Source organism: Ambystoma mexicanum, chromosome 5p (genome assembly GCF_040938575.1).
Source record: "Ambystoma mexicanum isolate Mex_15411 chromosome 5p, UKY_AmexF1_1, whole genome shotgun sequence".
Taxonomy (NCBI): Eukaryota; Metazoa; Chordata; class Amphibia; order Caudata; family Ambystomatidae; genus Ambystoma; species Ambystoma mexicanum.
The window spans coordinates 648,636,032-648,708,120 of NC_090930.1; positions in this window are offsets into that span (position 1 = coordinate 648,636,032).

Genomic DNA, 72,089 nt, shown 5'->3' on the forward strand with positions numbered 1-72,089 from the left:
TGAACCCAGTTCCCAGGGCAACTCTGCTTTGACAGGTGAGCATTTTAACCAGTTCACAGTCAGAGGCATATCAATGAAGCCTGTAGAAGCATAGAAAAGCATTAAACAATCACAGCAAATTAGTATGTACTAGGTTTGGACAAAACCTTGAGCCTGGCCAGCACAGTTCCATCTGTCACCAACCTTGAAGGGAATGGAGAGTTGTCAATAGTTTCTCTTCAGTCTGTAAGTGGTTTCAACACAGCACTCCACCTAAGTCAATGCCTAGCGTGAGATACCCAGCTGGAACCCTTAATTATATATTTTTATGTCTAAAGTTCTTTTATTTCTGAACGATGTACCCTTATATCACGCCCCTCTCTTTGAATCCCCCCCCCTGTCACACTGAACCAAGAAGTAGGTTGCTTTGCAAAGTTAAAAGATTTACTTGATGGATTTGAACAATATATATATATATATATATATATATATATATATATATATATATATATATATATATATATATATATATATATATATATCACACTTTTATGAATGATGAACAATATCTGGATATCACACTATTCATATTTATACATTTATCAGTGTTGGGTGATATTACAGTCAACAATCTCTTTAATCAGTAGGAGTATGGATGAGAAGAATAATGAAGCATAGAATATTTTGTGTGGGTTCAATGAAATGCAATGATAGGAAAGAATGCAACACAGAAATAAAACTTGATATGAATCCAATTAAATGCAAAATAATCACTCTTTCCCCCTGATACTACTCAATCCCCCCTAATATCCAATATAGAGATGGAAGGGGAGAAACAGATTTCAGGAATAAATGCTCTACAAATGCAGTTTCAATCCCAGTTCCCCCAGCAAGCTTAGAGAGAACCAGGAATGATTTTAAAACAGGTTGAATGCTTTTGAATGTGATTTGTAATGAATGGGAAAAACACTGAAAATGACTTTAATTCGCTAACTAGCGTTAGGAACTAGTGAGAGCTGCTTTGGATAGCTTCAGGTAGACACTAGCAATGATGTTTAGATAACTAATACATTGGAAACTGAATTCAGAGGTTGAACGCAATGAAATAGCTATTTTACATGTGGTAAAATTGAGCCAAATGCAGATTCGCAGTAACTTTTTCTGTGCGTGTTAAGCGCGATTGCGGCAAAACTATAAGGAATCGTTTGAAAGCTGAGGATGTTAGCTTCCATTTCATTTTGTTCCTAGCATGTACGCTTCAGAAGTTATGAAGGTTTTAGTAAAGGTCGATTTTTCTCAGAAAGAGTTAAGATTTCAAATGAAAGATGCGCTTTTGAATATTATAAACAAGGATTGGCTTTACACTAAGAGGCTATGAAGATACCAACGGTACAGCCACCAGTCCACAGGCTCCTCTGTCTGATCTTTGCCCGCTGCGACACTTGCCTTTCTTCAGAAAATACATATTAGCCCAAAGATGATTTATCACTACAATTATCACAGTTTTATATGGATGAGGGAAAGATTCAGGACAGACACAAGAGGTTCTACAATGCAGTTTGGATATGATAGAATAGGTTGGATTGGATTACTTAAGGGTAAGAGATTGGCTATGGAAAATTCTATGCTAGATACCCACAACTATGGTTTTGGAATAGGCCAGTCAAAGATCTGGTCAAGGGTTTTAGACTGGAATCTGCTCGCCACCGGACAGGATTCAGGCGCTTGGTTCTGCACTCAGCGAGGCACTCTGGTCTCTGCACGGCTCCTTGGACTGGATGTGACGGGTTGATTCTGGCTACAGCCCTGCTTTACTGGTTTGGATCTCTGGGTTCTAGCAAAGGTTCTTGGCAATAAGTAAAAAAACAGCACAGCCCAGCTGTTGAATTGGTTGTGCCCCTTGGATGTTTGGGGTTAAAATCAGGTTGCAAGATTTTAAAGGCCAGCTGAGAAGGGTTCAGCTTTGGATTGGGCCTTCTGCTTTCAGAGTTCTGGAGTCTTGATCTGGGTTCTTCCTGCAGAGCGCTTTGCCAGTAAATCAGTTGATCGGTGAATGTGTGTGTCCCTCTAGGTCCTCAACAGTCCGTATTTATGTATTTCCCAAGGGGTGGGTAGGCTGATTATACTAAGCCCAACCCTCTAAGAAGCCTATTGTTTAAAGTATTCTCTCTCTCCTGATTTGAGAAGGAAACAGTGTGTCATGATGTGACATAGTGATGCTGCAATTTACAATCCAGGGAAAAACCTCCCCTCTGTTCCTACACAGAAAATCTATTTTTCATATAAAACATATTTCCAATATCACCAACTTGCTAATACTACATATTTACATCCCAAATTAAATAAGGCACGTATCCATCAAAGTCCCATCTTTTTAAGAGTTTCAGTTCACAAATGACATTTATTTGCGCTTTTGGTTGGTTACCCAGTGTCAGATCTGTACATAATTTTCCACATACATGCACATAACATCTGGGCATACTCCTTATACTCCAATACTACTTATTAGCACCATGGCTACCCCCTTACCGCATTCCGGGTCCAGGTTCCCGAAATAGGGACTTACCGGGTCATTCCAACCTTGGAGGACCCGGTAAATCCACATTCCGGGAACCATTCCCCATTCCTATTCGAGCCCCCATAGGGCTCAATGGGAATGGGGATGGAGCTAATAACGGTACCGCAATTTGCGGTACCGTTATTAGCTCTGAAGTCCCTTAACGGGTCCCTTCCATAACGCCTGGTAAAACCAGGTGTCAAGGGAGGCACCCGCTAAGGGACCTCGGAATAGGGTGGTAGGGGATTACCGGCACCAGTGTCCTTACTGGTGCCGGTAATCCCTTAGCACCTACCTCGTAATGACCCCCATAGAGATTGAATTGTCACCCTATATTGCTTTTGATGGGAAGTCTCTTCTTTTCCATACTTTGATTTTAAGGCACAAGTTTAAATGACAGTATAATGAAATGCCAGCTTCTGACAAAGGCGAGCGGAGGTACTGCACCCATTTTTAACATATTTTTCCAAGCAAGCATCTTTAAATGTGGATTTTCTTCTGATAAAATATGCTTCTGCTGACATTGTGCTTAGGTGAATTCTTTAAATAAAGTGATGTTTAACACCCATCAAGGATGTTGGATCTTTTGTGATGTTTGCACTTTCCACAGCCAAGGAAAAACGGATTTTGAAAGCAGTTCTGGGTTTCCCTTGCAATGCAGCACTGCTTTTTCAAGTAGTTTAATTTTCCTCTGTGGGCAGCCAAATGATAGGTTTTGGCAGTGGTCTCCTGTGTTACCACTGACATAGGCAAAAAATGGCAAAAATGGATTGGCAGCCTATTTTTCAGGTTTCCCTGCGCACTTTCAGAGATTATTAGCGCAAAGATCTTTTTGGCGGCCACTCTGTTGTTTCTGATGCAAGCAGCACACAGTGATGTTGCAGAGCATAGACTAGTGGGTTAAAGCATCCCACAAGCCCCACCTCATGCGATTTGGCGTTGGACGTCCATCAATGGGAAGTCGCAAGACTGGGATGTCAGTCTCTTTTCTTTTGGTTCCAAAATGGCAAAGTTCATCATTTTTTCTTCCATCAGGGGTGGATCGACCAGTTCTCCTCGCCCAGTCCTGATGTGAGTATGGAGTGATACTCTGGGACCCTTGGATCTTTGCTCCTGGTCCCTGGGTAGTCCTCCTTATTTTTTTTAGTTTCCATGGTTTCCAATCCTAGGATGACAAAGCAAAGAGCATATTTGTAGACATTTCATCACCACTATTAATGTAGTGGGGCGGACACGTACATTTGACAAATCAGGACATATTTTTAAATGTTAATTTATTGACTATGTATGGAATATTTTATAGTTGGAATTCTAGGGAGCTGGAGTGACCCCCTCTGGGGTTCCAGAAGACTGCTCCAGTTCCGGCAGAGTGTGCCTAGGATGGCAACACTTTAGTTGGTTAATATGGACCCACTTATCTTCCCCCTCTGCCAAACTGCCTTTGGGGATGCGGATTTTGTAGGCGACTGGTGAGATTTTGTCTTCAATTTCAAAAGGTCCCCTCCAGCTAGGCAAAAATGTGCACTGTTTGGCTTGGTTCCTTTGGAAATTGTATAAGTAGACCCGGTCTTCTACATGGTATTCTTTTCTGATAGTCTTTAAGTCCTAGTGGGTCTTCATGTTGTCTGCAGATCTTTCTAGATTTTGCTGAGCACAGGCAAAAGCATGTTGAAGGTGTTTTCTTAGATTTTCAACATACTCATGAGTTTTGGAGGCATTGATCAATGTCTGCTCAAGTGTTCTGTAGAGCAGATGCTGGGGAAGCACCATCCTGCATCCAGTCATCAGCTCAAACGGTGACATTTTAGTTGCAGATGAAGGGGTAGATCTGATGGCCATTAGGACAAAAGGTAATCGAATATCCCAATTTGGCCCTGAATCTGCCACAAACATTTTTAAAATGCTCACAATTGTTTTGTTGTATCTCTCTATTATACCACTAGAGGCTAGTCGGTAAGCAATGTGTAGCTTCCTTTTGACCCCAAGCATCTCCTACATCTTTGTCATTACTTCACTGGTGAAGTGGCTACCTCGGTCTACTCGATCGTTTGGGGTAGTCCAAAACGTGAAAAGATGTGGTTGATCATTCAGGGCAGCTGCTGTTTCTGCCTTGCAGTTTGGGGCCAGGAGACATTCCACCCATTTAGTAAACAAGCATGTCACGGTCAACATGTACTTGTTCCCCCTAGAGGAGCGAATCACGGGCCCGATATAGTCGACTTGTAAATCCGACCAAGGCAGTGTCATCCCCCTATTTTGGAGAGGCGCACGGTGTGTGAGGGATGTTGGCTGAAATTGTGCACACACAAGACACCCCTTCAAGTAGTGGTCGAGGTCCTGCCCCATGTGTGGCCAGTATGCAACCACTCTTAAGATTTCAAGTGTTGTATGAAACCCCCTATGACCAGCTGTGGCCGCATCATGGGCGTGACTTAACATCAGGCTTCGGAATGGGGTAGGGACCACCCACTGATCACGGCCAGCTAGGGATCTCCTTACCAACAAACAGTCTTGGATTCGGAAGATTTTCGGACTTTTCATCAACACACTGAGGTCCTCTTTCCCAATGTAATTGGTATCCATCAGGGGAAAGTTCTCAGGGTCCTCAATGTGTTCATAAAACTTACCAATTATTGGATCCCCTTTTTGAGCCGTAATCAAACCAGCGTCTGGGGTCTTCTTACTCCATTGTGCAGTTGAGAGTTCATTGTGAGCATTTGTCTGGGACCTAGTGATAGAAGTGACCTGGATCTCCCCCAACAGGGACTCAATCTCTAGTAGATCTCCTTGGATGGCTCCAGTTTTGGGCAGCTGATCAGCTAAGTCATTTACAGTTTTGTCTGGTCCCTCTACTTTAGAATGACCCTTAATCTTTTTCCAGTAGAGGGTCATCCCATTCGAGGTGACCAGATCATCAATATTTTGAATTAATTCCCCATGTTTCAAGGGTTTGTTATTAGCACATAACATGCCTCTGGTTTTCCAGTTAAACAGGTGCTCCACGAACCCGTTCCGTACATAATCCGAATCAGTGATTATGACCTGTTCGTGGAGTTGATGTTGGACAGCAGTGAGGATGGATTGATGCACAGCCATCAACTCTGCCACTTGACTACTTCGGGGACCAATCTTGTAACCAGCGGAGGGTTCTGGGGTCTCATTCACCCATGCATTCCCTACGCCGGCCACAAGTTCTTTTTCCCCGTTGTTGTCATCATGGTAATAGCATCCATCCACATATAGAGTGGGCATTCCCTCACACTTGTCTTCTTCAAAGACTTTGTGTGGGGAATTGAGGTATGCCTCCATGTTGTCCTTAATTTGTAGACTCTCGTCCTTGAGACAGTTTTCTCTGGCACAATCATGCAAGTCAGCCAAACCTTGCGCGAGGGGACTCTTCTTGTTTTGGCCATTTCTGACCTCCACAGGAAAGCCTTGCATTGACACAATCCAGGAAGTCATTCGGGAATTACTCACATTTCCGGCCCGGATTCTGTCACTTTGGAGAAATTGCAGAGGCTGGTGTGGAGTCTCCACTATGATGTGTTCCCCCTGGATAAACGGGCGGTAATTCTTCAATGCCCACATCGTTTCCAGGAGTGCCTTCTCACAATCTTAGAATTATTCCTCCACAGAGGATAAAGTTTTGCTCGCATAGGAGATTACTTTATTGACCTTGTCATGCTTTTCATATAATACTGCAGGCAAGCATGTATTAGAGAACCCTGTCTCCAAGAAGAACTCCTTGTTTTTGACAGGGTAAGCTAGGCAAGGCGCTTGTGAGAGGCTTCTTTTGAGTTGTCTTACTGCCTTGGCTTGTTCTGGATCACATTCCCACTTGACCCCACACTTCAAACGATGAATCAGGGATCTTGTGATCTCCGCGTAGTCCTCAATGGACTTTCTACTGTAATTAGTCAGTCCAAGGAGGCTCCTTAGTTCCCACAGAGTTGTGGGGTCTTTCAATTTCTGGAGTGCTCCCACTTTCTTTTCCTGGGGACAGAGACCCTCAAGAGCAATCTCATGCCCCAAGGAATTGACACGGGTTCTACACCACTGTGCCTTTTGAAAGGAAAGTTTTGCTCCGACGGCCCTCAACTGGGTCAGAACATAACGGATCTCCGCTATGTGTTCCTCCACAGTTGAGCTTTTGATGAGAACATCATCTACATAGGCCAAGTTACCCCTTTCACCCAGGTCGGGCATAGCCTTATGTAGAAAAATGTTGAATGCATTGCTGGAGTTGGTGTATCCGAAGTGAATCTGGGTCCATGTGTATTGCTGCCCCCGAAGGTAAAGGCCAGCTTGTATTGGTCCTCTCTACTGACAGGTACAGTCCAGTATCCATTGGTCAGGTCTATTGCAGTGAATACCTGTGACCCCTGGATCAGGGGCAGCCCTTGGTCAATGTAGGGAAGAGGCCATCGGGAAGTATGGACCCGTTTGTTGAGCTCCATAAGGTCAGCGCAGAGTCTCCACTGCCGTTTGGCTTCAATATCCTCAGCACCGGATTATTGAAGGTGCTGTGGACTGGACAGATTATCCCACGGGACTCAAGGTTCTTAATTATTTCAGTAAGGGACTCCATTGATGCGAGAGGCAAGTAATATTGCTTCACAAACACTGGAGTCATGCCAGGGTCCGTGGGAATGGTTGTTGTGTGCATGTCGGTGAGACCACAGTCATATGAGTCCACCACAAAGAGATCTTGAAAATCCGAGAAAACTTGTTTCAATTTTTGCTTGTGCTCCAGAGTCTCACAGGCATCAGCTAGGTTGACTCTCTCTTCAACCATCTGCCTGAAGCCTGGAAAGATTTCTGGTTTTGCTATCTCAGCGGCCTCCTCCAGCTGGGTGGAGAAGTCTCTGGTCAGAGTGCTGATTTGGACTGGTGGCTTCAGGTGGGAAAGGCAGCCCTCATGGACCTGGAAAATCACTGCATCCCTCTTGAAGTCACAAGTCACATCTTCCTTACCATAAGGGCAAGAAGTGTATACCAGGAAGTTCCCCCATGCCGGGTAAAGATCCTGTCTGGTGTTGTGTTGTCATCACTATCACTGTCAAGACAGTCGTTGGGGATTGGTCCTCACAGTTCATTGCCTAAATCTATGGAAAAATGTCGGTCATCAACCGCCGTTCCAATAATGGTGCCTGCGGCTAGAGTGATACTCTTTAAGTCGCTGTTATCCAACTCTATTGGAATGGTGTCATGTTCTATATTGACTAGTTGTGTTGGGTTTACCCCCAACCCTTGCTGTTGGAGAGAAGCATTTAGATGAATATAGGCATCAGGGTTTTTCAATTTCTGTCCTTTTTTTAACTTTCACTTCCAGGGATAATTGTCGGGTCCTTTCTGGGATGGTGACTTCCTCTCCAATCTGAATTTCAACTGCATAAGGCAGCAGTTGAGCTGACTTAAATTCTTTCTGTGTGTCATCAAAGACCATGGGGTTATCCGCTAATTGGGACCAAGCTTTGAAGTTTATTAGGTCCAAACTAATGGCAAAGCGATTGAGAATGTCACTGCCTAAGTAAAAGGCGGCAGTGATGTCTCGCACAACCCAACAATTATGGACTATGCTCTTGTTGCCAATGGAGATTTTTAGCATACACCTGCTTGGCAGGAGATGTTTGGAATTGGGTGTTTTTTAGATCCATTTCCCATTTGTCTATCAGTTTGAATGTGGGAATGGCTGGATCTTTTGGGAGTTGGCAGAACATGGCTTCGCTGATGAAGATCTTACCGTTGTTCACACACACTCGGGCGAGAACAGAGTCCTTCCCGTCATTTAACTGAACAGCGATGAACAACTGCTCTCCAATTTGCAAAGTTCTGAAGTTGTCCAGGAAGAAGGGTGAGAGGAATTTGGTAATTCTCCCCCCTTCCTGAATTCAGTTTATCAAAGGCCTTTTTGGACAGAAGGGTAGCTTGGGATCCAGTGTCCACCAGTGCCAAAATTGTACCCTGCCCCTGTATTTGAACCGGGGCATAGAATTTGTCCTCCCTCTCTGCAAGGGGGCAGAGATAATGTACATTTTTGGACAACTGGTGGGTTCGTTTTCTAGTTTTGGACACTGATAAGGAGGTGATTTGGGCCGAATTCTGTGGGGAGTCTTGGGAATCTGTAAAGAAAAGGTGACAACTAGATATGGGACAAGTTTTGGGTTCCCCGGGTTCCGGTTCTGGGCCACCCCCCTCTTTTTGGAGGCAGTCACCAGGATGGGTTTGAACCAGGGGATTGTCAGGTTGTTGGTTCTGGGGTTGGATGATGGGTGGCGCTAGCTCAGTCCCCACATCTCCTCAGTCTGGATTTGAATAATTTGGGACCCATTTTTCTTGGGAGGAGTTCCCCCATCTCTGAAGGAGAAGATCCTTTTCCCAGGATCCTCTGAGGACCCCTCTCCTTCAAATTGGAAGATCTGTGCCTCCTCCACAAAATGGGTCTCTTTGGGTTCTTTGTTTCTCCTACCTCCCCTCTGCTCCTTGGGTGGCAGACTTTCAGGGGCAGGAGATTTTGGTTCCGTGGGGAAGGAAGCTTCCTCCAAGGCTTTACACCCCCCTTCCCCTTGTGCCTCCTCCCTGGGAACCAGTGGGTTGTCGGGGTTCTGCCCCGTAATTGTTCTGGAGTACCAGGTCCAGAGTTTGAGGCATTCTTTGCCGGCATGCTTATCTGAGGGTTCTGTTGAGCCCTCAGCATGTGACCCAGATCCTGTGCCATGTTTTGGACCGGGTGCTCTAACTGTGAGACCCGCTCAGGCTGATACGGGGTTCTATTGTCTCCCCTGGGCCGATCCCAGGAAGGGTAGCTATCCCTTCTCTGAAAATACCCCGGGTTTGGAAAATTTGGGTACCCCTCCACCCTTGGCCTCCCCTCTCCCGGATTGGGTTGTCTGGGCTCAGGAAAGTGGGCAAAGAAGGATGGATTGTTCTGGGGTTGAAAGTTTTGTGGGTACTTGGGGAGAAAGTTCTGTCCAGGATTTGGTGAATTTCTGCCCTCCTGGGGGAAGTGAGGAGGGAAGTTTCCTGGGTTAGTCGGTGCCAGGTTGGATCCCCCCCCTTGGGCTGGAGGAGTCCACACATAGCCCAGGATGGGTCTATTCCCCTTGTATTGGGGACTCATGTAGTCAGGGGAGTGAGGGATCCAATTTGTGGGACTACCTCCTGGGCTCCCTGACTGTGACTGGCCCGAGGGCCTTCTGGGCTTGGGATTTCTCTGATTTTGTGCAGGCGGGTTTTTAGGCCCCATATCTCCAAATCTAAAATGGGGGCAACCTTCACCTCTACCACCTTAGCAGCAGCAGGGGTGTTGGTTGTTTTGGGATTTTTAGGATTATTCTTGTTTTCTATGGGCTTTTGCACCTCATAAATTCGGGTGGCCTGTTCAATGACCCAGTCTAGTGTTCTTTTGTCATGAAAATCTCTCACTAGCCGGGTCATGATGTACTTTGGTAGAGCGTGGAAAAAAGTATTCACAAATTCTTTGCTGTCTGTGCGCACCCTTCTGGTGGTCTGTGCAAAGGCACGCTTTCATTCCTGCACAAATTCTTGTGGGGCCTGATCCTCCCCACATTGCAAGTTGTAGGCTGCCTTGTGAGCTTCCTGAGGATTTCTATGTACATAAAAATGCTTCAAGATGGCCGCCCTATAGGTGGACCATCTAGAATGATTTTGGTCCTCCAGCTTCCGCAAAGAAGCTGGAGTATTCTGGTGAGAAGGTCCATTTCACATACTGAATACAGCTACTGCTGTCTTTCAAATGGAAAGTTTACATCATCTGCTAAAAGAGCTCTAAGTGCTCCCAAACAGAATACTTAGTGTTCTTATGATAAGGCGTGATGACGCTCCTTATCACCTTGATTTGTTTTAAGGGGTCCTTAAGCGAGGCCCTTTTCGCCTTATTGGCCTTCTTGGTTCGGGTAACCCTGGTCCACTCCTCCTCTGACTCAAAGGCACTGCTCCCAAAGGTGCCCGTCTGGTCTTCTAGGTTTCCCCTGATTCTGCAAGCCTGGGAATGGCTGGCAGAATGTGGGGACCTAGTCTCCTTTGTCCTGGGGCGCTCAGAGGAGTCTTCTCATTCCTCCTTGCTCCCAGGATTTAATGGGAACCCCCCCCACTGTCCTAGCTGGGCCGAGGTTTTCAGGATGCCCTTAGTGGGCCTACTCTCATGGAATTCCCCACTAAATTTCAAGGTACTTGGGTACCCATACCCAGATGCCCGCCCATCCATTCCTGGGAGGTGCTGGTCTATGAGCCCCATACTTCTGATTGGATTGAAATCTGCCATCCCCGTGGCCCTGGGCTCATGTGCGCCGGTGGACATGGGGCCGGCAGAGTCCAGGGACTGGAAGAGGTGAAGGCGTAACAACTATGACGGACTGTAACAATGATCTTTTATGCAGTCCTAAAGGAACGGTTTTCACAGTCATTAATGCAGAACTCAGATGACAACAAATACAACACTAACCTGGTCCTGTTGGAATCCGTAATGCAGAAATAAAAGCTCACCTTCCTTCCTCTCCCTGCGCTGGAGAAACCTGGTTCAAAGAGAAGAAGGCAGGGAAACCCTCATGGGGAATAAAACCCTGTCTTGCCGGGACTTCGGAATCAGCGATGTATGCACTTCGGTTCCCAAGGAGTGACGTCGGGAGTTGAAGGTCTCGCTATCACGATTTATTCTAAAGAGAGAAACCAGATTCTATTTAGGTGTTGGAGAGATAGCTGAGACAGATTCCTGGAGTGCGATGTACCTTTAAATCTGCATTACAGCTGACGTGATAGGGGTTGAATGGCATGGAAGTTGTAGTCCGTTCAGCGTGTTGGAAATGGTAATTTCCAGGCGAAGCAGAAGAGACTGAAAGATGGAGAAGGGTTAGTAAGCAAATGTAAGGGATATGTGCGTGAGGGGGACCAAGGAGCTATACGTACTGAATGGTGTAGAACGAGTGCCTCCGGTGTATGCGTGTGGAACCCTGGCGATGCAGAGGTACGAGGAAAGAGTACATTGACGCTATGAAAAAAGGGGAAAGGTAAGAAAGACGTTTTAGCAAGAAGAGCGTTCCTAGAGTAAAGGGAGCAAGTCTAGAATTGCAAACTCACGGTGCGTGGCCTCTGAGAACAGTAGCCATGCGCAGCTCTGAAGACGCCGCCGAAGGAAATCCCTTCTCCGAGGTTGGGGGTGGAGTCACCTGATACATTCTGATTCGGAAGGCTGGTGTGCTGCTATTCCTTGCTACCTCCATGTTGGGGGGAACAGAGGCGAAGCATGAAATACTTCTCCACTTGTGCCATAAGGACCACGTCTGCCGACCCCTAATGTGAGTGGATGTGACAGTATGCCCCCTCCGAAGGGCAGCAAACCCTGGCTTGCCCGGGTGTAGACAATAGAACCTGCTAACCAAACGGGGAGCATGAACCGCTGAGGCGGGTTCCCAAGAACGTTCAGCCTGAGAATAACCCTTCCAATCGATAAGGAACTGTAGCACCCCTCTTCGATAACGTGAATCGCAGATCGAGGAAACTTCGTATTCCGGTCCCTCACCTGTCAGGATCGAAGGGGGAGTTCCCTTCTTCGGAATATGACATTGGGATTGTATATCAGGCTTCAACTGAGAAACGTGGAAAGTAGGGTGTATACGCCTCCAAGAAAAAGGAAGTTGTAACTTGAAAGCAGCTGGCCCTTTACTTTCAAGGACCACAAAGGGTCCAAAGTATCTCGGAGATAATTTAGAAGGCATGAGTCTCTTGGGGAGATATTTTCTAGCCAACCATACCTTGTCACCAACTTGAATGGAAGGTGTGGAACTTCAATGTGTGTCCGCTTGTTCTTTATAGCGATCATGAGCCTCCTTCAAAGCTTCCTGCGCATTCCTATGTCCTTGTTGGATGGACGCTATTAAGCCGTCCAGATCTGGATATGGAGTAGCAGTGGGTACTGTCGATGGGTACACCTCCGGATGAAATCCAAACATACTATAGAATGGACTGACTCATATGGTTGAGTGTACAGCATTATTATATGCAAATTCTGCGATAGGCAGCAAAGCCTTCCAATTATCTTGTAGTGCGGATATGTAACATCTTAGATATGCTTCCAAAGTTTGGTTCAAACGTTCCGTTTGCCCGTTGGTCTGAGGGTGATATCCCGAACGGAGCGCTCTTGAGATTCCTAGGAAATGACATATATGTTTCCAGTAATCAGATGTATATTGTTTTCCCCTATCAGAGATAATGACCTCTGGAAGTCCGTGGAGTGAAAAAATACGTTCCACGAATACCCTTGCCATAATGGGTGCAGACAGAACAGATGAGAGAGGGATGAAATGTGCCAATTTAGTTAAAGAATCTATTGTTACCATGATGGTATTACAACCCTCGGACCTGGGTAGATCCACGATAAACCCGTGGATATTATTTGCCAAGGTTTCGTAGATATTTGTGTCAAAACTAATTTCCCGATAGGAGGGTTTCTTGGAGTCTTGGTTTGTAAGCACACCGGACAAGAAGCTGCATAATCCTGTACATCTTTGCGAATCGTTGGCCACCAAAAGTGTCTTTGAATCTGTGCTGTGGTATTGAAAGCACCTCTATACCCCACTGCCTTAGAGTCATGACACATCTGAAGAACCTCTAATCGTAGTTCTTGATCGGGAATGAACATCTTATCTCCCTTAAAAAGAAGACCTTGATTAGACGTAAGTCCTAGTGCGTGAAGGGACTCGTTTTATGTAGATTCCAGGCTTCTGGTCCTCTTTGCAAACTTTTGAAGAAATTAGTGGATAACAGGCACTGTGACCATGTTAGGAAACATGGGTTCTGGTCGAAAGGTAGCACCTTCTTGTGGATTACTGCGGGATAAAGCATCAGCTTTAAGATTGGATTTACCAGGAATGAAGGTAAAAGTACCACGAAATGGAGAAAAAAATTAGCCCATCTGGCTTGTCTACTGTTGTTGGTTTGGGCATATTGAAGTGCTCTGAGGTTGTGATGGTCGGTTCTAATTTCAATGGGAAATAATGCTCCCAAAAGTAAATGACGCCATTCTTCAAATGCTCTTTTTATCGTGAGTAATTCTTTTTCAAGAACCGTTTAATTGACTTCCACCGGGGACAAAGTCTTAGAGAGGTAAGCAATGGGTCTTTCAAAACCCTTGTCGTCCGGTTGTAAAAGAACAGCTCCGATGCACTGATCTGAAGCATCCGATTCCACTATGAACCTGTAAAGCTGGTCCGGCATTGCCAAAATAGGAGCTCTAGTGAACAGGGCTTCTAGCTCCTGAAAGGAGTCTTGTGTTTCTTTCGTCCAATGAAAGGTGATTCCTTTCTTTAGAAGATGAGTGATTGGTTGTCTAAGAGTAGAGAAATGAGGGATAAATCTCCTGTAGAAATTTTTGAAGCCAAGAAACCGCTGTATTTCCTTGACTGACTTGGGTGCTGGCCATTCGAGTATAGCTGACAATTTTGATGGATCCATAGAGACTCCTTGATCGGAAAGGATATACCCTAGATATGCCACTCGGTCCTTGTGGAACTCGCATTTCTCCAGCTTGCAATATAGATGGTTCTTCTGTAGTCTGCATAGGACTTCCTTGACATGGATGATATGATCTGAAGGTTGGATGAAAACACCAAAATGTCGTCTAAATAGATAATGACAAAATGTAGCGCAATGTCAGCAAAGATGTGGTCCATAAACCTTTGGAATATTGCCAGTGCATTGGCTAATCCAAAGGGCATTACACTATACTGGAAGTGACCGAATGGTGTCCGAAAGGCCGTCTTCCATTCATCTCCCTTTCATATGCGGATGAGATGATATGCACCACGTAGATCCAGCTTGGTGTATAGTCTTGCTCCTCTAAGTGCCTCTAAAATGTCCGGAATAAGCAGCATGGGGTACTTATCCGGAATAGTGATTTTCTTTAATCCTCTAAAGTCAATGCAGGGACGTAACTCGATTGTGTTCTTCTTTGGTATAAAGAAGAGCGAAGCCGCTGCAGGGGAAGTGGATTCGGTTATCAAACCGTTTTCAAGATTTGTCTTCAGGTATTCTTTCAGTGCCTCTTTTTCCTTGGCTGACAAAATATACATGCGTCCAAAGGGGAGAGGACTATTTGGGATTAAATCTATACAACAGTCATCTCTGCGTTAAGGCGGTAATTCGGTGAATTCCGTCTTAGCAAAGACCTTGTGGAATTCCTGATATTCTCGAGGAAGAGTGTTCACTTCGTTAAGCATTTTATTCCTGATGCAAAGTGTCTCTTGTGAAGGCTTGTTACTGGGCGTAGAGACTGCCAACTCATGGCAGTTATGAACACAATGTTCTGACCCCAAAAAAAGAGTTCCTGCTGTCCAGTTAATATAGCGATTATGTAGTCTTAACCATGGTAACCCTAAAATTACCGGATAGTGTGCTGTCTTGATTAAATCTAATTTCAGGATCTCTTGATGTGCAGCTATTGTCATAGTGAGAGGAGAAGTATGGTCTTTTATGGGACCTGAGGTAAGAGGACTACCGTCCACACTTTCTACCGGAATCATTAAGGTCTTGGGTACCTTCGGGATCCCCTGTCTTGTAGCCCAGGTGTCATCTAGGAAATTGCCTGCGGCTCCGCTATCAATAAGTGCGGGCACATGTTCCAATCTGGTGTTACCCCAGGCTAGCGTCACTCCAAGAACTATCATCTGGTTTTCCAAAGATTGGCTTTGCTGGACCCTGGGTTGGACCCTGGGTGTGTTCTGAAGGGAACTAGTAACTGTGGAACCCTGCACCGTGTTCCCCTTATGGCCGGGTTCTGGCGTTTCCCGCCTTCCTAGGGGGAGTAAGGGTACATTCTTTGACTGAATGAGAGCTGTCTCCACAATACATACATAGTCCTTGAGTACGCCTTCGGGTACTTTCTTCCACGGATAAGGGACCTCTTCTATTTCCAATCTGCATCGGCTCATCGAAAGGGACAGGTCTAGTAGGAGATATGGTCCCTTCGGGGGTTTGTTTACTCTTTCCTTGCCTTCTTTCTTTCTGTCTTTCTTGCAATCTGTAATCTAATTGCATAACTAATGATATGTACTCTGCCATGTTGTGTGGTCAGGGGACTCTGGACACTTCGTCCTTTAAATCCTCGGAAAGTCCTCTTCTGAATATTGTCATCAAAGCTTTGTCGGCCCATGCGGTTTCAGAAGCTAGTTGTTTAAAACGTGTGATGTATGTAAGGAGATCTTGACTACCCTATTTACAATCCAATAACTTTTCCTGAGAGGCTATGGTTATCTCCTGTCTCCCAAACATACTCTTGACGCTGTTGCAAAAGGCAAGGTAAGAATCAAGTATGGGATTGTTATTGGTCACTAAAGGCATAGCCCAAGCTAATGCTGCCCCCGACATTTGGGCAATCACATGGCCCACCTTGTCCCTGTCTGTCAGGAAAAAGGCTGCCTTTAAGGCAAATTGCACCGAGCAGGACTCAAGAAACTCCTGGACTGCATTTGGATTACCATCAAAACGTCCTGATGGTAATGGGCCTGGAGGAACTTCAGAGCTATGGGCTGCTCGTCCCACCTGTTGCCTTAGATTGGTGTTCCCTAGTTTCAGTTGCTGAACTTCGGTGGACAGGGACTGAACCGCTGCCACCAGTTGTTGAATTTGTTGTTCCATAATATGGATCCTCTGACTCTACCAAAAAAATGACTGTGAGGCCAATATGGCCATAAAAAATTCGGCGTTGCTAACTGTAACAACTATGACGGACTGTAACAATTATCTTTTATACAGTTCTAAAGGAACGGTTTTCACAGTCATTAATGCAGAACTCAGATGACAACAAATACAACACTAACCTGGTCCTGTTGGAATCCGTAATGCAGAAATGAAAGCTCACCTTCCTTCCTCTCCCCGCGCCGGAGAAACCCGGTTCAAAGAGAAGAAGGCAGGGAAACCCTCGTGGGGAATAAAACCCTGTCTTGCCAGGACTTCGGAATCGAAGATGTATGCACTTCGGTTCCAAGGAGTGCCATCGGGAGTTGAAGGTCTTGCTATCACGATTTATTCTAAAGAGAGAAACCCGATTGTATTTAGGTGTTGGAGAGATTGCGGAGACAGATTCCTGGAGTGTGATGTACCTTTAAATCTGCATTACAGCTGACGTGATAGGGGTTAAATGGCACGGAAGTTGTAGTCCGTTTAGCGTGTTGGAAATGGTAATTTCCAGGCGAAGCGGAAGAGACCGAAAGATGGAGAAGGGTTAGTAAGCAAATGTAAGGGATATGTGCGTGAGGGGGACCAAGGAGCTATACGTACTGAATGGTGTAGAACGAGTGCCTCCGGTGTATGCGTGTGGAACCCTGGCGATGCGGAGGAACGAGGAAAGAGTAGGTTGACGCTATGAAAAAAGGGGAAAGGTAAGAAAGACGTTTTAGCAAGAAGAGCGTTCCTAGAGTAAAGGGAGCAAGTCTAGAATTGCAAACTCACGGTGCGTGGCCTCTGAGAACAGTAACAACATGCTGCTCTGAAGACGCCGCCGAAGGAAATCCCTTCTCTGAGGTTGGGGGGGAGTCACCTGATGCTTCCTGATTCGGAAGGCTGGTGCACTGCTATTCCTTGCTATCTCCATGTTGGGGGGAACAGAGGCGAGGCATGAAATACGTCTCCACTTGTGCCATAAGGACCACGTCCGCCGACCCCTAATGTGAGTGGATGTGACAGAAGGCCTCTGGTACTAGGGTTCCTGAGGTTATGCTCAGGTGTTTCCCTTTCCCAGCGAACCTCATCTCTATCAGCCCCTGCTTCCTGTTGCCATGCAAGAACCTGAGCTTTCTGTTCCTCTATCAAGGCCTTACTAGTCTCTATCAATCTCTCATGCATGGCTACCTTTCTGTGGAGCCTGTCATTGTTCTCACAGAGAGCCTCATTTTCTCTCTGCACGTCCTGGGTTGTTTTTGAGTACTGGGCCAGTCTTTGCTGCAGGAGGGTTACTTCCTGAGTCCTGTCCATCCACCCTCCTGGTGTGCTCTAGCAATCTTTCATGCTCTTTTTGGAGGTCACCCAGTCCCTGAAGGGCCAGGTGATTTTCTTCTACTTTCTCTTTTAAATGACAGACTTCCAGGCCTAAGGTGTCCCTTTCCTGAGCAAGAGCCTGCCTTGGTCTTTGAAGCGCACCAGCTTTCTGGCACTCCTCATCAAATTCTGGCTGGGTATCCAGGTCTTTCAAGATCAATGTATTGCTCTCCTCTTTCTCTCTGTCTATTTGGCTTTGCAGGGTGGCTACCTTCTCTGTGCACGCCCTGTTGAAATGTATCTGTGCTCCAGCTTTTTCTGGCTCTGCAGTAGGGAGTCCAAACTTTCTTGGTACTCCTTCTGCAAGGCCAGAATTTTGGTATCCTGTTCTGCCTTTTCCTGCTGCAGGATACCCATGCCCGCTTTCATTTTGACTATATACTGCCTACTTTCACTCTCGGACTCCTTGCTCCACTGCAGCCTCTGCTCAGCAGAGTCCAGGTCAGTTTGGGCCTTTCCTAATGCCTGCAATTGCTTACTGCCAGATCTTGGCCTTCAGCATATTTATCCTGTATGGCTCCAATAGATAGTTATAGATATGCCGCTATTTTGGCAATCTTGTTTTGCTCATCCTTTGCCTTAGGGGCCATATATAGTTCACTCAGGGCCCTATGTAAGGGACCCTGATCTTGCCATATATCTAACCCTGTTGCAGTGATCTGTTGTGTGATTGCCTGCAACCACACATTCTGATCCTGCTCTGTCCATTCACCTCTCACAAACAACTTATGCAAAAGGTGTTCTCTAGCCATATTGATCTCTACCAATGTCGCCATATTGATTTCCTTCCTGATTTACAGAAGTTTTCTTTTATTTTTGCAATACAGACCGTTTCCTTAGAGCGCTCCCCTTTGAGGGGGGCTTTTCACAGTGTAACACAGCGTGGTAGCCCAACAGGAATGTATGTACCCTGTCAGTTAGCATATTGTATTAAGCTATCACAAGTGGTATATCTAATCCAGAAATCCTGGACAAGCCCCCAATCTGTCAGTGGTTTCAACCCAGCACTCCTCCTAAGTCAATGCCTAGCGTGAGATACCCAGCTGGAACCCTTAATTATATATTTTAATGTCTAAAGTTCTTTTATTTCTGAACGATGTACCCTTATATCACACCCCTCTCTTTGAATCCCCCCGGTCTCACTCAACCAAGAAGTAGGTTGTTTTGCAAAGTTAAAAGATTTATTTGCTGGATTTGAACAGTATATATATATAACACACTTTTATGAATGATGAACACTATTAATATTTATACATTGATCTACTGTGGGTGATAGTACAGTCAACAATCTCTTTAATCAATAGGAGTATGGGTGAGAAGAATAATGTAGCATAGAATATGTTGTGTGGGTTCAATGAAATGCAATGATAGGAAAGAATGCAACACAGAAATAAAACTTGATATGAATCCAATCAAATGCAATATAATCATTCTTTCCCCTGATACTACTCAATCCCCCCTAATATGCAATATAGAGATGGAAGAAGAGAAACAGGTTTCAGGAATAAACACTCTACAAGTGCAGTTTTAATCCCAGTTCCCCCAGCAAGCTTTGAGAGAAACAGGAATGATTTTAAAACAGGTTGAATGCTTTTGAATGTGATTTGTAATGAATGTGAAAAACACTGAAAATGACTTTAATTCGCTAAATAGGATTCAAACCTAGTGAGAGCTGCTTTGGATAGTTTCAGGTAGACACTAGCAATGATGGTTGGATAACTAGTAAATTGGAAACTGAATTCAGAAGTTGAGTGCAAAGAAATAGCTAATTTACATGTGATGAAATTGAGCCAAATGCAGATTCGCAGTAACTTTTTGCGCGCACGTTGGGCGCGATTGCTGAAAAACTATAAGGAGTTCTGAGGATGTTAGCTTCAATTTGACACTTAAATTTCGTTCCTAGCATGTACGGTTCTGAAGTTATGAAGGTTTTAGTAAAGGTAGATTTTTCTCAAAAACATTCAAGATTTCAAATGAAAGATGCGCTTTTGAATATTATAAACAAGGATTGGCTTTACCTTAAGAGGCTGTGAAGATGCGAGATACCAACGGTACAGCCACCAGTCCAGAGGCGCCTCTGTCTGATCTTTGCCCGCTGCGATACTTGCCTTTCTTCAGAAAATATATATTAGCGCAAAGATGATTAATCACTACAATTATCACAGGATTATATGGATGAGGGAAAGAGTTAGGACAGACAAAAGAGGTTCTACAAGGCAGTTTGGATACGATAGAATAGGTTGGATTGGAATACTTAAGGGTAAGAGATTGGCTATGGACAATTCTATGCTAGATACTCACAACTATGGTTTTGGAATAGGCCCGTCAAAGATCTGGTCAAGGGTTTTGGACTGGAATCTCCTAGCCACCGGACAGGATTCAGGCGCTTGGTTCTGCACTCAGCAAGGCACTCTGGTCTCTACACGGCTTCTTGGACTGGGGCTGACGAGTTGGTTCTGGGTTACAGCTCTGCTCTACTAGTTTGGATCTCTGGGGTCTAGCAAAGGTTCTTGGCAAGAAGCAGAAAAACATCAGAGCCCGGCTGTTCAATTGGTTGTGCCCCTTTAAGGTTTGGGGTTAAAATCAGGTTGCAAGATTTTAAAGGCCAGCTGAGAAGGGTTCAGCTTTGGATTGGGCCTTCTGCTTTCAGAGTTCAGGAGTCTTGATCTGGGTTCTTCCTGCAGAGCACTTCACCAGTAAATGATTTGATGGGTGAATGTGTGTGTCCCTCTAGGTCCTCAACAGTTCCTATTTATGTATTTCCCACGGGGGTGGGTAGGCTGATTATACTAAGCCCAACCCTCTAAGAAGCCTATTGGTTAAAGTATTCCCTCTCTGCTGATTTGAGAAGGAAACAGTGTGTCATGATGTGACATAGTGATGCTGCAATTTACAATCCAGTGAAAAACCTCCCCTCTGTTCCCACACAGAAAATCTATTTTTCATATAAAAAACATATTTCCAATATCACAAACTTGCTAATACTACATATTTACATCCCAAATTAAATAAGGCACGTATCCATCAAAGTCCCATCTTTTTAAGAGTTTCGGTTCACAAATGAGAGTTTTTCACGCTTTTGGTTGGTTACCCAGTGTCAGATCTGTACATAATTTTCCACATACATGCAAATAACATCTGGGCATACTCTGAATAAACAAAACTGTCTGTCCCTGCCCCCAAGGTTTTGGCTGGGCCAGAGCAGTCCCAGGCTTCTTCCTGCAAGCAGTTGTTTTCTGTCACACCCGAATTTGCATTTCCTTTCATTCAAGGGAGTCTTTTGTTTCTTGTCAGAGCAACAGGCCAAAGTCCCCTCCCATTTCCTTTCACACCTCCTTGCCAGTTCTTCAGCGGGCAAGGGGGAAGATTCCTTTGTTTGGGAGGAACTGTGGAATTTCTTTGAAGCTCAGTGTGGCTGGCTTTAACTTACTTTTAAAACAATGTTTAAAATAGTCTTTCTCTAAAACATAATTTACATTTTTACAAATATAGCCACACATCTCTTAATTCCAGCCTTTTTAAAACATAGATATTGAATTGTCACCCTATATTGCTTTTGATGGGAAGTCTCTTCTTTTCCATACTTTGATTTTAAGGCACAAGTTTAAATGACAGTATAAGTAAATGCCGGCTTCTGACACAGGCGCGCTGCGGTACTGCGCCCATTTTTAACATATTTTTCCAAGCAAGCATCTTTGAATGTGGATTTTCGTCTGATAAAATATACTTCTGCTGACATTGTGCTTAGGTGAATTCTTTAAATAAAGTGATGTTTAACACCCACCAAGGATGGTGGATCTTTTGTGATGTTTGGGAACCCTGATTTTTGCACTTTCCACAGCCAAGGAAAAATGGATTTTTAAAGCAGTTCTGGGTTTCCCTTGGAATGCAGCACTGCTTTTTGAAGTAGTTTCATTTTCCTCTGTGGGCAGCCAAATGATAGGTTTTGGAAGTGGTCTCCTGTGTTACCACTGACATAGGCAAAAATGGATTAGCGGCCTATTTTTCAGGTTTCCCTGTGCACTTTCAGAGATTTTTAGCACAAAGATCTTTTTGGTGGCCACTCTGTTGTTTCTGATGCAAGCAGCACACAGTAATGTTGCAGGGCATATACTAGTGGGTTAAAGCATCCCACAAGTCCTATCAGTGTTAGGAAAAAAAGATATAACACAGCCGGAGTGCTGGACATTACACATATAAGACCATCCACTCAACTCATGTCTGACCAAGGAACAAAGTCTCCTGATTGGACAATAAATCTTCATGAGATACCCACATGAAGCCCTGCATGAAAATCCTGCCCTACATTTGCATTATAGGACGAATCATGGCAAAAAGATTAGAGATGCCCATGGGATGGTGTTTGGGAAGTTCGCCCAGGCTTACTCAGCACCAGCTGAAGAGTGAATGTGAGGTGCGAAGGAGAATTGCTATTTGTCCTATGGCCATGTCAACTGTGTGAGTGGATTATGAAGCTTGAGGAAGACAGTGGGGCAGAGTTATGTGAGACACAACCAAGGGTTCTTGCCCCTGTCATGTTCTTCTAATTACAAACATTGTTATTGCCATAAAGGCATATCACTGATGAGAAAATGTTCCAGATGTGCATTGAGTAAAGAACCTGAGCAAAACAGGATACTTTTTCAGATGGCTCTCAGTCTGCCAACCAACATACTCAGGAAACTAAAAATGGCACCTGGGATTTTCGTAGCTCAACTCTCAAGCAGGTCCATCTCTGAAACAAACATTCAAGCCACCCATAACATGTTGCTCTTATGATGACGGGGGGCATCTTCAGACTACCGGGAAACCACATTTTCCAATTCAAAGATCCTTGTTGCACATGTATCTAAAAGGGGGAGCAAGAAAGGGGTGGGGGATTTACAGTGGCAAAGAAAAACACTGAAATTAGTGCATAGTGCAGAGGCCATTGGTAGGAACTCAAGGAGGACACCAGGTTGGTGGGCCTTATTTGTTTATTTAGTTATGTAATAAACAATCAGCCAAATGGCTTTGTATATACAACAGTTAAAAACAGTAACATAAAAACATGATTAAACAACAATTACACAGTCATCATATGTACACATACTGTGGCTAAAATACTCAGTAGGAAATTGGCCAAAGCTCTATCGCATGACTAAATACAGTACTTAATAAACCTTCAAGATAACACAATAACACATTAGTGAAATCTTAAGAATTTACATAAAAAAGAGAGGCATCATCCATAAAAATTATCAAGCAACTATTTTCATAATGTTCAAGCATTTCCAATAAAATTTAACAATCTAAAATATCAGATTTTGATCATTACCATTTAAAAACATCAGCCATGTTAAAGATAGATCTTCAAGGTTAATATCAATTTTGTATGCTTTCAGATAGCTTGTTCTTAGCATATGTAGGCTTTCGCATTCAATTAATAGATGTTCAAGTGTTTCAATTTTACCGGTACCACATAACCTACAATGGCGTGCATTGAGCGGGATGCCCATCTGTGGATCTTGCATTATCAATGCAATACTTTTGTTGAATTTCAGACTTAAGTATTGTCTAATAACAGAACTATTTGGATATGTAGTTAGATACGTGGGTTTTGTATCGTGTAATGAAATACATTCACAAAAAGAAAGACGACGACTCCCAGATAAAAGATTTTAAAAGAAGCTGTTCTTCACTTTACTCTCTTAGTTTGAGTTTAAGACAGGTCTTAATCACCATTATACAGGAGGCCACAACAGCTTTCCTGACATTTTGCACAGTGTTAACAAATGGCCAAATGTTCTCATTGAGTAGCAGTTATCAATGTCACAAAAGGCACCCAAACATTCCCCATCATGCTACCAGACTCTAATTTTAGCACTTTATCACAGAACATGATAGATTTAACAATTAGAACAGCCATAACACCAGTAATACCAAATTACAAGTACATATTCTCAACCGGTAATGGTAACGGCATACAGAAGAGTTTACGCAAAATCAGTGCTTCAAATTGTTTCAGAGGTATCGTCTTCTTGCTGCCCCATATCTCTATCCCGTAGAACATGATAGACCGTACTTTGGACTGATATAACCGCAGAATTGTTTCTATAGAGGTTCCACATTGCTTGCCTATAAAATGTTTAATGGTGCTTTGTTACATTTCTTGTTTGTTTGTTTGTTTCTTTGTTTCTTTGTTTCTTTGTTTCTTTATTTATTTGGTAATGCACACCAAACCCTTAGGTAGCTAGGCGCAGCAGTTACAAGGATACTTGAAGCTTAGTTAGGGAATATATATGGTTACAAGGATACTTGACGCTTAGTTACAGAAAACATAGGGTTACTGGGATGCTTGATGCTTAGTTACAGAATACAGCTAGGCACATGAAATCATAGATGGGTCTATTGCATACAGTTAGGAGGGGTATGCACACAGTCAAGATTACATTGACAGGGGAGGAAAGATGGCAGTGGCCACCTATAATTTATATGTTGATGCAAGGTCGCCGGTTCAGAAGGTGCGCCACAGCTAGATGTCATTAATATGCAGCCAGGTCAACAAGTTCCGTCTAAAGCTAGAGTATGGTTGCTCCCTTCTGATGGAGGTGAGCAGGGCATTCCAGGAAGTGGCCGCTATAACAGGGAAGCTGGTTCCGCCAGCTTTGGAGAGTCTAAATCTAGGGACTTCAAGGCAAAGGTGGGTGTAGGCCCTAGTGCGGTGCGTTGGGATTTTTCTGGTAAGTTTGCAGAGAGATAGGGGGGAGCGGCGTTGTTGAGGCATTTGAAGGTAAGAATGCCATTTTAAGAAGTATCCTGTCTCTGATTTTTAACCAGTGCAGGTCTCTTCTGGTATTGGAAATATGCTCTCTGCGTGGTATATTTAGAGCAGCTCTCAGAGCATTATTTTGTAAGATTTGAATTTTATTGATAGTATTTTTGTTAGAGCCAGCATACAGAGCATTGCAAAAGTCTAATTTAGACATTATTAATGCATTGGCAAGTGTGATGCAACTGGCTTTAGATAGAAAGGGTCTGAAGGTTCTAATTAATTTACAAGTATAAAATGTGGTTGAAGCCATAGAGCTGACTGTTTTTTGAGTGATAGTGTGGAGTCCAAGTAAAAAGCTAGTGTTTTTACCTGCGTAACTACTTTAATTACGTTGCCATTGATAGTAAATGCATGGTAATCGGGGCTAAGTTGTTTTTTAAGTTGGAGTCAGAGCCCAGGATCAGAATCTCAGTTTTGTCGTCATTCAGGCAGAGTCCGTGTGAGGCCAACCATGCCTGAATGAAGAGGTATATTTTATTTACCAAAGCTGTGTCTTCAACAAAGTTGCCCGAGAGGGGAATGAGGATCTGAGTATCGTCTGCATAATTTGTGTATGTGACACCCAGTCGGTCAAGTTTGTCAAAGAGTGGCTTAGTAAAGATGTTATACATAGTGAGTGAGATGAATGAGCCTTGTGGTACACCACAAGTGATTTGGATTGGGTCTGCTGACGCCGACGGGGAGAAGACTCTCATCGTGCGGTTGGCTAGGAAGAATTAAACCCAGACTATGGCATCAATCGAGAAGTGTGCCACAGAGGCTAGATGTTCGCATAACACTGTGTGATCTACCAGGTCAAAGGTCACAGAAAGGTCAAGGAGGAGTAGCATAGCGGTTTTACCATTGTCCTTCAACTTGTCGATTTGTGTCTTTAGGTCAATTAACGTCGTTTCAGTACCATGTTGTGGTCTGAAGCCCGATTGACGTGGGCCTCGGAGGTGCTTGGTCTCCAGGTAAGTTTGTATTTGGAGGTAGGCTACTCTTGTCGATGATTTTGAGGAGAAAGGGGACAGTTGTGATGGGTCTATAAATAGTAGGGATGGACGGGTCAAGTGTCTGTTTTTTAAGAAGTTATAGTACTCATGATTCTTTGAGGTTGGTTGGGACCGTACTGGAGTTAAAGGAAGCATTGATAAGCTTGGAGATATAAGGTGCTAAGTCTCTAGATGCATCCTTAATTATTTGTGCTGGGCAACTATCAACCTGGCAGTTGGAAGGTTTCAAAGAGAGTATAACCTTTTCAGTTTCCAGTATGGAGATATTGGTGAAGCTAAAGGGTGTATTCGAGTTAGGTGCCGTGGTAGGAGGGATGAGGTGCGTCTCAGTGGAGCGCAGGGAGGCTTTTTTGACAGCTATTTTGGTCTGCAGCGTGGCTATTTTATTGGATAGAGCATTTTGGATACTGGTGCACCATTGTTTATTTTTCGGGACATTGTCTGCAGGGGGAGATGGGTTTTCCATTTCACGAAGGATCGTGAAGAGCTCCTTGGTGTTGGAGTTTGCTTTGGAGATTCTGTCATTGTAGGTATTTCTCTTGGTGAGGATTATTTCCTTTTTATACTTGTTGGTGAAGTTGGTTAGGATGGTTTTATTCTCAGCTGTGGGGGAGTGTCGCCAGATGGTTAGAAGTTTCCTCTTATGGAGTCTTAATTCTTTAAGCTGAGGAGTGAACTAAGTAATAAGATGGGACTTTTGTTTGCTTTTGCAGAGTTTGGTAGGTGCGATTTTGTCAAGAGCATTGGTCATAGTATCATTAAAAGTGGCTACTAGTGTGTTTGGGTCAGTATTATTAGTGATGGACAAGAGTGTAGGTAGGAGGAGACGGAGTAGTTTCTCTGCAGTGATTTCTTTTTTACTTCTGGTCGTGAGTGGTGGTGCCATTTTGTTGTTTTTCTGTTTTGGGGCTCTATGGCGGTCATGAAATTGATAAGATAGTGGTTGGTCCAAGGTTGGGGTGTTATTTTAGTAAGGGTAATGGCACAGTTTAGATTAGCAACCCAATCTAGGGTTCGCCCTTTTATGTGCTTAGAGGTGAGGACTCTTTGGGTCATGCCATGTTCAGTCAGAATGGTTTTGATGGACTGGGCATGTTTGTCCTTGGGGTCATGAAAGCCCAGGTTGAAATCTCCCAGCAATAGGAGCTGAGAAGTGTCCTTGATATTATTGGTAAGGAGGCTGGAGAGGTCTTATTCGAAGGTGCCTATAGGGCCAGGAGGTAAAGTTGCTGTGGACCTGTCAACGGGCCACTGTGTGTAAATGAAAGTTTGACAAACAAAACTCACTTGTCAAACACACACAAAATAAAGGATGGAGTGGGTTCAAAGCTTGCAGTAGTCAAGAAATGCACACAAGGACATAGATCCACTGCCAGAGGCTGACAATTGCAAGCATGCAATTGTGTGTCAAGTCAAGAGGAAAGACAAGGCTTTTAGAGCCTCAGTCCATGCTAAGCAAAATAGCCTCTCAGACATGGCCAATACGCCTGATATGGAGACCCTACTTTGGAACAGCCAATACCGACCAAGGGGAGAAGCTATATGAGGATAAGTAGGGAAATTCCAGACAGACACAGAGAACTACCAATCCCAATGTCCCCATACCAAGTCTAGACACCTGAAACAAATTGGCATGATTCCAATTAGGAGTTCATTTGGAGATGGATATTGGAAGAGCTAGGAGCTGAAGATGGAGATAAATTTCAACCAGGTGAAGAGACTAGAAATGAGACCCAGACGACTGGGGGATAGTGGAGACAAAAAGCTAGAGTAAGAAGCAAGCAGGCCTGGTGCAAGAGACCAAGGATTGGAGAGAGGTGGTCAAATATAGTGAAGGTAGCCAAGGAGATGGAGGGAGGATACATGGGATTGGAAGTCGTACTGTGTCAGGTGATATGATAGTCTATTTATATAGCGCCTATACACAATGTGTTTCAAAGCACTTCAAGGCAAGGGAGGGAACAAGGGAAAATACAATGACATTCCTACAGGCCATGAACAGTGAGGATGTGAAATTAACTATCGTACTCGGCCTGACGGCATTTCAGAAAGTGCAAGATCTAAGACATAGATAAGGAAGGGAGGGGTAGAGTGGGAAGGAAATGGAAACAGACAGGCGACTATCATACTAGGCCTGATGACATTTCAGATAGTGCTGTATGGGGGGGGGACAAGTAAGGGGAGGAGAGAGGAGACAGACGAGGTTGCTATCATACTAGGTCCAGGGACAATTCAAGTGCATAGAAGAAAGTGAGGGGAGGAGATAGGAAAGGGGGAAAGGGAGAGGAGGAGAGAACAGAGAGTAAGCAGTGAAAAAGAGTGGAGAAGCAAGAGGGGAGAGCGAATACAATTGCAGACGTCAGTAGTAACACATAATGTTGCAAGCCATAATACAAGATGAAGATGGGAACAGCATGATTCAGTGCCTCCATGAGAACAAGATGCTAAGGAAGTCCAGCATGAGATTTGAGAAAGGGTGATGCGCCGTGAATCAATGAAGTCCATAAAAGTAAAATCCAGCATTGGCCACAAGACGGTGATTGTGAAACCAGAATGTATCAGGACAGACTCCTGCAGAAGTCGGCTGGAGGGGAGTAGGTAGGGGAAGGGGAGCAGGGTAGAAGAATCAAGCAAAACAGCAACACCTGTGTGCGAGAAGGGAGGGGGACACAAGGGAACATCACAGGGGGACCAGTCGGGGTGGGGATGGCCTGTGGGGACATAGGGGGTAAGCACATGTTGGTGCATGCTTACTTGCTGTCTGAGCAGAGGGTAGGGCCCTGGATTGTCCTGGTCCAAACAGAAATTGCCCTTTTCTTCATTAGCCCTTCACTTCAGACGTCCGGGAGAAAACCACCCTTGATATAAGAGTTAAAGCAGGAAGGAAGATGCAGGACTAAGAAGGTGGGTGGTGCTTAGGCCAGGTGACCTAAATCCACTTGCACCTGCTCCCCATCTTCAAAGGAAAAGAGGCTGGAGGGCTCCTTAAATAGGGAAAATAGCGGCAACAAGCATGGCACCAGGTGGGCAGGGCTTGGTAAGTGGGGGAAAAGAGCGGCAACCTCTTAACCTCTGAAGAAGGTTAAGAGGTTATCAGAAGAATGTAACTAGTAAAAAGACATTCACTTTGATTTTTGGTTTCATTTTCATTATTTATATCGCGCTCAAAACTAACTGAACCGTAAAGCCGTGCAGCTGGAAATTAGAGATAATCCCAAGCAGACAGTAGCTGGACACAAACCTTGGAAGCAAATTTTCGGATCTGCCCATGATAAGATACTATTATTTAATTTAAACAGAATTGTTTTTAGTGCCATACAGAACTTTGGAAGAGTACCAACACCCTGATCTCTCTAGGAATACTATTCCACATTTTTGGGCCAAATATGGCACATTTTCTGTCCCCCTTGAGGACCCCTGCAGTACACCACATCCAATAGTTGTGGGATCTGAAATGAAACTGCCAAGTTTAACCTACTGTTGACGATTCAACAGGAATGATTTAATCCATATAATGGCATGCTCTGAGACTCCGCCAGCTGCCTTCAACCGTTCAAGCAAGATGGTGTTGTTCACCATATCGAAGGCGGCAGACAGGAGGTCTAGCATTACTAACAGTGAGAGTTCACCCCGATCAGCAACTTCTAAAGGTTCTTCCTGTATCGCCAGCATGGCTGTCTCTCTGCCAAACTTGGATCGAAAACCCGATTGAAATGAGTCAAGAAGTGACTCTTTTTCTACAAAATCCTGCAGATGCCGTGTAGCTACTTTCTCCAAGATTTTCCCCAGGCACGGCAGTCGCACAATTAGTCTGTGATTTTGAAGAATTGTAGGGTCTGAATTCGTTTTTTTTAGTAAGGGTGTTAGAAAAGAGTATTTTAGTCTCTGAGGCATTAGGCCCTGATTCAAGGATTTATTGATAAATTCAGTCAGAAATGGTGAGATTTCCTGAGCCATGCGCTTTGCAGCATAGTCAGGCATAGGAAATAAAGAGTTGTTTGTGTGCTTGGGTGCTGTAACTAATGAGATATATCGTTCTCCAATATGGGGTGAAAGTCAAAGCATACTGATGGTCTAAATTCCCCGGCTGCGCTGTTTCAGGTGGGGACTGGCCAGTCGACTGTCCTATGGGATTTTGAGCTAGGGTCTGGACTTTAACTGCAATAACTTGTTTGATATGTTCAATTTTCTCCTCAAGAATTTGTTAAAGGTGTTGGCTTGTGCTAGTGATGGCACTATGGTACAGGCCTTACAGATGGGTTGGCAGAACTTAGATATAATAGAAAACATTTCTCTTGATTCGTTACTAGCAGCCGCTATTTCTTTCAGTAAGAAATCTCTCTTGGCCTCGAAAATGGCTTTTTTATAGTTGGTCAGTGCCTTTCTTGCTCTGCCAGTCCTCTCTGGGGTTTCTTTCTATCGCCATTTCCACCCTGTTAAACTAACTAATTTATGCATGGGTAATAGATTTAGCATAAACCAGGATTGTGGACACCTCCCTCTCTTGGGTTTCATAGGTGCCAAGTTGGAGCACAGTAAGTCCATAAATTCGGTCCCAGTAGTAAGGAATTCCTTACTTAATAGAGTGGTGTCTACAGAGGCTAGTAATTCTCTGACTTCTGATCGAGATATTTTGTTCATATATTTAAGTTTCCGGGCTAATATGGGAGAGTTATCTTTGGTCCCTAGATTATTCCCCTTAGAAGGGGTCAAGGTAAAGAGTTCAACAAAGTGGTCTGACCAGTAAATCGGTAAGCTGTCTGTTAAAGAAGTATGCTTGCCTCTCGCCAAAAGCGCACCCAAACATTTGACTTTGATATGAGTGGGTGAGATTCCTAGTGGCCGTAGCCCATGATTTTCTAAAATTTCCCACAGTTCTTTTAAATCTGGCCTTCTAGAATCATTTAAGTAGATGTTCAAATCTCCTGCGAATACTAAAGAGTCTAGGTTTTCTAAAAATGTATGGTCCGGGGGTCTGTATCCCAGCACAATTTGTACAATTTTGCAGTTTAATACTGTATTGTAGTCTCCAAATTGACCTGCTTATTGAGAGGAGGGGATGTGGAGGGATGCATGATGTGGCTTTCATGGAGTTTAATTCAGCAGACAGGAGGGTGAAGAAGATCCGGAGAAGGGGGCGAGAAGGAATGTCTGGAGTAAAGAGTAAAAGAAGTGCCCAAAGGAGTGATGAAGAGTATAAGTTCATCATTGTTTGGCACACATGAGGAACGCAAAGGGGTGATGAAGAAACAATGCACATAAAACAGGTGAAGAATGGGAACAAGACATCAATTGACGAAAGGTGATTCAGAAAGGAGAAGGAGTTAGAGGAAAGAGACAAGGATATTGTGGGGAGCAGTTAATGAGAAATGTGGGAGAGTGGTCAACCAGAATACTATCAGAAGAACTATAAGCAAATGTGGTAAATAAGGAAGTAGTCAAGCAGGGTGAAGAAGTATTTGATAGTCAAAGAACCTGCGGATGCTTAGAAAGGGGAGAAGAGTAAGCACAAGCATGACAGTGAGAAGCAGACAGAATTGTAAAACTTTCTAAAGGGCGTTTTTTCAAGTATTGGGATAAAGGGGGCAGTGGATAGGGGTCTTGAGATGTACCGAGTGGAAGAACTAAGAAGTTGGAGAAAGTGACAAGGAGAGTTTTAAGAATATCTGTAAGGAGCGCAGTGATAATGACTTAGACACCAGGGATGTTGAGACACTGGTACAAAGTGAGAGACGGAAAGAAGAGACACGTGGAGATATTGCACTGGAAGCAGAAGGAGGGACACACATAGGACAAGCACTCAAGAAAGCGAAAGATCACAGGTTTCTGGGCATTGGAGTTAGGACTTCACAACTGAGAGGTATAGTTAGAAGGGTTAGAAGGGTTGGCCACCCTCTCAACTTACTCACCTCTCCTAGTGTGCATGTTGGACCTTGGGAATTGTTGCAATCTCTTCTGGGGTCCTTTTTTCTTTCCATAGGTGGCCCACGCCAATAGCAGATAAAGGCACCTGGTGGAGAAAATCAGAATGCTTTGCAAAAGAGAAAAATCAAGAAGGACTTAAAAGGCCAAATCCCAAAGAAGTAAGAAGTAAAACAGGGTGCTGCCTCTTTCAGTTCAATACTTGGTTGTAGTCTCCAAAGAGACCTTCTTATTGAGAGGCGGGGATGTGGTGGGATGCAGGATGTGGCTCTCACAGAGTTTAATTGGGTCCTGAAAGTGTTGACTCTCGTCCCAGGGTACTGAGAATTTGGTCCAATTGCAATAAAAAGAGTCTGTGGAATCCCCTAGAACTATGCCTTGACTAACCACAATGTTCTCTCTATGGGGCGGGGAAGGAAGACTGGGATGTGTTAAGGATACCTCCTTGATCATACTCTCGTGCCCCTGGCAATGTCCCGTCCCCTCATGGGTACCCCATCACCATCATTGCCTCCCAATTGAATTGCTTCATCGTCTAAATCTGTTTCTCCCTAGACTATCGAGGATGGATAGCAATATTGTCACCATCACCATGACCTGTGTTGTTTCTGTTGTTCCAGGCAAAGAGCCATCACTGTGACAGACTCAAATGCTGGTGCCTAAAGACCCAGGATCCAGACGCGCAACAAGGGCACGGCCCAGCTCCAGCTAACCCCTGGTATCCTGTACTCAAGCTGCTGAAACTTTGGTCCACTTTTTCAGGTCTCCGGTGCCACCTGTCAGATCTTTCATCTGTGGTGTTTAATCCTGGGTGATAGTTGTGCAAGTAGCCCTGGGTTCCAAATATGTTATCGAGAGAGAATGACAGCAGTAAATGGAATGCCACACCTCCTAAACCTGTGGATCATCAACTGTAGGGAATTGCATTATTACAGCTCTGGAAAAATGTGCCTTGCCTAGAAGGTGTAAGCCAGAGACATCATGTAAGGTGATTGCAGGGGGGGAATGGGAATAGCCTGTAAAACCTAGGCATCATGCATGGAACCCTCCTTAGGCCTGTTGTTGTGTGAGTCCATTGGCTTGGATAGCTTCCAATTCGGAATATTCTCTTGAAGCCAGCACTGGATGAAGACATGCGTCCTCGCCATCAGCCAGACTAATAGGGTCTTGGCCACCCTCCCATAATTTTAATGGCTGAAATGCATGCACGCATAATAACACCTCCCAAATTCTCCCACATTTTTGGACTCCAGTCCATCCTAGGGCGTTCAACAAAAAGTGTGTTGACACCATCATTTTGGTGAGAGGCGCTATAACAAATGGCAAAATGAATGAATGAATCCAATGCTTCAAGGGCAGTACATTTGTTAGTACTTTATCTTCTTGAATCCCGCCACACTGTTGGGACCTTCCTTGGTTTATACACAGGAATGCATACAAATGCCTTCACAGGTCTTCTACTGATTCTTTTGACACCATGGAACAGCAATGTCACATGTGACCAGAAACAGACTTTCACATTTACTGACCCCTGGTAATCTGCTTTTTGGCCTGCCGAACTTGATCCTCTTCCACTGCCTGTGGCAGTGGTCAAGTACCTGGGTGGGAAGCTTTCCGCCTCATTGTCCACGCAGGCCCATGTAAGCATGCCATTCAGTTCATTTCAAATTGCAGATTCTGCGCAAAGTCTCCTAGTTGTATCCTCCCTGATGGCACGATGCTTGGATTACTGGAATTCTCTTTATCTTGCACAACAACTTTACCTCCTGCAATGCTTACAAATTCTACAAAATTCTGGGACTAGGCGATCCACCAGTGCTTCTCGTAATCCTGCCTCAACTATTCGGAAATCTCTGCATTGGCTGCCAGAAGCCTAAACGCATCAAGTTTAACGCCCTTTGCATTGTTCATCGGACCTTTTATAAAACATGTCCCGAGTATCTTCAGATTAAATTCGGCCAGTACTTTCCGTCCCGTCCACTCTGTTCTTCTGCTGCTCAACGCATCTCTGTCCCCCATTTGAAGTGATCCCGCGTGAGAGGTCTATCTTTTTCAGTTGCCGCAGCACAACTGTGGAACTCCCTGCCCCTATCCCTTCGCAGTGTCCATGATCACTTGCCATTCTGGCGGGCTTTGAAGACTTTTCTGTTCTTAGCCTAAATGTTTAGCATTCTTTCTGCCTTTCTTTTCAGTCTTGCTTGTAGCGCCATGATACCCTAGTCGGTGAAGTTTTGTGCCCTAACATAGCATAACACAACAAAACATAACATAACTGAAGTCAGACATTTTCAAGCTTCTCTCTGACCTGGCTTGCCATCGGTGATGCATCTGGAGAAGTCTTTGTCCTCTGTGCCAGTCATGAATGTGGTATCTCCTGTGCCTGGCACTGTTTGAACTATACTAGCAATTTGGCTTGCTGGGCGTGTTCAGCAGGGGTGGTGGTGTTTGAAGAGGTGTCCTCTGCCTATGTCATGCCCAGGGGTGGACTGGCCTATACGGAACTCTGGAGATTTCCCGGTGGGCCTCTGCACCCTGGGCCTCTTTTCTGTGGTATTTCCAAATTTTCTCATAGGAAAAGCATTGGGCTTGCTGAAAATGTGTCATTTGGGGCCACTTTGAACTTTATTTCCAGGGCCTCTTTTGGTCCCCAGTAATTATTTCCAGGGCCTCTTTTAGTTCCCAGTCCAGCCCTGGTCATGCCACAAAATGCTTCAACTCCCAAGCTTCTTTAATGCTGGTGATATTGTGTGCTGTCTTCAAGGAGGCCTTTCTCAGTCTCATCCTTCTGCCATGCAACACTGGTCTGATTGGACTGGTGCTTCTCTGTGGCCTCATTTTGTAGGTTCTGGGGTACATGCAGCACATAGTATGTGATTGTGCTGGTTTGCAGGTGCTGCGGTATGCAATCCCTTTGATCATAGATGAGGATGGCTCTGGTGAAATTTGGCAGATCAAATATATGTGACCAGTGGTTGCAGGTGGATTCGTCATGTGCAGATACATTGCTGATGGGTTAGTAATTTTGCTATGCTTAAGTTGCTGGGTTATGTTATGTTATGTTATATTATGTTATGTTATATTATGCTACTTGGCATTTATATAGCGCTTTATATATCATTGGTATGACCTCAAAGCGCTGGTAGGTTGAAAGCCCTCAGGAACCGTAGTTCAGGTCAGTAAAGAGAGATAGTGTTGTACGGCGTGTGGATGCACAGGATATGTGAGCAGCTGGAGTAGTTGTCCGATGATAGCTGCTTCCTAGCGATATGTGTGGTGGTGAAATTATCAGTTGGATGTGTGCAGTCTGGTGGGTGGACACCCAGACTGGGCTCTGGCTGTGTTAGGCCTGAGGAACACCTATGTGAGCAGCTAGGCTGGAATGGGCTCGGCTAGCTGTGTTTTATTAGGGTGATGAGGTGTTCATGGGGTCGTATTCGTATGTGAACAGCTAGGCCGAATTATCAGGGGTATAGCTGTGTTCTATTTGAATGATGGTGGGAAGTAGAGAGTAAGTGCAGTGGTGTGATATGGTGGTTATGTGTAAAGCGCCTGAGATCAGGCACGTGAACAGGACGGTGGGGACATACATAGCAACATAAGGATATATAGGGACAGGGGTTGATACAGGTATATATGGGGATACAGATATATATGGGGATACGAATATATAACATATATCGGGTGATACAATATATAGCAACAACATGGGGGACAGGTCAACAGTGATACAACGTATGGGGCGAATTTCAACAGGTTCCACTCATTCTATTCCGTCCCATTCAATTCCGTCTACTCCGTCCATTTTTCAGCTTTGTCTACTCAATCCATTCCATCTATGTTTTCTATGTCATCTATTCCACCTATATCTATGTCATCTATTCCACCTATTCTGATTCTGTCCACACTACTCATTCTATCTGTTCCGTCCACTTTGTCGATTCATCAATTCCATCCGTACTAGCCGTTCCATCCACACAAGCCGTTCCATCCGTACCGTTCGTTCTATCCATTCCATTCGTTCTATCCATCTATTAGCTATTCCATCCATCCTATTCAGTTCATCCATTCAGTCCAGTTCGTCATTCTATCCAGTTTGTCCATTCTATCCAATTCGTCCATTCTATCCAATTTGCCCATTCTATCCAATTTGCCCATTCTGGTCGATCCATCCATTCTATCTATTCCAGTTCATATGTTCTATCCATTCTGTCTATTCCATCTGTTCCACCGGGTTTTTCAATTCCATCCACTCCGCTAATGCATGGTCCCAATGGGGGCTTGACTGGGATGCTACAGCCAATGTGTTGTCTGACGAGGTTTCTGTGACCTCAAACATTATAGGCAGGTGGTCCCCGGCGAATTGCATGGTCGGCTCCATTAAGTCAGCTTCATATGAGACAGATATGACAATATTTTCATGTCTCTTAGGTAGCATAACCTACGAGGTAGGAGGTGGATGCAGGAGGATGGCATCATTTGTGTGTACATATGCCACAACTATGTTGGCAGCCCCTAGCTCTGGGCTTGCAAGGGTTTATCAGCAGATCTATGATGAGAATCACCTGCTTCCAGATGACCATTAGGCATGGGTTGTCTGTAATATAAAGCTTTTCAGGAGTGGGTGGCAAGGTATGCACGGGGGTGGTTGTGGGGACTTGGTCTCCTTTCCTTCTAGCACCTACATGCTCAATGTTCTTGTCCAGGGGCTCCAGTGTACGTGTTGGAGATAAGGCCTTAGCAAGCACCTGACCCGGCTGTGCGCATGCAGGGTCCATTAAGATTTCCAAATGGCGGGTCACTCCCGGCACGTGATGGAGTGTGCTGTGTGCCAAGCTTCACATGGAAGCATGTTCTTGGCTTTGCACGTGTGCACGTTTGTGTATCAGTTCCATCCCCGTTGCATTTGTTCAACTTCTGCAAGTCCTCATGTTGAAATACCATTGCCCATAGATGGGGTTTGTTGAAGGGGCATTTTGTTTCCTTGTGTAGTCATGGAGGGATGAGGGCAGGTATGCTGAAATAGCATAAATGCCATGGTTTCCCGTGTAAAGTCCCCTGGTGTTTATGTTTACACCACTCTGGCCTTTTTCTCTCGATTGGTGCAGTGAGATATTCGCGTTTTTCTGCGTTTTGGAGAAACCTATTTCGTATCTTCGTAGTTGCCCATAACTCCTTTTTTCATTTCTTTGCATTCCTCGACTGTCTCCTTATTTTACAGGAATCGTTTGTTCACCAAGACTAATGCAAGCAATGCCGTCCTCTGATCGCCCAGAAACGTATAGAGAAATGTTTTGCAGAAAAGACACTTTTATTTATAAGTTTCAAGTTAAGGATTATGTCTCTGATTACTGTACTCTTTTTTTTCAGCATCGCTCCAGAAAGACACCCAGGAAACCGGCCACAGGTCCTAAGAGCTTTTCTCTCGCCAGCAGGGACATGGACTTACAATTTAAATGCAAAGTGGCAGGACAGGTTACCCTGACGCAGAAATGGAAATGTTAATGTCAAACAATATGAGCCAGTAGATGATGGTTTTGATCTTGAAAGCAGTTTCAAATCGCTTTTTACTTTACATGAACTATTGGTTTGAAATGTAATGTGCTTCCATGCCACCAATTTGGTTTAAATTAAATGTGACGAGAACAGTTGCCTTTTGCAATTATGAAATAAAATAAGCAATCTTGGATTTAGAGGGGAAAATCAGCTTTCAAGATGCCCTTAATACAAATCCTTACACGGAATGAGACACCGTGTTAGCTTTTTGTATGACGTGCTCTGCCATTTTAGGCTGCCTATCCCCTGTCCTCTTCCTTAATTCCTCCAGCATAGGGTTCCGGTGCTTAATGGCTACTAGCACACAGGGTGTGGGGAGCAGTCGATCGGGTTTCTTGGATCGTGGGCTGAAACCATTAATCTCAGCCCACGTACCCTGGGGGCTGCATCCCCTGTTCGTAGCCCCATCTTTCTCCCACCCTTGCTTAACTTTATTTATTTTTTGTTCCCTCCACCCCCTTGCCCCACTTACCTTTTTTCATCTGCAGTGACAGCCCCTCTGCCGGGCCACTGCTGCGGATCCGTGGCCATCACGGAAATGGAAGAGGGACTCCATATGGAGCCCCGCCTTCCATATCCATGGTGGCCATCTTGGGACCGTTTTCTTCATTCATTGAATGGGACGCACGAGGCATCACGTTTAATGAATGAAAAAGCCATTTTTTTTAACACCCCGGGTTACCGTTTTGTTAACCCATGATGTTAATGGCCTTAACACCCTCTGTGCCATGCCGGATCGGTTGTTATCAGCCCGGGGACTCTTTTTAAAGGCCCTCACTGTGCTAGGGCCTTTGACTCGGGCCCCAGGCTGACAACACCAGATCCGACCCGCTGGTTCGGATGTTAAGCTGGTTCTGATGTTAACGCCACAGTATAATTGTGCGTCTGTCTAAACACATCACCCTCCTGCAGTTGAGATTTCACAGGCGTCTAAAAGAGCACTTCCTATCAGAACTCAATGAAGACTTCATGTTATTTGCAGTGATGGTCAAAGGTGTGAAAAAGTACTTTTTCCAGTGGCCTGCCATATGAAGACTTCATTTTCCTCACAGGTCTTTGCAAAGTTTCATCTGTTGAATAAATACAGAATGTACAGAGGATTGGCACATGAAAATCATAATTAACCTCCTTTCAGCCGATCCAAAATTTTGGAATGCAGTCAAAAACTGTGGGTATATTCTGAATATTTTGACTTCAAAAGCTTACAGGGAAACAGCAATGCAAATTGCAGGCTTGAATTTCTTTAACAAAACACTCCTTCTATTTATTCTACTCACTATTAAACGTTTTCTACTTTACAACCACAACTCCAAACTTATATTGCTATTACCATTATCTGCTAATAGACTTATAGACCTCGAGAGGGGCCATTATCGCTTGGAATAGTGGCCCTTCCCCAATTCATTACCATTGGCCTAGCCTCATGCCATAACTTGTGGACGGGTCATTATCTTGCGATTTTGCCACATTCCTCTGTCTACAATTCTTTATTAACCTTTCAAACCATCACCTAAGTAAAAGCACTGGTAGTTCTCCTGAAGTCTGCAACAATAGCCAGACAATCGAGGAAGTTGTGACATTGTTCCCTATTGGATCTTAAAATGAATATACTAGACATCCTGGAGAATGGAGGCACAGCTCTCCTGATGCTTGTTGATCTATCAGAGGCTTTTGACCTGGTGGATAACTCTAAGCCAGGGTTGTCCAACTCCAGGCCTCAAGGGCCAGATCCATGTCAGATTTTTAGGATACCCTTCATTAAAATTCATGAAATAAATGTGCATATATAATGATTCTAAATGTATGCACATTTTTGCTCATGAACATTAAGGAGAGATATCCTGAAAACCTGTCAGGTTTCTGGCCCTCGAGGCCGGGAGTCAACAACCCTGCTCTAAACTGATCACCAGGGTCAAACAATCTGCTCACTTTTCATGTTCATCTGCAATTTGGACATAATCCTTTATGACGGACTGTACGGCCGGGGTCTTCGCTGATGCCCATAAGGCGAATGATTTTGTGGTGCCTTGCGCAGTCCCACAGGGCTCTTGAATGTCACCTGTATTGTTCAATATATTTACCATGTCACTTTTAGATGGTAAAGGAGTGCTATATACGAACTACCCTGATGATACTCAGTGTCTCATCTCACTTTCAGGAGACCACACCAGGGACACTGAGGCCATCAACTCCATCATACAAACCTGAATGATGCAGAACAATCTGCCGCTTAATGATGCTAAAACTCAGTTGATGATCGTTGCACAGCAGCACGATTCAAGAAACTCAGCCCGGATTACCATATGTTTCAGATAGCAGGCTGCAGTATTGCAACTCTCCCCAAAATTAAGACACTGGGGCAACTAATTGACCAAGATTTGGGCCTGAGGGCTCACATGAGTAGCCTGGTGGCAACCACATCATACATCCTAAAGCTCCTGGAACAGTTGAGGCAATTATTATCACGAGAGAACTGTGCTACCATCGCTAGGGCAGTTGTTGGCGCCAAACTGGACTATGGCTCCAGCCTGTTACAAGGCATTAATAAAGCAGAAATAATGTCTTCAAATTGTCAAAAACAACACTGTCAGAGTGGTGGAAGGCCTTCGAAAAAGGACCATGTTTCAGAGGCACAGTGTGCACTGCATTGGCTCCCTTTAACTAGCAGGGACTCCTTTCGTCTCTGTGCTTGACACACAAGAGATTATACGGTATCAGTCCAGGATACCTATCAAACCGCCTGGCATGACTGCCAGCACACAGGATACTGAGGTCCAACAATGCAGGCCTCCTACAGATTCCCAGAGCTAAGCTCGAAATGGTGGCACTGGGGTCTTTCAGCTATGCTGCTCCAAAAAACTGGAATGCCCTCCCCACTGACCTGGGACTATGGGCCTCATTATAAGTATGGTGGTACAGTAACAATGGTGCCGGTAGTGCTACCGGCTCCATTGCTACCTTACCGCCATACTACCAGCCATACTACTATGCCATACTACGAGCTGTGCTCGTGGGTGCCGCTCGTGGGAGCCTATGGGGCTCAAATGGGAATGGGGATGTACCAGGCCCGTCACCTGTGAAAGGGCAATTACCGGGTCCGGCTGGGTCGGAATAGCCAGGTAATTGCCCATTCACGGGTGCCGGACCCAGATGCGAGTTTGGAGGTAGCCTTGCTGGTTTTACCAGCAAGGCTACCTCCAACCTCGTAGTGAGGCCCTATGTCTTTCCCTCCCTAATTATAAACAGGCCCTGAAGACACTCCTATTTTCTGATTTATCAGCATTCCCTCCCCGTTCCTGATTTGATACCTTTATGATTTTGTTTTATGTTGTGTTTGTCATGTCTGAGCTACTACACCTATGGACCTGTTCTTATGTGCAGTATAAATAAAAAATAAAAATGTCATGCTCCTCAATGATTCTGTTTTAGAATTACATTGAATAGCTTTGGTTAGATCGAAACCTTTAGAAAGCATAGGAATGACCCAACTTGTTACTGGTTTTCTTCATTACACTCAGTGATATTGTTTCTCATCACAGATCTTAAGTATTGAGATTGGCCAAGCCAATAGATTGTGTCTGTAATATGTTATGTGTAGCCTCAAAGGCCCCACAAATGCCTTCATATGCCTGCTATAGTCACCATATATTAAGCACCAAAATGACATGTGCAGGTCCTGCAATCACATGATAGGCTAGCCTCCTCCCCAATAATACCATCATATGTCTGGTTGGTATAGGCTTTCAGGTGGAGCCATCCTATGCAAAATGCAGCCTCAAATGTCCCATTAAGTCCATCATAGGTCTTATATTGTCACCACATGTAACATGTATGCCGACATGTTAACGCGTGTTGGTAGTATATAACAGCCTCACCAGCAAATGACAGACTAGTAGACCATCAGAAGCCTGGGGTAGTCTCCATATTTATGTTGTACTTAAAAATGCAGCTTTTAATTGATAAGTGCTTTCTGATAATTAATAAAAGTCGCACGGATGAAATCCTTCCATCAATAAACAATGTTATCCTTTGTGAGAGTTAACTGATTGCATTAGCAGATCCTTCTACGCTTGACATAAGATCTTGGATCAGAGGGGAATTCTCAGGTAACACTGAGTTAATTAAAAAACATTGTTGAACATCATGCTTTGACTAAATGACAGCAATAACATTCATAACAATAGAAGTGATAACAATCATTCAAGTAAAAACAGACACATACTTTGGATAAAGTAGAGCAAAACCAACTGTTCTCTCAAGGATCTGGCATCTGGGAGTTTTTGCACATTTGCCATTTGCTACTTTCCATATCAAAAGTTTTTGCTGCACTTATTTGTGCAAAAGTGACACATATGAGCTGAAAATTAAAATGAGAAAAAATGTACCTTCATGCATATTTATTCATGATTTTCCTTTTTTATTCCCTATAGGTGAAGGTACAAATGGGCCACATTTCTGGGACAGGAATTTGGAAACAAGTTGAGCACATTTCAAATTCCAATGTACAGTAAACTATCACTAGGACAAATGGTAACACACGGGTCTGCCATAAAATTCTTGCTTTTTCAACTAGTCTTCGTTGGCGGAGCTTTCCTAGCTACTTTAACTTGCCATGCTCGGTACTCCACTACATTCCATGTTAATAGACACGATGTCGTGTTCCCATGGATTATTGCGCAATATAGAAGAAAAGGGGACAGTCTACAGATACGAACATCATCTCCTAGAACTGATTGATTATATTGTTTGACATACAGTTCATAATCATATCGTCTAATTCAGAAGGCAAGGACATATTTAAAATATGACTTTGTTCTGAAAGTCAAAATAAAATAATGCTGCTAATGTAATAGAAGAGAATATAGAAAAATGTGGGAGAAAAAGAAAAAAACATTTTAGGTGCAGAACATGGTTGATGCTGATGCTTTTATCCTCACTGACATTTCAGCCTGATCTCAAAGCTAATGCTCCTGGATGCTGGCACATTCTATATCACATTGCCCCTGCTTATTGAAGGGCCTGAACCTCAGCCCAGCCCACTGCTGCAACAACTCCAAACGCTGGGACTTTCTAAGGGTTCCCCAAACTTCTGATGCCCCGCAATGTTATCAAATCAATGGTTTTCATGAGGATGCCTGACCCACACACTCACTCTCGTTCTCTCTCTTTCACTCCTATTCCTGTTCGTGCCCTTCTTTTGTCTCTTCACTGTTCTCTTCCTGCTCTCTCCTCCTTCCTCACCTCTGATCTTACTAGTTCTCCCCGTCCCTCTCTCCTGTCAACCCCTTCTCTTCTACTCCCTCTTGTCTTTCTCTATCCTCTGTCTCCTAACTCCCCCTCTATCTATCACTTCCATCTAACTCCCTCTGGCTCTGTCACTCTGGTCATGTTACACTCCTCCACTTTCTACACCTTCTATTCTCTCCAGTCTCCCACATATCTCCTACTCTGTCCCCCCAGTCTTCTTACACACCTCCTCTCTCTCTTGCTAGACTCACTATCCCTACTATTCTCCTCTATCTCCAACCTTCCCCTCTGCAGCTATCTCTTCTCTCTTTCACTCAACCTTCCTCTCTCTCTATCTCTCTCTCTCGCTCTCTCTCTCTCTCTCTCTCTCTCTCTCTCTATCTCTCTTTGTCCCTCTAGCAACCTCACTTTCAAATAACTACTCTCACTCTTCCCTACCTCCCACACCCTTCTTCCACTCACTACAAAATATTACACTCGCACAACCACAACATCACACCTGTTGCCACTCTCTCTCACACCCCATACCTCACCCGCACTTGCATCCAACAGCTCTGTAGACTTTGTAACACTCTGCTCCATCCTCTCCCTTTCTCCAGGTCACTTGCTTCACAACTATGCCCCCTGTCCTCACTTGAACACCTTTCTCTGTGTCATCACAGTACATAGGTTTAAAAACCCCAATAGGCCCGCTCCTTTTTCAATTGAGGATATCTGCGCAGTGTCATCGGTTCAGTCAGGTTGGCATTCGCTGGTCGTTTTGCTTTTCTTCTTTGTTGGTGTCATATCTCACAGAAGTAGATGGTCTTTGTGGCACCGATGGTCACAGGCACGGATGGCAGCCATTGTTTCTCCCAAGATGGCGGCTCCGGCAGGTTGCGGCATTCCAGCCTTGCAGTGGATGCCTGCAACCAAGCCTCCGCCCCCTCAGCAAAGTTCCGGTTATCTGCCGACACGCACAACGCTCGAGTGCGTTGCTACTCCTTACAGTCAGCGCTCCGTAAGTTCGCCCCTAGGCTTTACTACTTTCTACATCTCCTATTGTACGATTATAATACTTCTCTGTCTCTGTGTTTTCAAAGCTTCCCACCCGCTCCTCTGGAATTGAGGCTCCGCCTCATCACACCCGTTCCTTTCGAGCCAGCGGTCGACTCAGACCTGATCCCTTTCTAGCCATCCGGGATCGCTTACCTTCATTCCAGTCTGGATGTATTGAGCCGGCATTATCGGTCCAGTCTCTCCAGACATTTCCCGGCAATTCACTCCAGACTCATTTCAAGGGAAACGCTTGTACCCGACCGTCAGGGGAACCACGGTTAGGGAATCAATGAGCGGTTCCCCTCCTTCATACATTTCGCCCCACATCACGGACGTCCCTGATGCCCCCATGCTGGGTCTTAAGGTCACTTTTTCTTGTGCTTCGTTGGGTATGATTGAAGTTCCGGCTTTGGTTGATAGCGGGGCTGCTGGGAATTTCATTGATGATATTTGGGCTGCTAAATATGAGATTCCTCGTACTGCTAAGGCTATCTCCATTCCTGTGGAATCCGTGGATGGAAGTCCGTTGGTCTCGGGACCCATAAAAGAACAGACGGCTCCCCTCCAGATGACCATTGCTTCTCACAGGGAAGTCATCATGTTGGACATTATCTGGACTGCACATTATCCCGTTATATTGGGATTACCTTGGCTCTGGGTACACAACCCGTATATTCATTGGTCAGCTGGGACATTTTTTCTAGGTTCTGTTCATTGTCAAGTCCATTGTTTTACTCAGGGTACTCTTGGGTTTCATTCTGCCTCCACTCACCCTTGTGAACGATCGGGAACGACTGTGCTTAATCAAATCCAGGGTATTCCTGAGCTTTATCACGCCTTTCATGAGGTGTTCTCTGATGCTGAACATGCTGAACTGCCGCCTCATCGTCGAGACGACTGTGCCATCGAGTTGCTTCCGGATCGGCCTATTCCTTTTGGTCGCATGTATGTGCTCTCCGCAAGGGAGAAGGAGGTTCTAAGGGAATACCTTCGTAAGAATTTGCACAACGGCCTCATTACGGAGTCCACCTCCCCTGCTGGGGCGTCCTTGTTTTTTATTCCTAAAAAGGACAGTGCAGAACTCCGACCCTGTATTGACTTTCGCGGTTTGAATAAGATTACTGTCCCTAATCGCTATCCTATGCCTTTGATCACTGACATTCTTGAGGCTATTAAAGGTGCAAGAATTTTCACCAAGTTGGACCTACGAGGGGCCTACCATCTCATCCGTATTAAGTCAGGAGATGAATGGAAGACAGCTTTCCGGACGCCCTTTGGGCATTATGAGTATCGCGTTATGCCCTTTGGGTTGTCCAACGCTCCTGCTGTCTTCCAGATCTTTTTTCTGACATTCTGCTTCATTCAGTTATTGTCTATCTAGATGATATCTTGTTTTTTCTTCTACACCGACCGCACATGTTGGTCATGTTACTGAGGTATTACAGCGCCTCTGTGACAATCACTTGTTCTGTAAGATGGACAAATGTGAATTTCATCAGGACAGAATAGCCTATTTGGGATATATCCTTTCAGCTCAGGGTGTCTCCATGGACCCCCGGAAGGTCTCAGCTATCCAGGATTGGTCTCCGCCAAATTGTGTTAAGGATATCCAGCGTTTCCTGGGTTTTGCCAATTTTTATCAGCGTTTTATTCCCAGGTTCTCTGAGATTTTTCTACCATTGACTTCTCTCCTCAAAAAAGGGGTTCCCTTTCGTTGGTCCGGTGCAGCTGATGAAGCCTTCATCTCCTTGAAGAACTTCTTCATGACGGGTCCTATTCTTCGTTCTCCAGATCAAGGAAGGAAGTTTATTGTGGAGTCGGATGCCTCCCATTTCGCTCTTGGAGCTATCCTTCTCCAGGAAAATGAACAGGGAGTGTAGTGTCCCGTCGCTTATATGTCTAAAACCCTTTCTCCGTCGGAGCTAAATTATACTGTCCTTGAAAAGGAGTTGCTTGCCATCAAACAAGCATTTGAAGAGTGGCAACATTTACTGCTGGAGCTCAATATGCTGTTGAAGTTCGAACGGACCATTACAACCTTCGGGCCCTTCACTATGCTCAAACCCGGAATAGCAGACAAGCCCGTTGGGCTCATTTTTTTTCTCCATATGAGATTGTGTTCACCTTCATTCCCGGCAGAAGTAACTTAAAGGCTGATGCCCTATTTAGGAAGGAATCTACTCAGTGGGCTCAGTTCTGTGCTGAACCTTTATTTCCTAAGACTCGTTTTGTACATGTGGTTTCCAACTTTCTCCAGTCCATTGCCGATGCCACTTTGGTATTGCAGAATGCAGATCGTACCGCCTTTCAGGCCCTGGGTCTCACGATCAATCAAGGTTGTGGTTATCGGAATCGGAAACTGTTTGTTCCTACTGCTGAACTCCATAAGATGGTTCTTCAAATGTGTCACGATTCAATGGTGGCCGGCCATCGGGGCGTCTGCAACACGGTGGAACTGGTCCGACGTCACTTTTGGAGGCCTAATCCAGTGGAGGATGTGTGGGAATATGTGGCTGCCTGTACCATCTGTTTGCAGTCTAAGGCGCCTCAATGTCCTCCCTTGGGCCTACTCACGAGGATGCCTGTTCCGGTGCGTCCCTGGCAGTTTATTTCCACGGATTTTGTGGTGGATCTCCCTAATTCTGCCGGATGCACTACGATTATGGTCACCATTGACTACTTCACGAAGATGGCTCACTTTGTGGCCCTGCCTAAGGTACCTACCTCAGCTCAGATGGCAAGGATCTTTATTACTCACATTTTTTCTGTTCATGGCTTACCTGAGACTATTGTCTCGGATAGGAGTCCCCAGTATACGTCCAGGTATTGGCAACAGCTATGAAAGATTCTTGGCATCTCCCGTGCTCTAAGTTCGGGGTTTCATCCTCAAACAAATGGTCAAACGGAGCACTTGAACCAGACTCTTGAAGGCTATCTTAGGTGCTATGTTTCAGCGTCTCAAGACAATTGGACTGAGTTGTTGTCTTTGGCAGAATTCGCTTATAACAATGCCCGTCACGCCTCGCTGAGATCCAGTCCTTTTTACTGCTCCTATGGGTTCCATCCTACCTGCTTTCCAGTAGGGGTATCATCTGCGTCTTCGTTTCCGGATGTTGCTGGGCTATTACAGGATATTCAACTGGGACATCGGAAGGCACTGGCTTCTCTTCAAGACGCTCAGGAACGGGTTAAGCGTTTTGCTGATGTGCACCGTACTCCGGCTCCTGTTTTTGTCCCGGGCGACAGTGTGTGGTTGGCTTCCCGATTTCTCCCTAGACATCTGATACCTTCAAAACTCTCTCCAAAGTACTTTGGGCCATTCCCTGTGCTTAAAAAATTGGGCGAGGCTGCCTATAGCCTGCAACTTCCTCCCTCTTGGTCTCGGATTCACCCGGTGTTTCATGTTTCGCAACTCGAAAAGGATGTAGTGTATCGCTTTTCTCGCCGTTTTACTGTTCGCCCTCCTCCTGTTCTGACTTCTTCTGATCCCGAGTTTGAGGTGGCTGGCATTTGTGATTCCCGTTATCATCGGGCCGTCTCCAATACTTGGTGGATTGGCATGGCTATTCGCCTGCGGAAAGATCTTGGGAACCGGCTTCTGCAGTTCATGCTCCCCAGCTGGTTTCGAATTTTATCGCTCTCATCCCGGCAAACCGGGTACGTCTGCCCTTTGGAGGGGGCATACTGTCATATCTCACAGAAGGAGATGCTCTTTGTGGCACCGATGGTCACAGGCACGGATGGCAGCCATTGTTTCTCCCAAGATGGCGGCTCCGGCAGGTTGCGGCATTCCAGCCTTGCAGTGGATGCCTGCAACCAAGGCTCCGCCCCCTCAGCAAAGTTCCGGTTATCTGCCGACATGCACAATGCTCGAGTGCGTTGCTACTCCTTACAGTCAGCGCTCCGTAAATTCGCCCCTAGGCTTTACTACTTGCTACATCTCCTATTGTACGATTATAATACTTCTCTGTCTCTGTGTTTTCAAAGCTTCCCACCTGCTCCTCTGGAATTGAGGCTCCGCCTCGTCATACCCGTTCCTTTCGAGCCAGCGGTCGACTCAGACCTGATCCCTTTCTAGCCATCCAGGATCGCTTACCTTCATTCCAGTCTGGACGTATTGAGCCGGCATTATCGGTCCAGTCTCTCCGGACATTTCCCGGCAATTCACTCCGGACTCATTTCAAACTTGTCTCACGATTGGAACCTGCTTATCAGGTATCTTTTTGCACGCTTAGTTTAGCTCCGACGCCTTAGTTGGCGCTTCCTTTTTTCTCATCACGTCTCTTCTTTTCTCTTCCGGCTCACAGCCGATTCCAGAACTCCTACAACAAGGTTCACATGTAATTTTTTTACGACTGAATTCTGCTTCGCAGGTATTTTAGATTCCTTTTACCAATCGATTTAACATACTATGACATTTAGAAAACTCAATACCTTCAACCTTCTTTCTTCTATATTTCAATCATTCAGAAGGAATTCACATTCTCGCTGTTCTGAATACCTCATTGCACATTTCCTATCTCCATAGGGTAATTATTTCCTTATCCTATATCCAGATCATTTCACCTCTATTTCTACTCCTGAACCTATTGTTCTATAATATTTACCTTTCTTATTTCCTTGTTGTATTTGCATTCAGTCACCTGGAACCGCAACGGAAACTCACCCCATCCAGTGCAACATAGAAGATTACATCCACTGAGGCGATCAGGGTTTTTTACCCCACAGGGTTTCCCTGGAGAGCTCATTCCCTCCTGATTCATTTATCTAGGGAGAGGAAGAGGTTCTCCAGGTGGCCACTCATATTCAACACACATATCTACTGGAACAGGTCAGTGGGTGCATGTTTAGAGGGAGATTATTATTCCTGGAAAATTCTAATTTATGCAACAGTTATTACAGTTGGGTTGCAACAACTCATGCCAGTAGGTTGAGTGTTGCTGTGAATGGGTGCTTCTTGATCAGCAACTCTTTCCCACGTTCATGTTGTTGGGTTACTGCTATAGTGGATTCGGAATCTCATGGTTCTGCAAATGTAAATGGAACATTCCCGTCAGAAGAGATGCTGGTAGGTATTGTTTGATTGACAGTGGTTCTCACATGAACCAACAAGTCACACTCAGCGGGATCCGGGACTGGGTCACGACCCCAACTCACTCACCCCACTGCTGGGTTAGAATTGGCATATGAACTCATAAGCCACCTAGCCCAGTTGGGGAGGGGTCCTTTTCCCCTCTGGAAGGCCCAGGTCAAGTCCCTGACCCTGCCACACTTCCAGAGCTCTTTCTATTCAGCTGCAGTGCTGGCACTTTCTTGCGGATGCAGTTTGCGATTCTGATTGCTCTCCCGCTGCTCTGAGCAGCTATAACCATGGCTCTGCCCACTACCACCCGGAACTTGAGATGGGTCCGGAGAGCATTAAGAGAGCTTTGTTTGTTTCGTTTCTTTATCGGGTTATGACCCTTGCCTATGAAGTCCATAATTTGTGTTGTGTTGCTTGATTTATTTTGATTTGTATTGTACTGCACACCATCAGCTTCATGGGCCTGTTTTGCATGTAATTTCTTGTACTTTCTGTCAAACAATCGGCATGTCCTTCCTGACTAGCCTTTTTTTCAACTAGCTCTAACATTAGAGACTTTCACTCCTTTTCCTGGCCTCTAGCATCATGTATATTGGTGTTCTACAAGACCGGACAGATAGCTCTCCATTCGCTACTTTATCATGTCCTCTCACCCAGGTCACATCACAGTCTCAGGCTAATTAAATAATAGGAACCAGGGAGATTTACATGGCTTTAGAAATACCATGGCAATCCATGACCTCTCCTTGACCAGCCATCTCCATTCGGGATTAACAACTATGGGGTTAAATATTTCTAGAGGCTTTTAATCAGATTTAATGAGGTATACATGTTTAAAACACAGCATTGGCACCTCCTTCTTGTTTCATTTGTTTAGTGCAAATATTTAATTAGGAAGGAGTTATAGATTATTTAGCATAGGTAGTGGAAATTAAAATTACCACGTATATGGCTCTCAACCCACAGCAGTTTCATCTTTCCGTATCTGGCCAGTGCTAACCGCCGCAGTAGTCGAAGTGGGCGGGAGTCGTTGGGAGCGGTGCTCCTCTACTTTTTTATTTGCTTTACCATTTTTTTATTTATTTGCATTTATATAGCGCACAGAGCTGCCTTGAAGCATTGTGGCGCTGTTACAGAAGACTTGAGAATAAACATAGCATAGGATGTAACAGTAGATAGCAGTAGTACGATGAAAGTGGTAAGACTTGGTAGGGTTACAGTGCAAGCATAACTGTGTAAATTAGTTCAGAGACTTTAGCGGAATAGGAATGTTTTTAGATGTTTTCGAAAGGTGGTGTATGATTTTTCATTCCTTAGTGAGGCAGCCATTCCTATTCCTATACCCTTCTTTGAAAAAATAAACCGTTCCAGATTGGTTTCGTTTTAAAATAAAAGTGCAGGAGGAAGTGGGAATGTGCACTGCCAGGGGCACAGTGCCCCCTTAAACAGCAGGCACGTTTGTTTCTTGTGCTCGCCTTGCTGGGGATTCGAACCTGTGACCTGCAGAATCGGCTGCAGCCTCACATCACTGTGCACTCTCGTAGAACTCCTGGGTTGCTATTATTTTTTCAGTTGCCTTGCGACAAAGTTCATTCCTAAGGCCCATCATAGTCCCGCTCCTGCAGTAATCCAAATTGTTATTTAGCATTTAAGCAATTTAACATGAAAATGCTGCAGGTACAGCTGTACGTGCAGTTAATGAGTAGGTGGGAGGGGTGGCTTCAATCTCTAGCATACCCCCAAAGGGTGCGAATGGAGGTTGATTAGAAAGGGGAGGGTGCGTAAAGCTGCATCCCCTGGGGGACAATGAATGCAGGCCATAGCGGATGATAATGCATTTAGCATTTTCTTTGACTGTGTTTCTTTCAGCCTTTACACAGTGCTGGGGGTGACATGGAGGAAAGGCGGGACACAGGTATGGGGTTTGTGTTGTGCATGGAAGAGGACATGGTGATGGGGTTTGTGGGCAGCGGGGGCGGGAACATAATTACACTACTTCTTTCCGTACACTACGACCACTGCTAAGAGGAGAGGATGAATATACAAAAGTTAATATATTGCTAGAAAGCACGAAAACAACACAATGACAGCATCTCTATCTCAAGGCCACACCTTCCCAGAGCTCCCACACATAACACAGCTTGCATTAGTGAGTTTGCCCACGTAGTGAGCCCATGCATATATGGCACTGGTAAGGCAGCATTATCCTCCTCTACTACATTCCCTCCCTCCCAACATAGCTCCCATGTTCACCCTTTTACACATTATGTTACTTTCTTAAAAAGTTGTTAAACCTTTCGCTTAAGTCCCTACAACTAGCTAAATGTCCCTGTCCAGAGAACAAGCTCACTGTCCCTTGAGATGTAATATCCCTAGTTAGGCACTGGTGTATCGCCTATCTGGGGAAGAGGAATAGAGCGGGGGAGTAAGGAGTACTCTCCCTAGCCTGGCTCACTACTTTCCTATACTAAAAGTTGCACACTGAGATCAGTCAACAGTTGTCTTTTAATGGCGTTGCTGGCCCTTCGTGTGACTTATCATAAAACACGGTGGGGCATCCACCGTCTAATGGGAGTACTTCCACTGGGTTTAGTAAAATAATCTGGTCTCTGCAATGAAACTGACGAAACCCCTATTAAGTCAAAAGCAGTTTGTTATGGTAAACAAAAGTGAGACGAATGGTGGTACGGGGAAAGTAAGAGCGAGAGAGGAACAGTATAGTGCGATCCACAGTAACCTGGAAGGGATCTGGGATATAGGACACATAGATTCTTTTACTAACCCAGTGGAAGTACTCCCACTAACGGTGGATGCACCACCGTGTTTTATGATAAGTCACACGAAGGGCCAGCAATGCCATTAAAAGACAACTGTTGACTGACCTCAGTGTGCAACTTTTAGTATAGGAAAGTAGTGAGCCAGGCTAGGGAAAGTACTCCTTACTCTCCCCACCTCTCAAACCGCACTGAAACTAGGCACCAAAAACGGCTGTGCTTTGCTTTCCCTTTCATTTGAAAAACCGCATTGAAACTGTGCATCACAAATGGCTGTGCTTTGCTTTCCCTGTCACATGAGGGGCAAGAAGTTGAACCCTGCAATCCAAAACAAACAAAACGGCCCTGCATTGCTTTTGTTTCACTGGAGTGACATGAAGTTATGCACTGCATCAAAACGGCCTTATTGTACTTTTCATTCACATGAGGGGCAAGAGTTGCAATCCTACAACCAGACATGGCTTTTACTTTCCATTTCCCTTGAACAACTGTCCTTTAAAACATTGCAAATGAAAAACGGTTTGGCTTTTTCTTTTATTCAGTGTCGGGGAAGGAGTCCCTGACTGGAGTGTGCCGTGTAATAAAACTGTGACAGAGTTTGTTCTATTTTCTGCAATGCTTATGGGCGTGTGTTCGGTTGTCGTATCTGTTGGTGTGGTGCCATGTTGCGGTTCCATTTGATTTGTTCTTCCTCCTAGTTTTCTCTCGTATCGTCCCATTCTGTGTCGTGGCATATTGTGGTCCTTGGAGTTTACTAGTCTAAAGAGATGCATTTTTGTGTTTCAGTCGCAGGGGCCCTTCCAACCAGCAACACTTTATTGAGTTTTTCTTAGGGTTGTAGTTGTCATTTGTGGTTTTGGCGACCTGTGTTTGTTGACAAAGCGGCATGGTTGAATGGGTTTTACGCTCTGCTAGTTAGTGGCTTGGGTAGGGAAGGATTCGGGCAGAGGTGGATGGTGCTTGCTGGGTGTCCTTATCCTTTGGGCTGACTATCCATAGCGATCCATATATTCTACTTATTGTGGTGGTGGTGGTAGTGGAACACCTAAAAGTGCTGTCCCTTACTATGCAGAGATTTAGTTCTACTGTTGTTTCACTCGGAGCAGAGCTGAAACACTAGAGTGCAGCTCAGGCTGGACCCAGTCGAGGCGGTGGAGCACCTTGAGCTGGGAGCATGGTGCTGAAAGGAGAGGAGGATGTCTAGATTTCTGGATAGCGTGAAGAACGGCCAAACTTAAAATACTACAGCAAATGCAGAACACCCAGACTGGAGTCTCCTGGATAGAGGGAGAAAAGCCCAAATCCAAAAACACAGCAGCAATTGCAAAAACCCCATATTCAAGTTTCCTGGATAGAGGGGAAAAGCATACCTTTAAAAGACACAGCAGCAAATGCAAAACACCCAGTTTCGAGTCCCCTCAATAGAGAGAGAAAAGTCCAAATCTAAAAACACAGTAGCAAGTGCAAAACCCCCAGATTCGAGTTATCTGGATAGAGGGAGAAAAGCCTAAATTTCAAAAACACCGTAGCAAATGCAAAACACCCAGATTTGAGTTTCTGGGATAGAGGTAGAAACGCCATAATTTCAAAAACAAGCAACAAATGCAAAATGCCTAGTTTCTAGTTTCCTGGCTAGAGGGAGAAAAGCCTAACTTTTAGACACTACAGCAAATGGGACACACCCAGTTTCGAGTTTCCTGGATAGAGGCCTAAGTGCCAGATATGGCTAACTATCACAATTGACTTAAATGCCAGATGCAGCTAACTAACGCAATTGCCCTAATTGCCAGATATGACTATCACAATTGGCCTGGATGCCAGATAACACACAACCGTAGGTGGCGTGCATTAGACTGCAAGATTTTTGGTAATAGGAGTATTAGGAGTAATAGGTGGGGCAATTTAATGGGAACAGTAATGGTGGATCCCTCTGCTCGCACCTTGCTTAACTTGTCAGTTGCTGCTGGTTGATGGCTGCACTGCAGGCTCCTCTGGCGAACACCAGCAAACACCATTTGGAGCTGCTTCTGTAAGAGCTGCCCTTCAGAGAGGGGGCTGCACGGACAGAGGGGCTGCCCTAAGAGAGGGTCTGATAAGGGGCTGTGCACAAATCACAGTCACGGGGTGGGGCGGGAGAGCAAAGCTGGGACCAGGAAGCAGGTAGGGGAAGGTGAACAGAGTGTGTGTAGTGCTCCAAAGCACAATTTGGGCCTAATTTTAGTGAAAAATGCAAAAAACTTACTTGGATGGCACACACAGAGGGCACACTGCCTCACCTCTAGCCAGGGACATAAGTAGCAAGGTGAGACTGTGAAACGCTGGCTCTAGGCCCCCTTTACCGTTGGAGAGGAATTAGCCAATCACAGGCAGGCGGTTGGCCGGGAGGCGGAAGAGCAAAGCCGGGTCCAGGAAGCAGGTAGGGGAAGGTGAGCGGGCACGCAGAGCACTCCAAAGCCCAAATTAGCCCTAATTTACTGAGAAAATGCAAAATCCTTTCTTGGATGGCACACGCAGAGGGCACACTGCCTTACCTCTAGCCAGTGGTGATATCATAATACTAACAGTCACTGATCCTAAACAAGGTCTGCGGTCTAGCCTTTACATCTTCCAGGGTATATTTAGGTATGCCTCATTATACATGTACCATGGCAGGAATTATGAGGACATTTTACAGCATAGCTGGGTACTGTGAATTTGTGTTGTGTTGCCATTGGTTGCACCCATGTGCCCCTTATGCCCTTGCGGCCATAGAACATTTTAAAAGGATAAACTGGCATTCCTTGCATGTAAAGATTATGTACGATTCATACAACATAATCATGACTGTGAATGTTAACTATTATCAAGCTAAACCGGGCACTATGGGGTAGAAAAACAGCTTGAGGCAGGATTGTATGTTGATAGATGGTTGCCACTTGATCAGACCAATGGCTAGTAGTGTACATGACATGCCAATGTCCTAAGAGGTGTACTTGCAATAGATGATGCAAACGCACGCCCTAGCCTCATTTCAGAGGTTCAACCTTTTGAAACATGTACGAAATTCAGAAGTATAGCACTTTCAATGTGGTTGTCTAGCAATTACACTGATAGTTTCTACACAATTATGTGAATTCAACGAATAATCCTACAATCATTACAGGTGTTGATAAATTATTATAATTCATTTAAATGAGGGGTAAGGGACATCAGGTCAACTGTTTAAAATGTTTTGCATTATGTTTGTATGTTTGCCCCTCAAACCAGAGCAGTTCCCTTCAATGATGTTGGGAGAACAGCATCTGAAAAGCTGTTCTATGTTTCATTATTTGGGATTAAAATTCAGCAAAAGGTTGAGTTGAGATGACCACATTGCAAAGCAACGCCTGAAGATGAGTCAACCAAGAGGGGGCCTAGATCCTGCACCACTACTCAGTAGAACAGATGACAGCAGTCTAAAAGGGCAAAGCGATTCTGACAGAAATCTTTGTCTGTGAAATCTGGAGGTATATGAAGGTCGACTGTCTTCAAAAGGTTGAGAACTCTTTTCATAAGATGATTACAGATGTTTCCTAGGCTAACTCCAGTCCATTCTATACATTTGGAAACTGCTCTGGTGTATTTAACTGATATCATATACATGAGAGCAATTCTAACCGTAGCGTTGCTATGAAGTGGTACACACAGGGCCCTAACCAAAGATTTAATTTAGAATTTATTTTCCCTACATGGCCACTGTAAAGTAAATTGATTGTGTCTGTGTTAAACAAATCATCATGCAAGCCGTTTTTTGACAACACAACAAAAATTGGAGAAGTCTCCAAAATGGAGATAAAAGGTAGGGCCCTGCAGTTTTTAACATCCAGAAAATAAGATGATATGCCCCTGAAATCAAAGGTCAGGGCATATTTACCACTGGCTCCCGAGGACGGGCCTGCGGCAGGTGCCTGTGCCTCTGCACAGATCCTTTCTTGGTATTGCCAGATTAAATATACTCCCAGTTGAAGAGAGACAAATGAATGTGTCCATCATTGTGTCAGCCCTTCCTTGGTTTCGACAACATGGGGGGTCATTACGACCCAGGCGTTAACCATTGCGCTGTTAGCGCAATGCTTGACGCCAGTATTTTACCGATTGCGCCATGGTGGATGGCGGAATTACTGCCCCATTCCAAGGTTGGTGGGGCGGTAATTCCCCATTCACCATTGGCTCTTCCCCATTCCCATTTTTGCCACCATAGGGCTCAATGGGAATGGGGAAGGCAGTAATTACGGTACCGCAAATTGCGGTACCATAATTATCTCGAAAGTCCCTTTGCGGGTTCCTACCTTAACGGCTGGTAAAACCAGCCGTTAAGGTAGGGACCCGCAAAGGGACCTCGTAATTAGGCAGTAAGGGGTTAACGGCGCCGCCACCTTTTACGGCACCGTTAACCGCTTACCGCCTGGGTCGTAATGAGGCCCATAGACATGCACCTCACTCATAACATCTACCCCCTCCCCACCATTGATATGCTGATGCAAGAGACATTATTCCCTGAGACAACAGTACAGGCCCTAACCAGATGACGTCACCTAAATAATAAATCTGCAGGTGATGGAACCCTAGGATGAACTGTAATCGTGGGGGAAACAATGACACCACAGCTGAGGCCACAACATAAAGGCGCATTAGACACAAAAGCACAAATGCATCCAAGCAGGAAAATACATGAACACTAAGTCAAACTGCACATAGGCTCGAAGAACACGCTTACAATCAATATGGTAGAAAACATATACTCTCTCTCCAATGCTGAAACGCAAGTCACACAAGAATACATATAAATTCTTGGGGAGGGTTAGCTCATGGGCTACCTGTTTGTCTTGGAAGCAAGAGAATGCAGCGCAAGACAGGTTTGAATCCCGATCCCGTACTTAGAAACCACTCTCTGGTATTAAGCACATTATAAACGAACAATTATAATTACAATTATAATTGCTTAGCGCCAAATGCAACTGGGATGGGTGGACATGTAAACCAAGATGGAGGACGCAGTCATGTTAAGTGAAGGGGAGATATTGAGATGCTAAAACACAGCAAAGTGACTGTGTTTGCTGAGTCGGCAGAAGAGCCAGCCCGAACAGCGCAGCTAGCAAGTGCTTAAATTGCCATGGTTAGCAGAGAAGGTCAGTTTCGAGCCAGCGTTGGAAAAACACAAGACAAAAGGCAGTTTCCAGATGGCAGACATAACTTTATCTAAATCAACAAGGAAATAAATGTCGTAGGAAGGTCAGGTTCTCATCATCTCACACCTGGCACACCTGGCACACCTGGCACTGAGGGGAAAATAGCTCGAACAAGTCTCCAAAGGCCAGGAAAATAATAACCCCCATGGTAAAACCAGCTCAATTTCTTATAAATTACTGAACAGGATAATTTGAAATACGGTCTCCACACATGTGACCTGCAGCTGGAAGAGAATGCCTATTTATTAGAGCCAGACATAGGCAGACAGAGACCTTTGTTCCATCCGTCTCACCGGGATGAACGATAAAACATGGAGTGAAGTTGAAAGCTAACTGTCCTGCCTCAGGGAGGGAATGGTAACTTTAGTGGGATACGGGAGGATAGCTCAGGCGCAACGCACTCGCCTTGGAAGCAAGACGATGCGGAGCAACACAGGTTTGATTCCCGGGTCCGTGCTTAGAAACCTCTGGTTATTCAGCGCATTATAAATGAACAATCACAATCACAATCAAGGAGCACCTTGGGGCCATTCTCATCACCTTCAATTGTTGCTCATGTGCTGGTAACAGTCCAAAGTGCCAAGGCTGAGAAAGCTATCCTTGTACAATCACCATCCACCTCTAATGCTCACCTCAGCAGTGTTGCACCTGCCAATCATGAAATACCCCGATGATCTGTTCCCCATATATCCTTTGGTAGGTGGTCCCGGGCGGAGTTATCTCATAGCGCCGGACCAATAAGGTTACTAACCCCATATAGGATCTATACTTTACTACGATACTCACCCAATTATATCCCACCTAGGTGTGTAATTTGTTTGTGACGTTATTTCGAAGTAAATCTCTGTGGCAAGCCTGTACCAGGATGAGAGAGAGAGCTGAAGATCTGCTGATGTCCTTCACTGTCCCTGTTTTATTTGAATATTGTTAACAAAACAGTATCTTTGCCACATTATTTGACTCTTCCATTTTTTTGGGTGTGGGACGCTCCCTGTATGTCTGCTGCGTACCCGAGAGGGGGGCATCGTCCCCAATATCGACAAATGGTAGCAAAGGACAGTTCGCCAACATCATCAGTGATCATGCCACATTTTTCCCGCTGCGAGCCTGAAGGACTGCATCACACCCCGTGAGGTCCATATGCCAATCACGTGTGAAAATTCAGATAGTCATCAGGAACCCCCTTGGAGAAATTCCTGCCTGCTCCACTGGGATGCCCTGCAGACCAGATGGCGGAGTGGCAGATTGTGGGAAGAGGCAGCACTGAGGGTGTTGTCTGACCAACGGATTTGAGTATGAAAATAGTAATCTGGCAAACCTGGGGGAAGGGAAGGATTGTGAATATTGCATGAGAAAGGAGATAACCTGTAGCTAGGGCGTGGCTAGAGTTACAGAAGCAGAAGGTGGTACCTTATGACATATAAATAATACAAACAAACTCGGAGTTAACCTGTGATCGAGTGAGGTACAGAAGAAGGGCCACACCCCTGATGGGCTAATGGGCATTTCTGAAAGGTGTTAACCTTGCGAAACGTTTTGGCAAGACGACGGCCATCGATAATTATTGTGTTGTTTTATGAGTGCACTCACATGTTGTCTGTACATAGCAGTTGATTTTAGAGCTAGAATATAAATGCATCTTGAAGGATTGACAGGAAGAGGTTGTTGGGGCACTTGGATTGTGATGAGCTGATGGAAAAGATTTTGTTTTCTTGGGATATGAGGTAGTAGAGAGTGGGGAGCCAGCTCAAGAATTGTACAAGGTGTTGAGGTTGGGAACTCCAGATTGCGAGGTTGTTAAAGTTATGAGGTTGTCAAGGTTGTTGAAAGTGTTGAAGTTGTGAAGTTGCAGACAGCATTAGAACAACTTCATCCTGCAACCCATACACATAAAGAAGGTCTTGCAGCACAGATTGCAGAAGATTGGTTCCCTCCCAACCTGGCGGATCACATTGCTGCCTTTTGTTTTCAACTGTATAATTTGGCAACAATTTACAGCAGAACATATGTTACAAGTAGTGAGAGGAGCAATATCCCAGCCCACAGGGCCCTCCAACATCAACATATCGACTATGTTGACATCATTTAAAATTGTAATGGCTACCGATACATGTTAGTAGTCGTATGACATTTCTCGGGCTGGATCAAGGCTGGTTCGTGTACATACCCTGATTTCACCTGTGCTGCCAAATTCCCAATAAGAGAGGTATTCTCACGATGGGGTGTGTGTGAATTCCTCCGGTCCGACAATGGACCACATTTTGTAAATTAAGTTTTTGAGGATATCAGAACTCTATTGAGGATTAAGCATACAGTTTCCTGCGCTTATCACCCACAAGCAAATGGGATTTTGTGATCGCTTCAACGGCCTGCTCAAAGGGAAAACAGCATAACTGAAGACCACACTGAAAAATGGATCGCTTCATTGCCTACCCCTAGCGCTCTTTGCAATACGATATCAACCAGGCTCTGATCACCATTTAACTCCTCATGAGTTGGTGACAGGACGCTGCATGCGTATACCATCCGCTTCTCCCACTAGTGTGTTTACTGGTGCCCAGAATGCAGCTGTTATTTAAGTAATTAGATGCATGAGTACCTTAAAGCTATGATGGCGAGTGTTAGTTTCATTTCCCAACAGCTTTAAGTGAGGCAGGGGAGGTTGAAGAAGAACGAGGAAGATGATGCAATATCGGACCCCCAAGAACTGCTCAAGCCCCCTCCCTTGTATCCAGGGGACACCGTCCTCTTGAAGAATGTTACTAGAACATGGTACAAGTCTAGGTTTAATTGGCCATTTTCAGTCGAAGATGTCATTTCCAAGACAGTAAAACCCATAGGGAAAAGATCCTGTTTTCATCTCAGAGATGCCAAAGGTTGCACAGGTGAGACCTCCCTGTCTCACAGCCCAGACAAAGCAGTCCAGGAATAAGGCAAAGAACGAAAGGTGCAGACTCAGTCCATGACAAAAAAGACTATCCATAACAGAATAATAGTGTAGGCACACTGTCCTTTCTTACCTAAGGTTACCACTGTGCTAGAAGGAACAACACTTCTGAGGAGAAGACTTCTACAAACAGAATAAAGGGAGAAACAGAGACATTCAATGTTTCCTATCCAGCATGTTATCTGTGCCATTCTTGCATATGTAGCCAGCAGCTACCCAGTTTTAGCCAGAAGCAAAGTGTCAGTTGCTGTCCTACTCAGCAATCCGAAAACCAAGTTCATCTTTGACCTTAGTAGCAATTCTAACGTAGTTTCTCGTAATAGTTGAATACCTAAATGCAAGGTTGAGAAACACAAAATGATCATTCACAGTAATGCTGTGGATTTTTCTAAACGCAGAATGATGGTTTACAGACAAGGAAATAGACCTGCATACTTGGAACACATGGCTTATGCAATGAAGATGATTGTGATCACATTTTTCGCAATCTGCTCTCTCTACTTCTTTACTCTCCTAGCGTTGAAAAAAGTGATAATGTATTATGGACCTGAATCAGTGTATGTGAACGTAACACCCATTTCCCTACTAATCATTGAACAACCCAACCCCTTACCAGTACCACCCAAAAGATAAAGAGGCTCAAAATAAGCATCACTGATAGCTTTGAACATGTGAATGTGTAAATGACTAGTTCAGTCCACGTCACCAATAACATGTGGTACCAGCACATGACCTACATGGGGGGAGAGGCTCCAGGGGAGAGTTGCTATGTTTGTTCACTTATTCCCTATGCCATGAGCACTTCCAGGACATTCATAGCCACTGAGATCTCAGCGACTAGCGCACAGTGCCTAATGTCTCTGGCACTTTGCAACACCAGAGGCCAAATTTCAGGGAAAGTGGGCTACTCTAAAATGGATGCTGCAGGGGACATTCCCATGTGAGAATAGTTACATAAAGACACAAAGGAAGGAGGAGGATTATTGGATCTCAAACAAAATGCTACAATACATACTGGATGGCCTACATAGGGGGGAGGACAGGATAGTAGCATATGACTCCATGGGAATGGGGCCTCAGAAGCACCAGCACCATTGCTGACGGTGCCAGTGTTTCCATGGCAACTCTGCCTGCCGGGGCCGCTGTGCCCGGGAAGGGTCAGACCTGTCGGGCGCAGTGGCCTTGTTTCCCTTGCCCCCTTGTTTTCAGACTTCCACACTTGTAATGAAGCCTTTTGACTCATTCTGTACTGTTTTGCCCACTTTTCAAAGATATACGTGCAAAATATGTACTAAGTATATTGAGTGAAAGCGGAATACAATGATATAGTCTGGCAATGATAATTTTTTTAAGCTTGACCAAGTTAGTGGTTAGGTTTGCACTTGCTGGTTACTTAAAACATGTTTGGCAGAGACATATGAAACTGGGGGTTGGTGATGAAGGGTTATCATAACACGAATGGACAAAAATGCACAGTTTAAATTTACTATTTTTGTAGGATGCTGGATGATGATATTTTAATCTGTTGATCGCTGACTGATTTTAAATGGTGATGACTTTAATAATTGGATTTTAGTGCTATAGGAAATATGCTGTTAATGTTATTGGTTTTTATGCTTTATTTGAAATGCAAAGTCTATGTTAGTTGAATGGATTTGTAACAATCGAAATAAGCTTGATGAAGATGATGATGATAATCCTACTCTACATCCTACTCCTACATCGACACCGTCATAGATCTCTCCCCACACATCCCCGAAGGACATGGTAAAACTACCACCAGAGACATTTAAATAGAATAAACGTATCCCCATGTACTCTCAGCACACAACTGAAATTCAAAAACATGCACTTTTAAATTATTCTCAAACTAATTATGCATAAGATAAAAAGAGAATGAACACTGAACAAATTGCCTGGAATACTTTGCTTGTGTTTTCTAGGGTTGATGCACTTATATTTGGAGCATTTGATGAAATGTGCATGTTTTTGGCACGAAATGTCAACTTTTTTGTGCAACAATTTGCGAATTTGCGCATGGGGCATTTATTTTGTTTTCTTTGTGAATATGTGCAGCACAATGACATGTGCGATGGTGAAGGTGCATCTTTATGAGAATCTGCACCAGAACTGTATCCAGGAACAGTCCATTGTCACATGCAAAAATGTTATGCTTTTGAATTCTGAGTTACAGGTAAGTATATTCAGTACATGCATTCTTATCATTATTAACAGACAGGCACAGCCAGATCTCAGCCAGCCATTTCCAACTGCCCCTCTCTTCCTCTCAGAACACTCCTCTCCTCCTGCACGCAAGCATCCTTCTCTGAACACTCGACACTATCAATGAGATATTAAGGTACACCTCTTAGCAGCACTCATGCAGACAACTAATTCGCAACACTATACTTGTTGACCTTCAGAAAAGCAACAGAGAAAAATAGAAACCCTAGGACATTGAGAAAGCAAGACCAATTGAATAATCTTACACTCCTTCGTAGTTGTCCTTCTTACAATGGCACTGACATACAAGCCTCCTCAAGTACATGCGGAAATTCACGAGCCACTCAACTTCCCTGTACATGCCTCCCTAGCATGTGACTCGCACACCAGAAACGAATCAAAACATATACAACCTACTGCCTCACACGCATGCAACATCAACAAGCAAGAAGAACAATGAAAACACAAAAAATCACGTGCATCTCTAGCATGAACACCGCCGAACAAGGCACAATGAATACAATATGCAATCCCATGCCTTTCTTGCATGCAATACAACCCAACATATACCTACTCAGTAATAGGCATCACCCATAACACCACCCAATAGGTCACAATCAAGAACAGTCAATAACATATGTAATCACATGCCTCCCTAGAATTTGACAGTATACAAGACCATCTGATTACATGAACCCCCCACTCGTCGCTATTATGTGACACCACTCCCAAGGGAAATACTCCTAAACACCCACATGCCTCACTATCATGCATGAACCCCCACTAGGGCCAAACGTCACCCATACACATCTACACGTGTGTCTAACAATCAACTCCTGAACTTGCACAATACATGAAATAGCATCATTTATAACCATAGGGAAAGTTCAATCTTCACCAACAATACTATTTTAAGTAAATGTATCACTTCAGTGAAGGCCACGTTGTGCTACTCATATACTCCATAATACACCTGAAACGGCAATCCATTGGATTCATTAATCATACATTCCATAAACACAGGGGCCTTCTACTCCCATGCAACAACATTTCATGAATATGAAGTAACATATTGTCCTTTAAATAACATGTGTCTGAAAGTGCACTACCCTCCACCCACTAGCAGAACCACGTAGCATGTGTATCCCATGCTTCCTGAAATAACATGTCAATTTCCTTCACTTGCAACTTCTGGTCTGTTGCGAGCTCTATGACTGAGAGTTATCAGCATATCCCTCAAAGGTCATCCAGAGATGTTTGCAACAAACACATTCCTCTGCAGTCTTCTTCCCTCTCATCAGGAGTCTCTCTGTTGATACAACACGTTTTGAACGGATTTGATGCCATCCTTTCCAGCTCCTTTATGTCCACAGTCCTATCATTGACATCAGTAAACAGACCAAACAAGCCTGAATTGATCATTACAGTAATTAAATTATGTTCTTTACAAATGACAACATTGAAAACAGCCAAATAATTGCAGGACTAGAAGAGAACTCCAACCTATTCCCCTTTTCCTGGACCATCTTTTTCACAGTCCTCATTCCCCCCAAATATCAAAGGAACTCTTTCTGTTGTCAAAACGTAATCAACCATAAAAAGATCAGCACCGTCTTTTGTCAATAGCTCCCCCAGTGCAAGGTCCACCTTTCACAGTCCACAAGGTATTGGGTTCTTCCCAGACACTCATTCTCCTTTTTGTTCTCCCAGATGAAGAAAAGCACTGCAGCGTGCCTCCTGGTGGTGCAAGGACAGTAGCATCGCTGAGGGTTTCTCTAGGTTCACGAGCTGTCATGGTGTCTCTTTGCAGCAAGAGCTACAGAATGCTACATGAATTCTGTAGGAATGGCTGGAGCCTTTCTTCCAATTGTGGTGGCGGGAGAACTGTGTGTGTTATTCTCCTGTTTCTCCAGTAGGAGAATAAAAGGCCCTTCACTACTGTTCAGTTTCTACCTTCTGCGAAGCATTTCAAAGACTGTTCTGGTCCTGGTTCTCATCAATGCTGCGTCACATGCTCGTTCCTACTCCCAGCGTGAGTCTGACGGCTGCTAATTAGGGGTTAACCCTTATTCCCTGCCTTGGACAATACTTTCCCTCTTATTCCTGCTCTTTATATATCTATCTCGCTAGTGCTGAATGCCTGATTCTCCTTCCCAGCATCCTCCTACTATTTTATTCCAGTCTCCTCTTTATATTCCTTGAACACATCAGGGCTGGATCCCCCAATCAAAGTGCAGTGTTCCAGCACAGGCATGACAATCAAGGGATGGGAAAAACTGGTACATGAAAAGGGTGGCACTGAACCACAAAACAACAATGTCGATCAGAGAAAGAGGACTGGAGAGGGAAGAACACCGAGATGGCTAAATGCATCATCCAAGATTCACCCACACAATGGAAAGATCCAACAGAGGAGTTGATTTGGGGACCTCCAAGAGTGACATCACGGACAAAAATGAACTTGAATCACCAGGTAAGGAACTTCCTTCCCCATATCGAGATGGTCAAGGATATCTCTAAGGACCCTGGGGAAAAAAGAAGCTATCCCATAGACTCAAACCCTTTGTCATGAACTGGCATCCATCCTCATTCCCCAGCCCTTCCTCTCACTTCATGCCCATTGTTGAGACAAACTAGGCAAGGCACGAGCAAGGGATGTGAGTGCAAGATTTGAACAAGGCAGCACATATGTTCCAGAGATCTCCTCAACCAGAGACAGGAATACAGTGCTTGCTCAATATAATTAAGTAAATAGGTTATGTTGCATATTTGTATGACATCATCTTCATTAGGTGCAAGCTTCCAGCCGCCACACTGGGGCAATGGTGAGTGTTAGAGGTCAGGACACAGGTGAATGGTGAGGGTCTCGGTACTGGGAACATGGTGGATGGAGAAGGTTAGGATGAAGGTGCCCTGTTAGAGGCATGTAGATGACTCAGCAATGAGACATTGGTAATCGACAAGCCAGGACACAGGCACCTTCTGGGAGCTCAGTGCATGTTTCTGGGTTGACAGTGGGCTTGTTGCAGATCAATCTACAGCTGCAACGTGAGAGAAATGTGGAGATGTTTAGGAATGTTATAGGACATATGAGAGCGCTGATGTTTCCATACGGGGATACTAGTTCATGAGGCAGGCCAGGATAAAAGGGCAATACGAGAGCTGCACCAGCAGAAAATAATAATAGTTCAAACGTTTCCAATAGAACATTGCATTGAGTCTTTTGAAAAAACATTTGTTTTGTGTATATTTTTAGCATATACACGAAAAGCCTTTGATTAGATGAGGTTGTTTGCCAATATCCTCAATGAGGGCTTTTGCTTTGGTGTGTTCCTTTTAGGAAGCGGTGCATCATTCTAAGAGGACACTGTAGCTAATGAGATGGACATTGTGCTTTACATTCTGGAGGGCAAGTGTGTTCCCTGCTATAGCTGTCGGGGTTTACATTCTGGGACAACTGGGTATAATGAAATGGCTATGGCTCCATGACTGCTGGGGCAACTGTGCATACCAACATATCTTTGGTGTTAAACATGCTGGGGGCAAATGGTGGTGCTGAACTGCCTGTGGTTCTTTACCTCCTAGGGCATAATAATGGATTCTTAAATGACAGTACCTCTTTAGATATTGATGTGTGACATAAATCTCAGTCTCACCTTTTCCACTTCCTGTTTTTTTCTGTTTCTTTAAAGAGAATCCTTCCACAGTCCCAATGTTATGGCTGTTAATCATGGCCGGTGTGATCAGCCGCTGTCTGGTGCCATTGCGTTGGCAGTGAAGTATGTCTTATTTGTGACCTTGCAGGCTTTAAGGTATTTAGCATTCCACCTTCTTGGTGCACTGTTGTGTTTCCTGTGGAAAGGGGAGTGAAATAGTTAGTCATGTATGGTGGCAGCGTTGTGCTTTGTTTATATAGTCATCGAGTGCCATGATGTCCCAGAGAGAGCCTTGCTGTTGCAGACTTGTACTAAGGGAGCTTTTAGTTTGTGTTTTGTGTTCTCCCCAGTGAATTCGGGATAAAGAAGAGAGAGACCATGCCTAGTAGACCTGCCCATGAGGTGCTGGCTGTGCTCTCGTGGGTGAGATTGCAAGCTGATGCAGACGACACCAAGGACATAACTGGACAAGCACCTTATTTCATGACCAATCCCCAAATCACATGACACCAATTTCAACATTACAATGCTATATCATTGCAAATTCAGTACTTGGAGCAGACGCTCTCTCCTCCTGGGCTTCGACTACACTCTACAAGATCGAGTCCCAAGACGGGGCCCACTCAGCTGTCATCCATCAGATGTCAAATGAGTGTGCTCCATTAAGTTTGGTAATACATTCTCTGACGTGACGTTGGAAAATAGCCAGCATGGAATACCACCCATTGGACTGCTCAGCCATAATGTGCTTTGCCCTGCAGCAGAACAGTCTTCAAGTTCTGCTGTCGAACTATACACAACGGGACTGACGGCGTCGAATAAGACTCAGCAAACCATTGGGACATCGAACGGCATTGAAATACAGTGGACTCTTCCACGACGCATCTTTTATCCCACACCATCAGATCCAGGTGGGGAGAAGCCAGTTCGCCAATGAGTTGATGTGCTACTACCAACGAGAGGTGAAGCCAGCACGCTAATAAGCAGTTATATAAACTGCTACTACGTCACTAAAAGTACTTGAAGTCAAAAACAAAACAAGTGAGAGTGTGTGCTCAGGCGTCCCGAAAAAGAAAGTGTGGACAACAGATCAGAAGATCTACCACTGGGGAATGGAATTGACTTTCGTGATTATATTGCTTTGTCCTGAAGATGGCCCAATAACTTTATTGAGTGACAGCCTTTGAGAGGGTGTAGTACATGCACAAGGGCCGAAAGATATGCCAACCAACTAGTGAACCCAAGATGTTTTTCCCTATCTGTTGTGCATAACCAAACGATTGTTGTGTTATCAAAGAAAAACAAAATTAAGTTACTCCATGAATGTAGAAAACTGTTGTATGAAAGTGGTGAATGGTGAATATGAAGTAATTGATGACATGTTTTTTATTATGTTTTTAAGAAAAGAAAATAAAGAAAATTGTTTGTAATTAAAGTTTGTGATACAGAGAAATGCCTAAGCGGTTATAGGTGGTCAATGTACCAAATGAAACAGTAGATTCCAATCATCCGGCCTGTTGTGCAAAAGGGACCTCAAGAGAGGGGTAGTCAACCTGTCTCTCCCTTTTGTTCATATTGTATAACTCTCCCCACTGTACAGATTCAACCCCCCCTCAACAAAAACAGGGGAGTATCCAATTGTATATCTCAGTTCTGATACGCCCACTATATTGCAGACCGTAAAAAGAACACTGCATTTATCACGTGTCATTCCAATGTCTCTCCTTCATTAGTGTTGATATACCCTAGGACTCACTCACTGGGCAGTCTGTGGCACCCTCTACCGTCAACTTGTTTGATCTTAGGTTCACAGGTTCACATACAGGCAGTTGGACTCAGCCCTTCATTTGCTGGAATTAGGGGTTGCATGTTCCATGAAGTTACAGCTAGTATCTGCTTTTTTTCTTTTTGCTATAAGCATGGCCAAACTTTGTACATGCATTGGTAGAAGGTCCATGACTGATTTATTGACATTTCTGTGGGCATAAACACTGGAACTGAAATGCTTCTCAAGGTGTGGCCTTCTAGTGAAAACAGGGTTGCCACTATCTGGCTACTAATACCCTGCGGTATCATAACTGAATTATATGAAAGTGTTAAAGTTTCATAGTTATGTTATTTTATCGTATCTTATATTTCTATAGCACCTCCTGCTATATGTAATGCTGTTAAAGGGTTGTAGGAGGTACCGTCGTCTGCAAAGACGAGAGAAAGAAGCATTGCACTACATGCAGCAGAAATTGTATTCTAGGCACTGTACGGAAAAGCAGAGATGTCTATTGAGGAGACATTGGAAGCAGACATCACTAGGCAGTATGCAGTAATAAAAATGCGGCAAAAATGTCACCTTCACAAAAAATGGTGGCAAAAATGCAGTGGATTGACCCTGTAAAGGTGTACCCCATTATACCATTTAAAGGGAGCGGGGGTTTTGGGTGTGTCCCCCACTCCCCTTAAATGGTATAATGGGTCTGGGGGTTGCAGGGTTGTCCCTGCATCCTTTACATGTATTGTGGCGGCAAAACCACAGCCTTCGTGCCACGATTTTTTGTTTAAGCGGCCATTGTTGCCGTGATTTTAACACATGGAACACACTAGGCTTACTTTCAAAGTTCCAAATATGCAAGTGCTTGCAGGTATGTAGCATTAGCAATATATACAGTAAAAAGACATCAAAGCACCACAGTAAAGATATTTCTACTATGCTCATTACTAACATTCTGTCATGTGACAGTGTCAGTGTCATGACCCTCCGAGAAGCGGGGAGAGAAGGTTGGGGGCCACAATCACTGTTACCCCTTCATGTGTCATCCTTCTTTTCCATTTCAGGACCCCAACACCCAGAGTTTATCTAGAACAACAAAGAAAGCGCAGACCGAAGACAGGAGAACAGAAGCAAGCGCAACCAGGAAATGAATTGGAGATATCTGTGCAATACAGAAATGAGACACTCAACACCCGACCCGCCAACCCCAAACCAAATAGCCATCAAAACTCCCCAGCAATTGCGCAAACCCCAGTGAGAAAGAGTAGCCTGAGTCCTTTGCTGCTAAAGCACCATAAGACACTGTTTGCAAAACCGTGCTGGAAATGGGTTGGGGGCTTAAAGCTGAGTGAGAGAGAAAGATAGAATTACAGAGGGAGAGGCTTAGGGGGAATTTGAGATAGAGTGAAAGTGAGGGAGAGTGCATGTGTTGGGCGGAAGTGGAGAGAGTGTGATACAATGGTGGGATTTGTGGTGAGGACAGAGTAAAGCAGGATGTGGTGGAGTTAGTGGTAAGAGATGGACGTGAGTGTGTAGTAAGGTATAGATTGAGAAGAGGGGGTAGTGAGAGGTGAGAAGAGGGGTGTAGCAAGAGTTGAGAAGAGGGACGTGAGAGGTGATGAGAAGGGGATAGTTAAAGGTGGGAAGGGTGTAGTAAGAGGTGAGGAGAGGGCTGTAGTAAGCAGTGAGGAGAGCGGTTAGTGACAGGTAAGGAGCGAGGGAGGAGAAAGGGGAGAGAAGGGGAGAGAGAGAGACAAAGAGATGGTGTATGAACATCATAGGGAATAAGAAGGGAGAGGGGGCAGTGAGAGAAAGTAAAGGAAGGAGGTAGTATGATCAGTGTGAGAAGTGAAAGGGGTCAACAGAGAGAAAGACTGAACTAGAGCATCTGATTTTGGCACCTTGTCAAGCCACACTGGCAATCCTGGGGAGTGTTAGGATTGGTCCTTTCTTGGAAATCCCCAGAGGGGGCAAAATAGATAAGGCTGTTTAGGCTCTCATTTCCACCTAACATTAGATAGTAGGTAGGGTCTGTCAAAGTAATCGGTAGCAATATTTTTCAGTAGCAGGAATTAATGTATGCCCCTTTTACATATGTGTAAAAGATCAAAACCGAACGCTAGTAGAAAAACCTGGGATTTAGAGATGGTGGCCGGCAGAGAAAGCCCACAGGAGACGACAGAGGAACGCACATTAGTGTATCCCACACCCTTTCCCAGTCAGAGGAGACATATGTCGCAACTCATACGTCGAACAATCTGCTCAATCAATCTGCTTATCTCACCTGGTTTAACGAAAATAAAAACCCTTTAACTGTCTCCCAGTTCGCGTGAGTTATTAAGGCCATCTGTGGCAGCCTGCAAACACTAACTTGCAAGCATGTGTGGAAGTACTGGTTACGTAAAGTAGAGCCCATGTATTGCATGCTTACCTCTCAGTGTAAAATGCAATAAAGCACTGCAGATGCCCAAATCATTGCTTTGCTAATGCCTGCTTTCATTCCAGCACACTATGGGGCCGATTCAAGGAACAAATGTGCACCGAAATCCATGGTGCAAGCTGGCGCAAGTGTGAAAAAGCAAGCGCACGCACACGGGTTCGATTCATGGAAGGCCCTGCGTGGGTTTTCCCCAGAATGTGCGTCAAATCCGCAGGTGGCGCACACGGGCGCACACGTCATTGCAACATCCAGAACGCTGTGTGCAACGTGCACATCAAAAGCGCACAACGTCAGCGCACACACCAAAAAAGGGGCAGAACACACCGAATGGGGAACAACGTGTGAAAAAGAAGGCGTAACTGAGGAAGTACTGCAGGGAAATACACGGAACGCCCACACGCTCGCAAACTACAGGTATTCATGGAATCGAATACGGGAAACCCGCGCACGACTGAAAAAGACGCGCACAGGCGTAAACACATCCGCCACACGAAGGCAGGCGGAAGCATCCCCGCTCAGAATAAAAGTGCACGCAAACAACAAACACATATACACAGCTACGATTAATGCCCCATTTTTCGCAGCACTGATCGTGGGACACCGCAGGAGGAGGAGAATAGCCAGGCCCCGTATTTTCTTGCCCAGGACAAGCCTTTTTGGGATGCCTGATGACCAGGTCTATGGCAGGTATAGGTTTCCACCTCGTATCATCCTAGACCTGGTCACTGAGTAGGAGGATAACCTCACATCACCCACCTTGTGCTCCCAAGCACTGAGCTCCTTGGAAAAGGTGCTCAATGTCCTACATTTTTTGGCCACTGGGTCATTTCAGCGGACAACTGCCATAGTTGGGGTTGTCTCACAGGCCACGCAGTCACGCTGCCTACACCAGGTGTTGGCAATCATGACTGCGTGCCAAAAGTGCTCGGTGCCATAGATTGCACCCATGTGGCCCTACGTCCACCTAGGGCCACTGAGCACATCTATCAAAACCGCAAGCACTGGCATTCCATCAACGTACAGGTTGCATGCGATGCCAAGGGAATCATCACCTCTGTCTATGAAAACTATCTTGGGTCTAACCATGACAGTTTCATATACAGAATGCCCGCCCTGAGCCGGGCCCTGGAAGCTGGGAAGCATGGCGAGACATGGCTCCTAGGTGAGTACAAATGCCTGTGCACATTCATGCATGTCACACACAGACAAATACACAAACCCAACTAATCATAACCATTATCACCTCCCCAGGGGACAGAGCCTACCCTCTGAGCAATCACATGATGATGCCAATACGGAACCCCACCACAGCACCCCAGGTAAGATACAACGTGCCCATATTGCAACCAGTGGCATAGTGGAGCACACATTCAGAGTGCTCAAGTCATGCTTCCGCTCCCTTGACCGCTCTGGTGGGCAGTTACTATATGCACCCCCAGTAGTGTGCAGGATCATTGTGGCAGCATGTATCCTGCACAATGTTGCAACACGGCAGAGCGTACCGGTGGACATGGTGGTGCCCCCACATCCCCAACCACAGGCACAGGCGCTGCCCATGGGAGGAGAAAGGGCACATGGCGAGGCAGCCTGGACCCAGCTTGTGGCCACATTTTTCACCTAAATGCCCACCCCTGTAGAGTGCACACAGACCTGGCACATACCAGGTGACAATCGATGATGACAAAGATACAGTCAACTGTCACAACCCTACCACCCTGAGAATGTTGCCACAGAAGTGCCACATTGTGTGCATACCTAGCTACTTAAACATAACCAATCCAGTGTGACCAAAAGGAACACATGCAAGGTGTACATCACACCACCCCCCTGTAAAACAGGCCATGACAATTACTGGTATGTCACCCAAACCCTCCCAACCCACATCACCCTTGTCTGCCACACCATGACATGGCCTGCAACAGCAAAAGAGCAAACCAAAAGCCCAGCACATGACCAATTAGATATGAAGTGACATGTCATAAATGGAAACAGGCCTGAGACAATCACACCTGACATGGAATCAGGTCAAATGACTGACCAACAACCCCCCAGCCCCTCGACACACAAGGTCATACACAAATGCATGCCACCAGCAGTACCAACAACAAAAGACAGAATGCCTGTTGGCATGCACATTGGCCAAGCCAAATTCGCAAATCCCTAACCCGTGTGCTGTGTGTGTCTCTTGCAACACACCGCTCAGCACACAGCACAGTGAGCAGCCATTCTGTTGGGGATAGATCTTGAGCATCATATAAAAAGGACAAGCAACAAAAATAACACATTGTCGCAAGTACACAATCCCCAAATGGTAAGTGATCATGCGCTGCATGGACACAGCATGCCAGTGAAGGCAATCTATGTGCACGTGTGGGCACGGAGGGGTGGTTGTATGTGTGGTGGAGCATTGCATAAGTGTGTGTGTCGGTAGGGAAATGCACGCAATACATGCATGTGAAATCAAGTGACCCTCAGTGTCCTGTACACATCACATGTGAACACTGCCCATGTGTACACCCCAGTATGTCAAACCACAACATTCCCCTGACACCTGAAAAGTAAAGCCAACACAGGAACAGCCATTGATCAGCAGAACACATCATGTACATAGTACCCAACAATGACAATGTCAGAGAGTGCCCAAACACTGGAGCCCAAGGGTACTGTACGACCACAAAAGCCCCTCCCTCATTTACTCATCACCATGACCTTCAGACCCTGCATGGAAATAGGGTCCAGCCCCCTCAGAGGCCACCTTGACTGGTAAAAATACCAAATCGCTGAGAACTCCAAGGAGCCAAACACCCAAACCTGGGAAAAAGCCTGTAGCCCACCAAAAAC